Source organism: Hibiscus syriacus, unplaced genomic scaffold (assembly GCF_006381635.1).
Source record: "Hibiscus syriacus cultivar Baekdansim isolate YM2019G1 unplaced genomic scaffold, ASM638163v2 tig00111708_pilon, whole genome shotgun sequence".
NCBI lineage: Eukaryota > Viridiplantae > Streptophyta > Magnoliopsida > Malvales > Malvaceae > Hibiscus > Hibiscus syriacus.
The window spans coordinates 63,168-131,765 of NW_024063159.1; the positions used below are offsets into that span (position 1 = coordinate 63,168).

The 68,598-nt window shown below is 34.0% G+C and overlaps 3 pseudogenes; 1 reads left to right on the forward strand and 2 right to left on the reverse strand.

Moving 5' to 3' along the window:
* Positions 1-21,977: 21,977 nt before the first annotated feature.
* On the reverse strand, positions 21,978-40,261 carry LOC120167972 (annotated as a pseudogene).
* Positions 40,262-40,530: 269 nt separating this feature from the next.
* LOC120168116 lies at positions 40,531-41,636 on the reverse strand (annotated as a pseudogene).
* A 57-nt stretch (positions 41,637-41,693) lies between these two features.
* LOC120168020 lies at positions 41,694-54,170 on the forward strand (annotated as a pseudogene).
* Positions 54,171-68,598: the final 14,428 nt, after the last annotated feature.

The following is a 68,598-nucleotide window of genomic DNA, read 5'->3' on the forward strand; positions in this document are numbered from 1 at the left end:
TAATTCGCATTGCGATCTCCATTATCACAAATTCGCGTTGCATTTCGCGTTGCGATAGTCTACAGTTGTCGTTGCGATTTTTCAAATTCGTTGCGATTTTCCAAATTCGTTGTGATAGTTAAAAAAAAGATTTTGTTTCTTAAGAATTTTCTCTAAAAAGATAGTATCCGCGTGGACGTGTCGAAGACACGTATTACCACGACCACGAGACGAGACGAGACGGCGGCAGCGGCACGCGAGAGTCCCCCTTGTTCTCTATCACTCAACAAGAAAGTGGGAAAGCCAAGCCTTAAATACAATTCCCAATAGTGTTTCCAATACTATGTGGGATTTGAGCATTACCAACACTTGTTCCCAATACTATGTAGGATTGAGCCTTAAATAGTGATATTAATTTTGAATGTTTTGCTTAAAATTGCAATAAGCGCGATTGATTGTAGATTGGCTTTTAATTATGACATATTTAATTGTATAATACTAATGCAATTAGTTGTTGATTCAGTTGTTTTAAGGTGCATGATTGTTAATTGTTTCCTGAATAATCACATTGTATTGGAAACAAGTGTTGGTAATGCTTAATCCCACATAGTATTGGAAACACTATTGAGAATTGTATTTAAGGCTTGGCTTTCCCACTTCCTTGTTGAGTGATAGAGAACAAGGGGGACTCTCGCGCGCCGCCACCGACGCCGCCGTCAGGTCGGGTCGGGTCGGGTCGTGGTCGTGGTAATACGTGTCTTCGACACGTCCGCACGGATACTATCTTTTTAGAGAAACAAAATCTTTTTTTTTAACTATCACAACGAATTTGGAAAATCGCAACGACAACTGTAGACTATCGCAACGAATTTGGAAAATCTCAACGACAACTGTAGACTATCGCAACGCGAAATGGAAAATCACAACGCGATTTTCAACTATCACAACGCGATTTTCAACTATCGTAACGCGAAATGCAACGCGAATTTACGATAGTGGAGATCGCAATGCGAATTAGAGATCGCATTACGATTTTGTTAGTCATTTTCGTAAATCCAAAAAAAAATTGGTTTTGACTTATAATGGGAAAATATCAATTTGAAAATTAATTTAACTATTATTTTTATATATTTATTTGACTCAAAATAGTTTTGAGTAAATTTTGAATTATAAAAGAAATTAATATAAAATATGACAAGTTTATTTGACTAGCTCAAAATTCTAAATTTCATTCAATTCAATCAAATATTAATTCTTCATCTATCAATCTAATTTAAATCTCATTTTCAATAATAATTTCGTCTTTCATTCTTATTTTTAATAATAAATTCACTCTTTCTACCATTTAATCCCTTAAGTATATATATTTTTGTTTAATTTACTTTTTTATAATATTTTTTCGAATTCATTTTTCTTATTAACTTTTAATTTTTTTCATACTCATCCATGTTTTATCTACAAAATATTTTATAAGATAAAATTACAAATATATTATAATTTTAAATAATATTTAATTTATTAAATATTATTATAATATAAAAGTATGAAAATATATTTATTATATAATTAAAAAACCATTTTACAATTTAATTTGAATAATATCATAAAGTTATAAATATTTATAATTAAATTTAAATAGAATTTCAAAAATTCAACTTAATTTGACTCAAATTTTCTAAATTAGACTCGAGTAAAATAAGGTTCAATCTTAAAACATATAGTCAACTTAACAAATTCCAATTTTTTTTACTCGAATCAATTCGATCAAATATCCATCCCTTAGAATAAAGATGGGATCCAAAAGTAAAAAGGGCTCCAAATCTATCCAAAAGGAACTGATGACCTTATACAAAGCATATTAGATGAGATGGAATTTCTTCGACTGAAGATACGAGGTTGAGAATGATGAACCTATACCCTCCCTCATTTTATTACATGAAGCTGTAGACAGATAGCAGACCAATCCCACCAAGGGGATATTATTTACACTCCACTTGGGGTTGAGGGGGCATTATTTGTATGTAGCTGCAAACATAACATTATTCACACACTTTAATGCAGATACAGATTCATATGACTTAGGTAGGTGGTCAAGTTTAAACCATGTCTGAATCATCTACTCGCTCTCCCGGTTTTCCTGCCACCTCGAACCCATTTTGAACTTACATACAGGGCACGTCCTTGTTGCCGCATCCATGGATCGATACAACTCGCATGAGACCGCAGAGATGATACTCTTATCAATATATATAATATGATGACAAAGGAAAACATGAGATTGTAAAATATACCCTGATGCAAACATGGCAAGCTCCGAACAAACTCCCCTCTGTTAACTTGATCCAACCAACTAGTACAAGTTAGTTCTTCATAAGCCTTCACACTTCCATACACGGTCCTAGAATCTTGCTTTGGCCGCAACATATACTTATAACGTCACACCCCAATTCCGGGGTTAAATTTATCATAATTTAATTTTGAGGATTAAATTAATATTTTGGTAAATTTTGGGGACTAAAATGAAATTTTTAATTAATTTTGAGTCCAATATCAGAAAGTTTTAAAACTAGAAGAACCTACAACATAGTTTTACCTTTTTCTTTTAAGTTGAGTCCCCAAAACCCTAAAGCTCCATTTCTAAAAAGTAAACTCGCTCTTCCAAGTTTTCATTTTTAGCAAATTTAAGCAAGAATTTTCAAATGTCATTTTGTCATCGATCTTTGCTCCGTTATCGGTACTGCACGTACCATTGAAGTTCTTGTGTTGTCCCGAGTCCAACGATGGTCATTTCATCATCTCTGTCGTCGGCGTGTGGAGGGGTGAGCGAAAGCAAATTCTCGACATTATCGAATCGAGCTATCTACCATTCACCGTTGTGAACCGAGGTTAGTAAGTGCCTTAAAACGATTGAAAATAATTTTTATAATTTTTATGTAATTTTCGAACACCTAAACATGCCACACGCGCCGCTGCTGCTGTGGGGATGGTCCACCGCTTGGTGGGCTTCTAAAAGAAGCTCGCTTTCGACTCGTTGACCCGCCCGCCTGCCTGATCTGACCCATCTATCGGACCCGTCTGACTCACTAACCCATCTGGCCCAAATACCAAATCGACCCAGTCAGACTGTTCTAACCGAACCGGTCCAGCAGAGCTGAACCGTGCTAACCCGAACCGATCTAGTCACACCACACTGCACTGTATAGCACTGTTGACTGCGTCGTTTGACCGCTGCCATTGACCGTTGACCAACGTTGACCATTAACCAGCGTTAACTTTTTCGAAAACCTCCCTCTTAATATTTTTTGACATCATGAGTCCCATTTTGCGGCCCGTTTTGCCAAATTATGGCCCGAAAACCCCGAATCAAGCTCGTTAATATGAAGATGCTTAGTATTTTTAGCATTTCTGTTTATTTATTTATTATTTGAATATGAAATTAATCTGGGATTATATTTTCGTGAACGTACCCATGATTCGCCTGATTGGGGGTCGACCAGATCCGGTACTTCTCGTCCGACAGATCAGTACATTGTATGTTCTTCGAGAGCTACTCGTAGGTTTCCGTAAATTGGTTAATTAAAGCTTATTATTTATTTTTCGTTAGGATTTTGAGATATTTTTTTCTGATTCGTAGGGTCTAGTGCTGCCACCGATTGTGATAGGAAGACTCGAGAGTAGGCTACCATCCCAGACTTCTAATATCTGTACAGGTGTGTTTCTATTTGGTGTTACATTACTGTTTTAAACTATCTTTCTGAGCTATTTTGGAAATTAAATACTCTGACAGCATGACATCTGTTTTACCACATACTGTAACATCCCAAAAATTTGGTTAGTGAGCAAAGTGTAAGATTTTAAAACTTTGTGGTCAATTTAGAAAAATTAAAAAGTTTAGGGATTTATTTTAGAATATTTTTAAATGATGGTTTAGCAAAGATTAGAAGAGGAAGGGACATTTTGGTCTTTTGACAATTAATGAATTTAATATTGGTTAGTGGTGTATTATATATAAGTGGAAGGAAAGGAAAATATCAGAAAACTCTGGAATCCTTTCTTCATCCTTACTTTCTCCTCTCTACGTGAGTGCTTGGCTAAGGTAAGAGGATTCTAAGTTTGTATTTCTTGAAGTTTTAAGTTGGTTTTGATTATTGGGGGTTAGGAAAGCTTAAAGAGAAGTATAAACTAAAAGATTTACAAGTTATGAGAGATTAAGTAAAAAGGGTTTTTGAGGAAATTGTTGAGAAAGAGTTTGTAAATGATGTTTGAGGTTAAATTTGACTTGTCATAAGCTGAAATGAGAAATTTAAAGTGTTAGAAATGGATTTAGAACACGTTGAAAAATTGCTAAGATTTTTAGTTTCAAAGGATATTATAGGATTTTGGATGGTTAAGTGTATTAAAGTGATCTAAGTTGAATTGGATAAGTGTAGTTAAGCTTAAAGGGTTGAAGGGAGGTTATAGTGGAAGATTTAATTGAGTTTGGTTAAATTTTCGAGTTATGATGAGTGAGTTCTGGGCTAGGGGTATCGGTATTGGATAAACAATACCTATACTTCAGAACAAAAGTAGGTGATATTTGGTTTTAGGTATTGATACTGTAAGAACAATATCGATACCATGGGAAATTGTATGAATCAGTCGTGTAGTATCGATACTAAAGGAGTAGAATCAATATTAGGGGTATCGATATTAGAGTAAATGTATCGGTACCATTTTCAAAGATGAATTCCAGTATGTAAAAAAGGTATCGACACTGAAGTATAGTAATGTTACTACAGTAAGGAAGTATCAGTACTGTACCATGAGTACTGATACTACTCATATGGAATTTGTGAATCAAGTGTTTCTTATAGCTTAAGTTTGGATGATTGATTATTAGTGATTCAATTTTGATATTTATTTAGATCGTATATTTGTGTAGATATTGATCGGAACCAAGATCCGGACGATTCAAATTTGTAAGATCGATCTAAGGTGATAAGTGTTTATCTTGGACTAAGTGAGGCTAAGGTGAGTGCTTACTATTAAGTATATGATGTTTTATGGAAATAAGACTTGCGATGAGTCTATTTTCCATATTGGAGTACATGAATCTATGAATATAAGTATGTGCCTAATATGATTCTTATGTATGCATGAGTACATGAATATGGGTATAGGTGTCATATGTTATTGTATGTGCTACATGATCTATATGAATACATGTATGTGTGGTAAATATGTGAAATGATATAAATGACCTATGGGATTAAATGGAAAATTGAAATAAGTTCAATGACATTGACCTATGTGGATACATGAGAACAAATTATAAGCTATATGAAAATGATATATGTGAACACATGCCTATGTGATAAGCTATGTGATTATTATCTATGTGATTACATATATATCTGATTATCTATGTGACTATGTGAACACGTGAATAATTGAAAACATGAAATGTGTAAACAGTAAAGCCCATAAGTATGTGTTATGAGAGCTAAAGGTATAATTGGCATGCCAAGAGTCGAGGGTTCTACGCGGTCCTTCGGGACAATTCTACGTGGTCCTACGGGATATTTATATGCGGTCCTTCGGGACATTTCTACGCGGTCCTTCGGGACATCTATGTGGTCCTTCGGGATATTCTATGTGACACTTCGGTGCAATTTATACGAGTTGTGGTGACAGCATTTGTGCACAACCTCAATGTACTCACATACCTTAAGTTCTCAGAAGTGTCCATGGGCTACTAAAAGAAATAATGTAATTAACTGTATGTGATGTTATGTGTGTTGCTTTGTTAAAAGTATTATATGATGTGTACCAATGTTATGAATAAGTTATATGATTAAAGGGATTAATGATAATAATATTGAGAACGATAAGAATGTTGATGATGATAAAGATGGAATATGTGCATGTATGCATTTGTTATATGAAATGTTATATGGTTTTGTATGATATTATTGTATAAAATGTTCATGTATATTATTAAGCATTTAAAGGTTCCATTATACGTTTTATATGCCTCACTAAGTCTGTGACTTAGCGTGTGAGTGCTTCACACATAGGATCAAAGAAGTCTGAGGAGCCAGGATAAAAAGTTGGGACTGCATATCTTTACCAGAATCAGATCAGAAGCAATATAAATAGTAGGTTCTTTTGTTATATGAAATATTGTTGACATGTAATTATAAGTTGAAATGATATATGCTCTGAACAATTTTGTAAACCTTTTTATTGTAATTATGTAAATTATTCAGTTTTATTTAATATAAAATTTTATTTTCAATTATCTTATGAAAGCAAATGATTTTGAATAGTGAATGTGACACTTCGGATTCGTATCCCGGTCAGATACGGGTTGGGGGTGTTACACATACTCTGACTTCTGATATATGATTTATCGTATATTCTGACATGATATATGGTTATCGTATTTTTGTATCTGATTATGAAAAATGACATGTTTTAAGGTTTTATTAAATTAAATTATTGTTTCCACTCAAACTCATGTATATTTACTACAATTGGGCGGTATGATTGGAGGAAGTATCTCAGGTCTAGTATATGACTTGTAAGACATTACTGCAAACTCCTCTTGCTTTATGTGTTGAAAACATTTTGATATTTCGATATAACAAATTAAGTTAAATGAATTTTAAGATTTTCCAAATGATTTTCTAAGTATATTCGATAGAATTATTCGAATATCAAAATATTACTCCAAATCTTTCAAAGATCATTTTTAATCCTTACTCAAAGTGTAAAATTAAGTTTTAATCTTAAAACAATTTCAAAATAATTTTACAAAGTATTTCGAACCATTTCAAAGCTAAAAATTCCAGATTGCTCAGAGGGAACCGATTTCCCCCTAAGGGGGTACCGATTCCCCCTGAATGGTTTGGCTCCGAGAATTCCAGTATGCTCGGAGGGAACCGATTCCCCCCAGGGGGTACCGATTCCCCCCTTGTATAACAGTCGAAATATTTGAATTTTACACTTAGGGAACCGATTCCCCATAGGGGGTACCGATTCCCCCCACGCTCCAAGCTGTTTTATTAATTGTTTTCACACTAAAACGGCTATATGATCTTCACTAATCATCCCTAACGTTCAGAAGTGATTCAAGGTGTATTTAAACAAGCTCTGAAGCCCTTGATCAACAAGAAATTATAGAGAAACAAGAGAGAAAGCATCAAACACCAAGTTTGCGCAAATCAAGCCAATTTTCCTTTCAATATTCATTTTGCTTTCAAAGAACACCATTTGTGCTCATTTGTAATTATTTGTGAGTGTTCCTTTCTTGTTCTAGAATTGTGCAAACATCTTACCTTGTGAGGTGTTCCTTGTAAGTTTGTAAATTTGTATTTCTCTTTGAGAAAAGAGTGTTCTCAAGAATTGGCGTATATTCTTGATGGAGTTGTAAGGTTATCTCTTTGGCCTCAAAAGAAAGAACAAATTAGTGAATTTGTTGGAAAATACTTAGTGTGGATAGCTAAGGTAGTGGACGTAGACTTTGGTTGATAAAGTCGAACCACTCTAAATTGCTGTGCAATTTCTTTCAATTTTCTGCAAAAGCTTCCACCAAAATTTTTATTATCAATTCACCCCCTCTTGGCCGATTAAGTCAATCGATTAACTCAACAATTGGTACCGGAGCCTAACTCATTTGAAGGTTTAATCGCCTCTTGAGTCGATCCGGGAAGAGTTAAATCGATAAAGATGGCGTCCACTTCCGGTTCATTCTCCATGGAAGAATCCAGACCAATTGACGTGCCTCCACACTTCAATGGAACAAATTATCGTCATTGGAAGAGGTGTATGATGATATTCATCAAAGCATTTGATATGGAAGCTTGGATGATAATCAAGAAAGGATATTCCTCTCCTACTAAGAAGGCAAAGAAGTGGAGTATTCAAGAACGGAATGAAGCTCAACAAAACTCAAAGGCTATGCACATATTGTGTTGTGCAATTGATCCTAATGTATATAAAGGAGTTTCTTCTTGTTCAAGTGCCAAGAAAATGTGGGATAAGCTTGAGGAGATCTATAGAGACAAGGAAGAAGAAGAACCAATAAAAGTGATGTCTCTATTAGCTCTCACAGAGCCAAAGGTATCTTCTAACTCAAATATATCAAATTCAAAATCTTTTAATGAGTTACAAGATGCTTATGATAAATTATTTTCGGAGTTTGAGACCATGAACTCCAAATACAATAAATTGATTTCTAAATTTATTGCTAAAAATGATCTTCTTTTGAAAGCTAAAACTGACTTGGAAAATCAAAATGAAATGTTGAGAAAGGAGTTAGAGCTTTCGAAAATAAAATCTGAAAACTTTGAAAAAGAAATTTTCAAATTAAACAAACTTCTTCTAGAAATGAAAATGGATTTTGAAAATCAAAATGAAATCTTGAAGAAGGATTTAGAACTCTCAAAAATGAAATTTGAAAGTATTGAAAAAGAAAATTTCAATTTAAAAGATAATCTTGAATGTTTAACTAAAGAAAAAGAGATCATTCTAAATAATTCATCTAGTTCAATAATGACAATATGTTCACATTGTCATTATCATGGTCATAAGGAACATACTTGTCCTTTAAAGAAATGAAAACAATTTAAAATTAGACAAGTATGGATTCCAAAAGGAACAAGAGGCATTGAAACTAATGTTCAAGGATCCAAAGCAATTTGGATACCAAAATCTACTTAAATGTCTCTTGTAGGTGTGTGGGAGCAATGGTGATGAAGTTGATGATATTCAAGATGCTCTAGCCACACATGAAAAAGTAATGGATAACCTCTAAACTTAATTTTTTTATATTTGGTTGCTCATTTATTCTATGCATGCATGAGGTTTTAAATGTTAAATAATTCTAAATGATTATGTTTTGTCTCATGTATGTTGAAAAATATTGTATGATGAACATGGTAATTTTTGGTAATTTTTTTTAAACTCTAGTTCATCATATTAATTTTTTGTCAAAATTATTTTTAAAATGTAATTGATATCTCTTTAATAATTGATATTGATTTTTCAAGAACTTTGGTTTTGCAAAATTTTGATCTGAAATTTTTAATGTTTATGCATAGATTTTTGTTTAAATATTATAAAGTTTTAATGCATAACATTTTCAAAAACTTTATGCATGTGCTCTTACTCTCTATAATCAACATTGCATAATGTTTTATATGTGAATGGGTTAAAAGCATAATTTTTTGAAAAAAAATAAATTTGATAAAAGATACAATGTTTTATTTTAAATGATTACAAAATTGATTGACATTGCATCTACTTTCTATTATGCTTATTGGTCATAAAATAGGGATATCTACATGGTGCATTTAGATTCTATTGATATGACTAATTTGTGCCTAGTTGCTAAGGATGAACATGATAGTTAGTTATGGCATAGGAGACTAGGACATGCTAGTATGAGTGTTTTGCAACGGCTAATTCAAGGTAATTTAGTTCGAGGTTTGCCTAATCTTAAATTTGATAATGATAAAATATGTGATGCTTGTGCTAAAGGAAAACAAAAGCGAATTTCTTTTAAATCCATTAATGATGTATCAACTAGTAGAGTTTTACAATTGATCCATTTAGATCTTTTTGGGCCAACTAGAACTACTAGCTTGGGTGGAAAACAATATGCATTTGTCTTGGTAGATGACTATTCTAGATATACTTGGGTTCTATTTTTAAATACTAAAGATGAAGCATTAGAACAATTCATCACGTTTACAAAAGTAATCCAAAATGAAAAAGGTTACTCTATAACTAGTGTTAGGAGTGATCATGGAACTGAATTTGAAAATCTTGGATTTACTGAATTTTGTAACTCTAACGGTATTAGCTATAATTTTTCAGCACCTAGAACCCCTCAACAAAATGGAGTTGTTGAGAGGAAAAATCGAACTTTAGAAGAAATGGCTAGAACCATGCTTTGTGAAAATAATTTGCCAAAATATTTTTGGGTGGAAGCCACAAATACCGCATGTTATGCTGTAAATCGAGTAATGATTAGGCCAATTTTAAAGAAAACTCCATATGAAATTTTCAAAAATAAAAAGCCTAACATTAGTTATTTTCATCCTTTTGGATGTAAATGTTTTGTTTTAAACAACGGTAAAGAAAACCTTGGCAAATTTGATGCTAAAAGTGATGAAGGAATTTTTCTGGGTTATTCCTTAAATTCTAAAGCCTATCGTGTATTTAATAAAAGAACTTTAGTTGTAGAAGAGTCTATACATGTTGTTTTCGATGATAATCCCCTTCCGAGGAAGGATTCTTGTGTGAATGATGATGTAGGTGTTATAAATACAAATGACGTTAGACATGACGTTGGAGAACCATCATCAAAGGAAGAAACGAAAAATGAGGAAACTCATGATCCTCTTGAGAATCCAACCATTGAAGAAAGGGAAGTATCTTATCCAAGAGAGTACAACTATGTCAAGGATGGTGAAATTATAGGTGATCCATCAAAAGGGGTAACAACTCGATCTTCTCTTAGAAATATTTGTAATTATGTTGCATTTATCTCATGCATAGAGCATAAGAATATCAAAGAAGCATTAAATGATGAACATTGGATTATGGTTATGCAAGAAGAGTTAAATCAATTTGAGAGAAGTAAAGTATGGACATTAGTTGAAAGGCCTAGTAATAAATCTACTGTAGGTACTAGATGGGTATTTAGGAATAAACTTGATGAGAGTGGTAATATAGTGAGAAACAAGGCTAGACTTGTTGCTCAAGGGTATACTCAAGAAGAGGGCATAGACTATGATGAAACATACGCTCCCGTAGCTAGGATGGAAACAATTAGAATGTTATTAGCATTTGCATGTTTCAATGAATTTAAATTATATCAAATGGATGTTAAAAGTGCATTTTTAAATGGTTTTATAAAAGAAGAAGTGTATGTGGAACAACCTCCAGGTTTTGAAGATTCAAATTTTTCGGATCATGTTTTAAAATTGACAAAAGCTCTTTATGGTTTAAAGCAAGCTCCTAGAGCTTGGTATGAAAGATTGTCAAATTTGTTAATTGAAAAAAGGTTTTTCAAAAGGGAAGGTTGACACTACATTGTTTTTAAAGCATAAAGGTAAAGATTTATTAGTAGTTCAAATTTATGTTGATGATATAATATTTGGTTCTACTAATGATGTTCTTTGCCAAGAATTTTCTAAGCTAATGCAAAGTGAGTTTGAGATGAGCATGATGGGGGAGCTCTCATTTTTCTTGGGACTCCAAATCAAGCAAAGAAAATATGGCATCTTCATCAATCAAGCTAAGTACGTCAAAGATATGCTCAAGAAGTTTGGACTGGAAAATGGGAAACCTCATGACACTCCAATGAGCTCTTCAACAAAGCTTGACTTAGATGAAGGAGGTAAATGTGTAGATGTTAAATTATATAGGTCAATGATTGGATCTCTACTTTATCTAACTGCAAGTAGACCGAACATTATGTTTAGTGTTTGCTTATGTGCTAGATTTCAATCATGCCCTAAGGAATCACATTTACTAGCTGTTAAGATAATCTTTAGATACCTTAAGGACACTCCTAGTTTAGGACTTTGGTATCCTAGAGACTCTAGCTTTAGCTTGCATGCTTTTTCTGATGCGGATTATGGAGGATATAAATTAGATAGGAAAAGCACCTCCGGTACTTGCCAATTCCTTGGAAATATGCTAATTTCTTGGTTTTCAAAGAAACAAAATTGTGTTGCATTATCTACCACTGAAGCCGAATACATTTCAGCTGGTAGTTGTTGTGCACAAGTTTTATGGATGAAACAACAACATTTTGATTATAGAATTGAAGTAGGTACCATTCCTATCAAGTGTGACAATACTAGTGCTATTTGTCTCACTAAAAATATCATCCAACACTCTAGAACTAAGCACATTGAAATAAGACATCACTTCATTAGAGACCATGTCACTAAGGAAGATGTAGTTCTAGAATTTTTTGATACTTTGCACCAATTAGCGGATATCTTTACAAAACCTTTAGACAAGGAACGATTTTTGGACACTTAGGAGAGAATTAGGTTTGACCAATCTATCTTCACTGAGTGTTTAAAATAATTTTAGCACTTTTAATAATAAATGAAAAATGCTTATAATAGTAATTTTTTTATTGCATTCATTGCTATTAGTTAGGGGGAGTTTATGATTCGTGATAAAAAAAATTAATTTTATGTTCAAATATCGTTTAAAGATTAATTGAATTGTTTGAACATGATTAATTTTCAATATATGAGTTGTCAATACCACTAGAGGAAATTAATTTAGCATTTTGGGTGTTTAAAATCAGATTTTAGCATTTTGGTGCAGAGGGAATCGATCCCCCCTTGAGGGAACCGATTCCCCCTGGGGTTCTGGTTAAACACGGGCATAACCCTTATTTTTGTTCAAAACCCTTTTCTTCCTTGCCGCCATTTCCTCTAAACTCTCTCCCTATCTCCATTCTTGCCTCAAATCAACAATATTAATCGGAATTCAATTCAAATATCATCTTCTAAACCTGTTGGAATCATTAAAATCGTGCAAACAACATCAAAATCCCCTCAATCTTCATCTTTCAAGGTAAATTTTTCTAAACTCTCTATTTCATTGATTTTTGAACATAGGATTAGTTTTAATTAGTTCTAGGTTGAAATAGTGATCAGGCATTGATTGTTTAATGATTAGAAACTAGATGTTACAACTAATTTCATCAAAAACACAAGAATTTTACAAAATTTTAAAATTTTCGAAATTAAAAAAATATTAATTTTCAAATTATTGTGTTTTGATTAAATTATGTTGTTATGAAAACTATATATATATATATATTGTTTCTCAAAACCATATTTGTCAAAAGTTTTTTCAAAAACTTTGCCCAATAGGATTGATTTAGCGAACCTTGAAATATTGAGGACTCAATTGAGTTTTGGGATTAATTGAATTGCATACATTTGTTTTTAAAATTGCAGGTTATCCAATCTATTCCGATTTCCTTTACCATGTCCAATCCTAAACGTGCTAGGTCTTCATCTAGTCGTTCTAGTCGTCAACCAAATCCACCTCCAAATCCTCCTCCTATTCCTCAAAATCATATTCCAAATCTTGATCCTAACTTGACTATCCAAAATTCTTGTTTCAATCAACCGGGTCCTAAAGATTATCGTTTTTAGTTTTACCAATATTTTGACTCGTATAAGATTAGGGAAGAACTTATCCCATCTCTTCAAGCTATGGTTGCTATTAACTTTAAATATCTCCCTATCTTGCACGAATGGAAATTTGATAAACTTTTCAAACTTGAACCCGTTGTCTATCATCAACTTGTTCGTATCTTCTATTGTAATGCCGTTTGTATCAAAAATCGTGACAAAACCAAAACCATAGGAGTACGTTCCTACCTCCTAGGTTAATATTTCCATCTTGATCCGGCTTACATAGCCAATGCCTTAGGCTTGTATAATGAAGGTTTATTAAATGAAAAATAAGTTTTAGGCTCTCGATATAAACGAAATGATAGTGCAAGTGTTCTAGATCTTCATGAGCGTTTTCTTCATCTCATGATCACTTGGTGGTTTCGACCATCCGGGGGTCGTTATTCTACTCTCAGAGCTTTAGATCTTTGGTGGTTGCATTGTTTTGAACACAATATAAAAATAAACCTTTCCGAGATTATTTTTGCTGAAATTGTTGAAACCATAAATCTTGTTCCTAACAAAAAAACTATGTTCATCTCTTGTTTACGGTTGCATTTTGAGTAATTTGTTTTCCAAAGTTGGGCTTAGAGTCGGTCTAGATGCCGTTTTTCCCCTTAAGAAACAAATTAGCCTTCTTTCCTTAACAAGAGCGGGATGGATTAAGGATAAGGAAACCGATGAATGGGTTCGATCTTCTGCAAATACTCTGGGAGCTAGTTCTTCACAAGCTCCACCCGAAGCTGACGAAGATCTCGAGCTTGAGCAATTAATGCGAGACATCGATGAAGCTGAAGATGAGCCTGAGCAGCCCAAAGAGCAAGCACAACAAATGCATCCAATGCCTCCATATTTCCAATCCTTTATGGAGACATTCGATTTTCGATACGCTACTATGGATTCGCGCTTTACTTCTATAGAGTCCCATTTATCCACAATGGGAGCTCAACAATTAGAAATTCTTCGGGAAATGCATGCAAATAATGAAGCAACCAACACACGTATTAATGACCTCACTAACGAAATGGCCGCTATGCGAGCTCGTTTTCCTCCTCCTGATCCGGATATGTGATTCAATGTTTTGCTTTGAACTCCAAACTTATTATTTTAACATTTTGAATATTTTGGAATGTTTGAATTTGTGGATTGATTGATTTTGAATTTGTTTGGATTTATGAATGGTTAGAAATTATATATTTGGTGTGATTAAATTTATTCATTATTGCATCATTTACTTCATGATTAGATATATGACCAATTTTGCCATTTCACATTAATTATGAATATTGATTATGAAACTAATGGCTAACGTTTCTCTTGCTTGTGATCTTAGTAGCTTATATTATATATAATCAATTGGATAACTGATTTCAAAACCTTGTTTAAATTCTTTAAAATGTCTTTTTGATTTAACAAAAAGGGGGAGAAGTGTTAAAGTGTTTTTAAATGATAAATGGAAGAAGTGTTAAAGTAAGGGGGAGTAATTTCAAAACTTGATTTCAAAATCTTAAAATTACTAAAATGTTTTGTTATATCAAAAAGGGGGAGATTGTTGAAAACATTTTGATATTTCGATATAACAAATTAAGTTAAATGAATTTTAAGATTTTCCAAATGATTTTCTAAGTATATTCGATAGAATTATTCGAATATCAAAACATTACTCCAAATCTTTCAAAGATCATTTTTAATCCTTACTCAAAGTGTAAAATTAAGTTTTAATCTTAAAACAATTTCAAAATAATTTTACAAAGTATTTCGAACCATTTCAAAGCTAAAAATTCCAGATTGCTCAGAGGGAATCGATTCTCCCCTAAGGGGGTACCGATTCCCCCCTGAATGGTTTGGCTCCGAAAATTCCAATATGCTCGGAGGGAACCGATTCCCCCCATGGGGTACCGATTCCCCCCTTGTATAACGGTCGAAATATTTGAATTTTACACTTAGGGAACCGATTCCCCATAGGGGATGCCGATTCCCCCCACGCTCCAAGCTGTTTTATTAATTGTTTTCACACTAAAACGGCTATATGATCTTCACTAATCATCCCCAACGTTCAGAAGTGATTCAAGGTGTATTTAAACAAGTTCTGAAGCCCTTGATCAACAAGAAATTATAGAGAAACAAGACAGAAAGCATCAAACACCAAGTTTGTGCAAATCAAGCCAATTTTCCTTTCAATATTCATTTTGCTTTCAAAGAACGCCATTTGGGCTCATTTGTAATTATTTGTGAGTGTTCCTTTCTTGTTCTAGAATTGTGCAAACATCTTACCTTGTGAGGTTTTCCTTGTAAGTTTGCAAATTTGTATTTCTCTTTGAGAAAAGAGTGTTCTCAAGAATTGGGGTATATTCTTGAGGGAGTTGTAAGGTTATCTCTTTGGCCTCAAAAGAAAGAACAAATTAGTGAATTTGTTGGAAAATCCTTAGTGTGGATAGCTAAGGTAGTGGACGTAGACTTTGGTTGATAAAGTCGAACCACTCTAAATCGCTGTGCAATTTCTTTCAATTTTCTGCAAAAGCTTCCACCAAAATTTTTATTGCCAATTCACCCCCTCTTGGCCGATTCAGTCAATCGATTAACTCAACCTTATGCATAAGGTAAATCCTTACCGCAGGCCCTTATGCTATCAACATAAGGTCCTTACCGGATGTACAATCGAGTGTATGGTTCAGGGGAACCTACACATTCTGGTGTTCGGATAGGGGTAGTGTTCTTGTTTTAAAGAGCGTGTTTTTATAAAATAAACTTTTACTGAAATGTTTTATGTGTTTTTATACACCGCAAGGAGCATAGTGAGCTTTTTAGCTCATTCTTTAATTTTTAATTTTTCAGATATTATCCAACAATAGGCTAGCTGACTTGGCATCAGGAGGATCGATCTCTCCTCATTTTTTTATCACTGTATCTTTCTGTATGGCCTTTTTGTTATACTCTGGTAACACATATTTGTACTACTGTCTTCACGCTTCTGTATTACCGATATTTTGTTTCTGACACCAATACCATATGTATATTTATAACACCCCCAATCCGTACCCAACCCGGATCCGAGTCTGAGGTGTCACATTGACTTTTCCAACTTTGACTCTTGATAAAATTCAAAGAAAATTTAAAACTTTCATTAAAATAAAAGTGGTTTATTTACATAAATCGACCAAAATAACCAAAATCAATCAAAGCATATTCAACTCAATCAATTAGTACATGCCAACTATATTCAACATAACCAAACACATTTAAATTATCTATTTTCTGATCTGAAATCTTTGTAAGGGAGATGTTGACCTGTTTTACTCTTTTTCGCTTTTCTTCTCGCTTCTGTAACCTATGTGTGAAACAATCACACACTAAGTCTATGACTTAGTGAGACAATAAACATATATGCAAACTTTAACTAATAATCATACATGAACAATTACTATTATCATTAATACAAATCATACACTCTTACAGGTAACAAATACATATATACGTATATGTCATAATTATTCATACCTCTTGTCTCAAGTTTCTATGATCTCTTATATTCATATCATTTATCTTGTAAACTTGTTCTATATCATCATGTAAATCCATTATAATCATTCACATATACTGTAACATGTACTCATATATGTCATATCATAAAACACATACCCCAAAGCAACTATATCAGCATCTTCATGCTTATCACTATCATTGATTCCTTTTATCATATGATTCGATAATTACCATTTGTAAAATCATATATCACACATAACATTTCACAAGGAAACAAACATATCATCATATCAAGTTTATTAATATTATCTCTTATTTAGCCCATGATACTCATGTGAAAACTAAAGATATGTGAGTACATAGAGGTTGTGCACTATGCTGTCACTACAACTCGTACAATTCCCTCAAGGGGCATTGAATATTTGTCTCGAAGGACCACTATGTCCCGAAGGACCAGTATGTCCCAAAGGACCACTTATTGTTCCGAAGAACCACTATGTTCCGAATGACCATTGTTTGTCCCGAAGGACCACTGATAATCCCTCGACTCTTGGCATGCCAACTATACCCCTAGCTCTCATATTACATAACATGGGCATTATCTTTTATACCATTACACATCTTCACATAGCCATATAGCTTTTCACATAACATTTCCATTTGCACATGTAATTACTTAACTTATTTTCACATAGCTCATGTTCCATATTCATTTCTCATAAGCACGTAGCACATATTACTTATATTCACATTACCAATTCACATAAGCTCATGTATTCACATGGATTATTTCTCATAGCATATCACATAGCTTCTATTAAAAGATAAAATAATGATCCAAAATTACTTACCTTTGACGGATTTACAAATATACCCTTTAAAAGTCAAAATATGGGTTAGAAGAGATGAATAAATAATAAATAAAGTAAAACAAATAAAATAAGGAGATTAAGAAAGAAATAAAGTAAATATAAAATGAATAGAATATATAAAATAAAAAATATGATAACACTAATATATACATAGCAAACAACTAAATAAAAATAAAATGATAATGCAAATAAATAAATAAAACAAGTAAAAGAATATAAAAACATAAAATATAGGATAAAGATAAAAAGAAAATAGATAAATAAATGAGTAAAATATATAAAAAAAAGTAAAAGCATATATATAAGTAAAATAATAATAAAAAAAATCAAAAGTAATATACGCATTTATACATGTAAAATAAGAAATATATAAATATATATATATATATATATATATATATATATAATAACACTAAAAAAACATATATACATATATAATAAAATTAGTAGAAAGTAACATGCATATATAACAAGAATAATAAAGTAGGAAAAAATGATTTAGGGGGTGAATTAAATATTTAAAAAAAATGAACACGCCTCGGGGGTAGATATAGGTTCGAAACTTCGAAACCACACCCCTTTTTGGTTATATGCGCAACCCACGTTTTGGGTTATTCGAACCAAATCTCAAGAAAAATAACGTGCACATGCGAGAAATGAACGAACCAATGTAAAAAAGATGTTACCTTTTATTTCCTTTTCGAATCGTTTACAATAGCTTTGCCTTTGTATTTTCCGTGCTTTCCTCTGTGTTTTGTGTGTAAATCGTGTGTTACAATAGTGAGTTACAATGTCTATTTATAGTGCTTGGATCTTATCTTTAGGAGTTTAAGTCATAGTAAAACTCTATCCTATTTTTAGGAGTTTGAATCCTAGCAAATTTTATCATATTTTTAGGAATTTGAATCTTAGTAGGACGAAAATGTGTGTTGACAATCATAATAATTATTGACTGAAACGTTAAGGAACAATTTATTTTTTTGATATCATGTCTTGATAGCAAGAATAGTAAGTGGCACTAGACATTCATATAGCTCAAATTCTAACCGAGTCGCTAGAATATTGCGTTACACATTATGAAAAGAAAACAAAGTTATCTTCCCCGGCTTGCCAATGAACCAATTGAATTGAGATATACACTGAAGGTGATGATTATTGGCATGAAAGGCTCCTCACAGGGACATGCACATTTGGGTTGGTGAGAACAGCTCTGTCCAACCAAATAGAAGCCATGGAAGAGTAGCAAAGCCAAGGGAAGACGACTTTTGACCTACCTCCTTTAAGCAACTAAACAAATGATTACGCTGTTTTCCAGCTACTTCTTAGTTCTTACTTACTGCTGTTAATCATCAAGGATAAACCAGACTCGGTTACACTCTAATATCAAATTGGCTTTTCAGCTGCACCTACTAGAAGCATAGATGGATCAAAGGCGAGGGGGACAATTCCTGACTAAAAGTGTTCTAATATACAATTATTGTATGCATATTGCATATTTTGTTCTCTTTTTTTCCCGAAACATAGCATAAATTATCAAATGTGTCGGAATCCTAAACATGAATATCATATTTATTTGATAGATTGTGTGTTTTAAACCTTTTTTTTTTTGTTGTTGAAGGATGTGTGGTTTAAACTTGGCTATTTCATATTATGTCCTAAAAATGACCAGATCTAACTTGCCCAGGACCATCTGCATACGCATGAGCTGATGAACATGGTAGACTGAAACGTATTACTTGTTTCTTTTATGAATGAATCATTACACTAGATGATGTAGTGTCGGCTAAAGATATCTAGACGTTATTTTCTGTGGGATGCTAATGAATTTAGCTTTTGTGGGTTGAAGCCTTTAGAATACCGTACGAAAAGTTTTACGGTGCGATAATCTTAATATACGGCTAAGCAAATGTGTTACCGGGTTTGTTATTATTTTTTAATAAAATCGGTAAAAAAATTACCTAAAACATTATTATTTCTACCTAAAACATTAATTTTTTTAACATTTCCAGTAAAGTACTTAATAATAACAAAACCGGTAGAAAAAAAATAATGTTTTAGGTAGCATTTAACCGGATATGTTAACAAACCGGTAATGCGCCCAATAATAACAAACCCGGAGAAATAATAATGTTTCCGGTAATTTTTACCGGTTTTGTTAAAAAATAATAAAAATCGATAGCGCCTTTGCTTAACCGTATATTAAGGATGTCACACTGTAGAACTTATCATATCGGATATATGGTTGATGGCAACATTAATAAAAGAGAAAATAACCTCAGTGACCAAAAATCCCAGATAATATACGATTTTGACCAACTTTTTTTGAATTTGCGAAAATGACCAACAAAATCGCAATGCGATCTCTAATTCGCATTGCGATCTCCATTATCACAAATTCGCGTTGCATTTCGCGTTGCGATAGTCTACAGTTGTCGTTGCGATTTTTCAAATTCGTTGCGATTTTCCAAATTCGTTGTGATAGTTAAAAAAAAGATTTTGTTTCTTAAGAATTTTCTCTAAAAAGATAGTATCCGCGTGGACGTGTCGAAGACACGTATTACCACGACCACGAGACGAGACGAGACGGCGGCAGCGGCACGCGAGAGTCCCCCTTGTTCTCTATCACTCAACAAGAAAGTGGGAAAGCCAAGCCTTAAATACAATTCCCAATAGTGTTTCCAATACTATGTGGGATTTGAGCATTACCAACACTTGTTCCCAATACTATGTAGGATTGAGCCTTAAATAGTGATATTAATTTTGAATGTTTTGCTTAAAATTGCAATAAGCGCGATTGATTGTAGATTGGCTTTTAATTATGACATATTTAATTGTATAATACTAATGCAATTAGTTGTTGATTCAGTTGTTTTAAGGTGCATGATTGTTAATTGTTTCCTGAATAATCACATTGTATTGGAAACAAGTGTTGGTAATGCTTAATCCCACATAGTATTGGAAACACTATTGAGAATTGTATTTAAGGCTTGGCTTTCCCACTTCCTTGTTGAGTGATAGAGAACAAGGGGGACTCTCGCGCGCCGCCACCGACGCCGCCGTCAGGTCGGGTCGGGTCGGGTCGTGGTCGTGGTAATACGTGTCTTCGACACGTCCGCACGGATACTATCTTTTTAGAGAAACAAAATCTTTTTTTTTTAACTATCACAACGAATTTGGAAAATCGCAACGACAACTGTAGACTATCGCAACGAATTTGGAAAATCTCAACGACAACTGTAGACTATCGCAACGCGAAATGGAAAATCACAACGCGATTTTCAACTATCACAACGCGATTTTCAACTATCGTAACGCGAAATGCAACGCGAATTTACGATAGTGGAGATCGCAATGCGAATTAGAGATCGCATTACGATTTTGTTAGTCATTTTCGTAAATCCAAAAAAAAATTGGTTTTGACTTATAATGGGAAAATATCAATTTGAAAATTAATTTAACTATTATTTTTTATATATTTTATTTGACTCAAAATAGTTTTGAGTAAATTTTGAATTATAAAAGAAATTAATATAAAATATGACAAGTTTATTTGACTAGCTCAAAATTCTAAATTTCATTCAATTCAATCAAATATTAATTCTTCATCTATCAATCTAATTTAAATCTCATTTTCAATAATAATTTCGTCTTTCATTCTTATTTTTAATAATAAATTCACTCTTTCTACCATTTAATCCCTTAAGTATATATATTTTTGTTTAATTTACTTTTTTATAATATTTTTTCGAATTCATTTTTCTTATTAACTTTTAATTTTTTTCATACTCATCCATGTTTTATCTACAAAATATTTTATAAGATAAAATTACAAATATATTATAATTTTAAATAATATTTAATTTATTAAATATTATTATTATAATATAAAAGTATGAAAATATATTTATTATATAATTAAAAAACCATTTTACAATTTAATTTGAATAATATCATAAAGTTATAAATATTTATAATTAAATTTAAATAGAATTTCAAAAATTCAACTTAATTTGACTCAAATTTTCTAAATTAGACTCGAGTAAAATAAGGTTCAATCTTAAAACATATAGTCAACTTAACAATTCCAATTTTTTTACTCGAATCAATTCGATCAAATATCCATCCCTTAGAATAAAGATGGGATCCAAAAGTAAAAAGGGCTCCAAATCTATCCAAAAGGAACTGATGACCTTATACAAAGCATATTAGATGAGATGGAATTTCTTCGACTGAAGATACGAGGTTGAGAATGATGAACCTATACCCTCCCTCATTTTATTACATGAAGCTGTAGACAGATAGCAGACCAATCCCACCAAGGGGATATTATTTACACTCCACTTGGGGTTGAGGGGGCATTATTTGTATGTAGCTGCAAACATAACATTATTCACACTTTAATGCAGATACAGATTCATATGACTTAGGTAGGTGGTCAAGTTTAAACCATGTCTGAATCATCTACTCGCTCTCCCGGTTTTCCTGCCACCTCGAACCCATTTTGAACTTACATACAGGGCACGTCCTTGTTGCCGCATCCATGGATCGATACAACTCGCATGAGACCGCAGAGATGATACTCTTATCAATATATAATATGATGACAAAGGAAAACATGAGATTGTAAAATATACCCTGATGCAAACATGGCAAGCTCCGAACAAACTCCCCTCTGTTAACTTGATCCAACCAACTAGTACAAGTTAGTTCTTCATAAGCCTTCACACTTCCATACACGGTCCTAGAATCTTGCTTTGGCCGCAACATATACTTATAACGTCACACCCCAATTCCGGGGTTAAATTTATCATAATTTAATTTTGAGGATTAAATTAATATTTTGGTAAATTTTGGGGACTAAAATGAAATTTTTAATTAATTTTGAGTCCAATATCAGAAAGTTTTAAAACTAGAAGAACCTACAACATAGTTTTACCTTTTTCTTTTAAGTTGAGTCCCCAAAACCCTAAAGCTCCATTTCTAAAAAGTAAACTCGCTCTTCCAAGTTTTCATTTTTAGCAAATTTAAGCAAGAATTTTCAAATGTCATTTTGTCATCGATCTTTGCTCCGTTATCGGTACTGCACGTACCATTGAAGTTCTTGTGTTGTCCCGAGTCCAACGATGGTCATTTCATCATCTCTGTCGTCGGCGTGTGGAGGGGTGAGCGAAAGCAAATTCTCGACATTATCGAATCGAGCTATCTACCATTCACCGTTGTGAACCGAGGTTAGTAAGTGCCTTAAAACGATTGAAAATAATTTTTATAATTTTTATGTAATTTTCGAACACCTAAACATGCCACACGCGCCGCTGCTGCTGTGGGGATGGTCCACCGCTTGGTGGGCTTCTAAAAGAAGCTCGCTTTCGACTCGTTGACCCGCCCGCCTGCCTGATCTGACCCATCTATCGGACCCGTCTGACTCACTAACCCATCTGGCCCAAATACCAAATCGACCCAGTCAGACTGTTCTAACCGAACCGGTCCAGCAGAGCTGAACCGTGCTAACCCGAACCGATCTAGTCACACCACACTGCACTGTATAGCACTGTTGACTGCGTCGTTTGACCGCTGCCATTGACCGTTGACCAACGTTGACCATTAACCAGCGTTAACTTTTTCGAAAACCTCCCTCTTAATATTTTTTGACATCATGAGTCCCATTTTGCGGCCCGTTTTGCCAAATTATGGCCCGAAAACCCCGAATCAAGCTCGTTAATATGAAGATGCTTAGTATTTTTAGCATTTCTGTTTATTTATTTATTATTTGAATATGAAATTAATCTGGGATTATATTTTCGTGAACGTACCCATGATTCGCCTGATTGGGGGTCGACCAGATCCGGTACTTCTCGTCCGACAGATCAGTACATTGTATGTTCTTCGAGAGCTACTCGTAGGTTTCCGTAAATTGGTTAATTAAAGCTTATTATTTATTTTTCGTTAGGATTTTGAGATATTTTTTTCTGATTCGTAGGGTCTAGCGCTGCCACCGATTGTGATAGGAAGACTCGAGAGTAGGCTACCATCCCAGACTTCTAATATCTGTACAGGTGTGTTTCTATTTGGTGTTACATTACTGTTTTAAACTATCTTTCTGAGCTATTTTGGAAATTAAATACTCTGACAGCATGACATCTGTTTTACCACATACTGTAACATCCCAAAAATTTGGTTAGTGAGCAAAGTGTAAGATTTTAAAACTTTGTGGTCAATTTAGAAAAATTAAAAAGTTTAGGGATTTATTTTAGAATATTTTTAAATGATGGTTTAGCAAAGATTAGAAGAGGAAGGGACATTTTGGTCTTTTGACAATTAATGAATTTAATATTGGTTAGTGGTGTATTATATATAAGTGGAAGGAAAGGAAAATATCAGAAAACTCTGGAATCCTTTCTTCATCCTTACTTTCTCCTCTCTACGTGAGTGCTTGGCTAAGGTAAGAGGATTCTAAGTTTGTATTTCTTGAAGTTTTAAGTTGGTTTTGATTATTGGGGGTTAGGAAAGCTTAAAGAGAAGTATAAACTAAAAGATTTACAAGTTATGAGAGATTAAGTAAAAAGGGTTTTTGAGGAAATTGTTGAGAAAGAGTTTGTAAATGATGTTTGAGGTTAAATTTGACTTGTCATAAGCTGAAATGAGAAATTTAAAGTGTTAGAAATGGATTTAGAACACGTTGAAAAATTGCTAAGATTTTTAGTTTCAAAGGATATTATAGGATTTTGGATGGTTAAGTGTATTAAAGTGATCTAAGTTGAATTGGATAAGTGTAGTTAAGCTTAAAGGGTTGAAGGGAGGTTATAGTGGAAGATTTAATTGAGTTTGGTTAAATTTTCGAGTTATGATGAGTGAGTTCTGGGCTAGGGGTATCGGTATTGGATAAACAATACCTATACTTCAGAACAAAAGTAGGTGATATTTGGTTTTAGGTATTGATACTGTAAGAACAATATCGATACCATGGGAAATTGTATGAATCAGTCGTGTAGTATCGATACTAAAGGAGTAGAATCAATATTAGGGGTATCGATATTAGAGTAAATGTATCGGTACCATTTTCAAAGATGAATTCCAGTATGTAAAAAGGTATCGACACTGAAGTATAGTAATGTTACTACAGTAAGGAAGTATCAGTACTGTACCATGAGTACTGATACTACTCATATGGAATTTGTGAATCAAGTGTTTCTTATAGCTTAAGTTTGGATGATTGATTATTAGTGATTCAATTTTGATATTTATTTAGATCGTATATTTGTGTAGATATTGATCGGAACCAAGATCCGGACGATTCAAATTTGTAAGATCGATCTAAGGTGATAAGTGTTTATCTTGGACTAAGTGAGGCTAAGGTGAGTGCTTACTATTAAGTATATGATGTTTTATGGAAATAAGACTTGCGATGAGTCTATTTTCCATATTGGAGTACATGAATCTATGAATATAAGTATGTGCCTAATATGATTCTTATGTATGCATGAGTACATGAATATGGGTATAGGTGTCATATGTTATTGTATGTGCTACATGATCTATATGAATACATGTATGTGTGGTAAATATGTGAAATGATATAAATGACCTATGGGATTAAATGGAAAATTGAAATAAGTTCAATGACATTGACCTATGTGGATACATGAGAACAAATTATAAGCTATATGAAAATGATATATGTGAACACATGCCTATGTGATAAGCTATGTGATTATTATCTATGTGATTACATGTATATCTGATTATCTATGTGACTATGTGAACACGTGAATAATTGAAAACATGAAATGTGCAAACAGTAAAGCCCATAAGTATGTGTTATGAGAGCTAAAGGTATAATTGGCATGCCAAGAGTCGAGGGTTCTACGCGGTCCTTCGGACAATTCTACGTGGTCCTACGGGATATTTATATGCGGTCCTTCGGGACATTTCTACGCGGTCCTTCGGGACATCTATGTGGTCCTTCGGGATATTCTATGTGACACTTCGGTGCAATTTATACGAGTTGTGGTGACAGCATTTGTGCACAACCTCAATGTACTCACATACCTTAAGTTCTCAGAAGTGTCCATGGGCTACTAAAAGAAATAATGTAATTAACTGTATGTGATGTTATGTGTGTTGCTTTGTTAAAAGTATTATATGATGTGTACCAATGTTATGAATAAGTTATATGATTAAAGGGATTAATGATAATAATATTGAGAACGATAAGAATGTTGATGATGATAAAGATGGAATATGTGCATGTATGCATTTGTTATATGAAATGTTATATGGTTTTGTATGATATTATTGTATAAAATGTTCATGTATATTAAAGCATTTAAAGGTTCCATTATACGTTTTATATGCCTCACTAAGTCTGTGACTTAGCGTGTGAGTGCTTCACACATAGGATCAAAGAAGTCTGAGGAGCCAGGATAAAAAGTTGGGACTGCATATCTTTACCAGAATCAGATCAGAAGCAATATAAATAGTAGGTTCTTTTGTTATATGAAATATTGTTGACATGTAATTATAAGTTGAAATGATATATGCTCTGAACAATTTTGTAAACCTTTTTATTGTAATTATGTAAATTATTCAGTTTTATTTAATATAAAATTTTATTTTCAATTATCTTATGAAAGCAAATGATTTTGAATAGTGAATGTGACACTTCGGATTCGTATCCCGGTCAGATACGGGTTGGGGGTGTTACACATACTCTGACTTCTGATATATGATTTATCGTATATTCTGACATGATATATGGTTATCGTATTTTTGTATCTGATTATGAAAAATGACATGTTTTAAGGTTTTATTAAATTAAATTATTGTTTCCACTCAAACTCATGTATATTTACTACAATTGGGCGGTATGATTGGAGGAAGTATCTCAGGTCTAGTATATGACTTGTAAGACATTACTGCAAACTCCTCTTGCTTTATGTGTGAAAACATTTTGATATTCGATATAACAAATTAAGTTAAATGAATTTTAAGATTTTCCAAATGATTTTCTAAGTATATTCGATAGAATTATTCGAATATCAAAATTACTCCAATCTTTCAAAGATCATTTTTAATCCTTACTCAAAGTGTAAAATTAAGTTTTAATCTTAAAACAATTTCAAAATAATTTTACAAAGTATTTCGAACCATTTCAAAGCTAAAAATTCCAGATTGCTCAGAGGGAACCGATTTCCCCCTAAGGGGGTACCGATTCCCCCTGAATGGTTTGGCTCCGAGAATTCCAGTATGCTCGGAGGGAACCGATTCCCCCCAGGGGGTACCGATTCCCCCCTTGTATAACAGTCGAAATATTTGAATTTTACACTTAGGGAACCGATTCCCCATAGGGGGTACCGATTCCCCCCACGCTCCAAGCTGTTTTATTAATTGTTTTCACACTAAAACGGCTATATGATCTTCACTAATCATCCCTAACGTTCAGAAGTGATTCAAGGTGTATTTAAACAAGCTCTGAAGCCCTTGATCAACAAGAAATTATAGAGAAACAAGAGAGAAAGCATCAAACACCAAGTTTGCGCAAATCAAGCCAATTTTCCTTTCAATATTCATTTTGCTTTCAAAGAACACCATTTGTGCTCATTTGTAATTATTTGTGAGTGTTCCTTTCTTGTTCTAGAATTGTGCAAACATCTTACCTTGTGAGGTGTTCCTTGTAAGTTTGTAAATTTGTATTTCTCTTTGAGAAAAGAGTGTTCTCAAGAATTGGCGTATATTCTTGATGGAGTTGTAAGGTTATATCTTTGGCCTCAAAGAAAGAACAAATTAGTGAATTGTTGGAAAATACTTAGTGTGGATAGCTAAGGTAGTGGACGTAGACTTTGGTTGATAAAGTCGAACCACTCTAATTGCTGTGCAATTTCTTTCAATTTTCTGCAAAAGCTTCCACCAAAATTTTTATTGTCAATTCACCCCTCTTGGCCGATTAAGTCAATCGATTAACTCAACAATTGGTACCGGAGCCTAACTCATTTGAAGGTTTAATCGCCTCTTGAGTCGATCCGGGAAGAGTTAAATCGATAAAGATGGCGTCCACTTCCGGTTCATTCTCCATGGAAGAATCCAGACCAATTGACGTGCCTCCACACTTCAATGGAACAAATTATCGTCATTGGAAGAGGTGTATGATGATATTCATCAAAGCATTTGATATGGAAGCTTGGATGATAATCAAGAAAGGATATTCCTCCTACTAAGAAGGCAAAGAAGTGGAGTATTCAAGAACGAATGAAGCTCAACAAAACTCAAGGCTATGCACATATTGTGTTGTGCAATTGATCCTAATGTATATAAAGGAGTTTCTTCTTGTTCAAGTGCCAAGAAAATGTGGGATAAGCTTGAGGAGATCTATAGAGACAAGGAAGAAGAGAACCAATAAAAGTGATGTCTCTATTAGCTCTCACAGAGCCAAAGGTATCTTCTAACTCAAATATATCAAATTCAAAATCTTTTAATGATGTTACAAGATGCTTATGATAAATTATTTTCGGAGTTTGAGACCATGAACTCCAAATACAATAAATTGATTTCTAAATTTATTGCTAAAAATGATCTTCTTTTGAAAGCTAAAACAGACTTGGAAAATCAAAATGAAATGTTGAGAAAGGAGTTAGAGCTTTCGAAAATAAAATCTGAAAACTTTGAAAAAGAAATTTTCAAATTAAACAAACTTCTTCTAGAAATGAAAATGGATTTTGAAAATCAAAATGAAATCTTGAAGAAGGATTTAGAACTCTCAAAATGAAATTTGAAAGTATTGAAAAAGAAAATTTCAATTTAAAAGATAATCTTGAATGTTTACTAAAGAAAAAGAGATCATTCTAAATAATTCATCTAGTTCAATAATGACAATATGTTCACATTGTCATTATCATGGTCATAAAGGAACATACTTGTCCTTTAAAGAATGAAAACAATTTAAAATTAGACAAGTATGGATTCCAAAAGGAACAAGAGGCATTGAAACTAATGTTCAAGGATCCAAAGCAATTTGGATACCAAAATCTACTTAAATGTCTCTTGTAGGTGTGTGGGAGCAATGGTGATGAAGTTGATGATATTCAAGATGCTCTAGCCACACATGAAAAAGTAATGGATAACCTCTAAACTTAATTTTTTTATATTTGGTTGCTCATTTATTCTATGCATGCATGAGGTTTTAAATGTTAAATAATTCTAAATGATTATGTTTTGTCTCATGTATGTTGAAAAATATTGTATGATGAACATGGTAATTTTTGGTAATTTTTTTTAAACTCTAGTTCATCATATTAATTTTTTGTCAAAATTTTTTAAAATGTAATTGATATCTCTTAATAATTGATATTGATTTTTCAAGAACTTTGGTTTTGCAAAATTTTGATCTGAAATTTTTAATGTTTATGCATAGATTTTTGTTTAAATATTATAAAGTTTTAATGCATAACATTTTCAAAAACTTTATGCATGTGCTCTTACTCTCTATAATCAACATTGCATAATGTTTTATATGTGAATGGGTTAAAAGCATAATTTTTTGAAAAAATAAATTTGATAAAAGATACAATGTTTTATTTTAAATATTACAAAATTGATTGACATTGCATCTACTTTCTATTATGCTTATTGGTCATAAAATAGGGATATCTACATGGTGCATTTAGATTCTATTGATATGACTAATTTGTGCCTAGTTGCTAAGGATGAACATGATAGTTAGTTATGGCATAGACTAGGACATGCTAGTATGAGTGTTTTGCAACGGCTAATTCAAGGTAATTTAGTTCGAGGTTTGCCTAATCTTAAATTTGATAATGATAAAATATGTGATGCTTGTGCTAAAGGAAAACAAAAGCGAATTTCTTTTAAATCCATTAATGATGTATCACTAGTAGAGTTTTACAATTGATCCATTTAGATCTTTTTGGGCCAACTAGAACTACTAGCTTGGGTGGAAAACAATATGCATTTGTCTTGGTAGATGACTATTCTAGATATACTTGGGTTCTATTTTTAAATACTAAAGATGAAGCATTAGAACAATTCATCACGTTTACAAAAGTAATCCAAAATGAAAAAGGTTACTCTATAACTAGTGTTAGGAGTGATCATGGAACTGAATTTGAAAATCTTGGATTTACTGAATTTTGTAACTCTAACGGTATTAGCTATAATTTTTCAGCACCTAGAACCCCTCAACAAAATGGAGTTGTTGAGAGGAAAAATCGAACTTTAGAAGAAATGGCTAGAACCATGCTTTGTGAAAATAATTTGCCAAAATATTTTTGGGTGGAAGCCACAAATACCGCATGTTATGCTGTAAATCGAGTAATGATTAGGCCAATTTTAAAGAAAACTCCATATGAAATTTTCAAAAATAAAAGCCTAACATTAGTTATTTTCATCCTTTTGGATGTAAATGTTTTGTTTTAAACAACGGTAAAGAAAACCTTGGCAAATTTGATGCTAAAAGTGATGAAGGAATTTTTCTGGGTTATTCCTTAAATTCTAAAGCCTATCGTGTATTTAATAAAAGAACTTAGTTGTAGAAGAGTCTATACATGTTGTTTTCGATGATAATCCCCTTCCGAGGAAGGATTCTTGTGTGAATGATGATGTAGGTGTTTATAAATACAAATGACGTTAGACATGACGTTGGAGAACCATCATCAAAGGAAGAAACGAAAAATAAGGAAACTCATGATCCTCTTGAGAATCCAACCATTGAAGAAAGGGAAGTATCTTATCCAAGAGAGTACAACTATGTCAAGGATGGTGAAATTAGGTGATCATCAAAAGGGGTAACAACTCGATCTTCTCTTAGAAATATTTGTAATTATGTTGCATTTATCTCATGCATAGAGCATAAGAATATCAAAGAAGCATTAAATGATGACATTGGATTATGGTTATGCAAGAAGAGTTAAATCAATTTGAGAGAAGTAAAGTGGACATTAGTTGAAAGGCCTAGTAATAAATCTACTGTAGGTACTAGATGGGTATTTAGGAATAAACTTGATGAGAGTGTAATATAGTGAGAAACAGGCTAGACTTGTTGCTCAGGGTATACTCAAGAAGAGGGCATAGACTATGATGAAACATACGCTCCCGTAGCTAGGATGGAAACATTAGAATGTTATTAGCATTGCATGTTTCAATGAATTTAAATTATATCAAATGGATGTTAAAGTGCATTTTTAAATGGTTTATAAAAGAAGAAGTGTATGTGGAACAACCTCCAGGTTTGAAGATTCAAATTTTTCGGATCATGTTTTAAAATTGACAAAAGCTCTTTATGGTTTAAAGCAAGCTCCTAGAGCTTGGTATGAAAGATTGTCAAATTTGTTAATTGAAAAAAGGTTTTTCAAAAGGGAAGGTTGACACTACTTGTTTTTAAAGCATAAAGGTAAAGATTTATTAGTAGTTCAAATTTATGTTGATGATAATATTTGGTTCTACTAATGATGTTCTTTGCCAAGAATTTTCTAAGCTAATGCAAAGTGAGTTTGAGATGACATGATGGGGAGCTCTCATTTTTCTTGGGACTCCAAATCAAGCAGAAAATATGGCTCTTCATCAATCAAGCTAAGTACGTCAAAGATATGCTCAAGAAGTTTGGACTGGAAAATGGGAAACCTCTGACACTCCAAGGCTCTTCAACAAAGCTTGACTTAGATGAAGGAGGTAAATTGTAGATGTTAATTATAGGTCAATGATGGTTCATTATCTAACTGAAGCCGAACATTATGTTTGTTGTGCACAAGTTTTATGGATGAAACAACAACATTTTGATTATAGAATTGAAGTAGGTACCATTCCTATCAAGTGTGACAATACTAGTGCTATTTGTCTCACTAAAAATATCATCCAACACTCTAGAACTAACATTGAAATAAGACATCACTTCATTAGAGACCATGTCACTAAGGAAGATGTAGTTCTAGAATTTTTTGATACTTTGCACCAATTAGCGTATCTTTACAAAACCTTTAGACAAGGAACGATTTTTGGACACTTAGGAGAGAATTAGGTTTGACCAATCTATCTTCACTGAGTGTTTAAAATATTTTAGCACTTTTAATAATAAATGAAAATGCTTATAATAGTAATTTTTTTATTGCATTCATTGCTATTAGTTAGGGGAGTTTATGATTCGTGATAAAAAAATTAATTTTATGTTCAAATATCGTTTAAAGATTAATTGAATTGTTTGAACATGATTAATTTTCAATATATGAGTTGTCAATACCACTAGAGGAATTAATTTAGCATTTTGGGTGTTTAAAATCATTTTAGCATTTTGGTGCAGAGGGAATCGATCCCCCCTTGAGGGAACCGATTCCCCCTGGGGTTCTGGTTAAACACGGGCATAACCCTTATTTTTGTTCAAACCCTTTTCTTCCTTGCCGCCATTTCCTCTAAACTCTCTCCCTATCTCCATTCTTGCCTCAAATCAACAATATTAATCGGAATTCAATTCAAATATCATCTTCTAAACCTGTTGGAATCATTAAAATCGTGCAAACAACATCAAAATCCCCTCAATCTTCATCTTTCAAGGTAAATTTTTCTAAACTCTCTATTCATTGATTTTTGAACATAGGATTAGTTTTAATTAGTTCTAGGTTGAAATAGTGATCAGGCATTGATTGTTTAATGATTAGAAACTAGATGTTACAACTAATTTCATCAAAACACAAGAATTTTACAAAATTTTAAAATTTTCGAAATTAAAAAATATTAATTTCCAAATTATTGTGTTTGATTAAATTATGTTGTTATGAAAACTATATATATATATTGTTTCTCAAACCATATTTGTCAAAGTTTTTCAAAAACTTTGCCCAATAGGATTGATTTAGCGAACCTTGAAATATTGAGGACTCAATTGAGTTTTGGGAATTGAATTGCATACATTGTTTTTAAAATTGCAGGTTATCCAATCTATTCCGATTTCCTTTACCATGTCCAATCCTAAACGTGCTAGGTCTTCATCTAGTCGTTCTAGTCGTCAACCAAATCCACCTCCAAATCCTCCTCCTATTCCTCAAAATCATATTCCAAATCTTGATCCTAACTGACTATCCAAAATTCTGTTTCAATCAACCGGGTCCTAAAGATTATCGTTTTAGTTTTACCAATATTTTGACTCGTATAAGATTAGGGAAGAACTTATCCCATCTCTTCAAGCTATGGTTGCTATTAACTTTAAATCTCCCTATCTTGCACGAATGGAAATTTGATAAACTTTTCAAACTTGAACCCGTTGTCTATCATCAACTTGTTCGTATCTTCTATTGTAATGCGTTTGTATCAAAATCGTGACAAAACCAAAACCATAGGAGTACGTTCCTACCTCCTAGGTTAATATTTCCATCTTGATCCGGCTTACATAGCCAATGCCTTAGGCTTGTATAATGAAGGTTTATTAAATGAAAATAAGTTTTAGGCTCTCGATATAACGAAATGATAGTGCAAGTGCTAGATCTTCATGAGCGTTTCTTCATCTCATGATCACTTGGTGGTTTCGACCATCCGGGGGTCGTTATTCTACTCTCAGCTTTAGATCTTGGTGGTTGCATTGTTTTGAACACAATAAAAATAAACCTTTCCGAGATTATTTTTGCTGAAATTGTTGAAACCATAAATCTTGTTCCTAACAAAAAAACTATGTTCATCTTGTTTACGGTTGCATTTTGAGTAATTTGTTTTCCAAAGTTGGGCTTAGAGTCGTCTAGATGCCGTTTTTCCCCTTAAGAAACAATTAGCCTTCTTTCCTTAACAAGAGCGGGGGATTAAGGATAAGGAAACCGATGAATGGGTTCGATCTTCTGCAAATACTCTGGGAGCTAGTTCTTCACAAGCTCCACCCGAAGCTGACGAAGATCTCGAGCTTGAGCAATTAATGCGAGACATCGATGAAGCTGAAGATGAGCCTGAGCAGCCCAAGAGCAAGCACAACAAATGCATCCAATGCCTCCATATTTCCAATCCTTTATGGAGACATTCGATTTTCGATACGCTACTAGGATTCGCGCTTTACTTCTATAGAGTCCCATTTATCCACAATGGGAGCTCAACAATTAGAAATTCTTCGGGAAATGCATGCAAATAATGAAGCAACCAACACACGTATTAATGACCTCACTAACGAAATGGCCGCTATGCGAGCTCGTTTTCCTCCTCCTGATCCGGATATGTGATTCATGTTTTGCTTTGAACTCCAAACTTATTATTTTAACATTTTGAATATTTTGGAATGTTTGAATTTGTGGATTGATTGATTTGAATTTGTTTGGATTTATGAATGGTTAGAAATTATATTTGGTGTGATTAAATTTATTCATTTGCATCATTTACTTCATGATTAGATATATGACCAATTTGCCATTTCACATTAATTATGAATATTGATTATGAAACTAATGGCTAACGTTTCTCTTGCTTGTGATCTTAGTAGCTTATATTATATAATCATTGGATAACTGATTTCAAAACCTTGTTTAAATTCTTTAAAATGTCTTTTGATTTAACAAAAAGGGGGAGAAGTGTTAAAGTGTTTTTAAATGATAAATGGAAGAAGTGTTAAAGTAAGGGGGAGTAATTTCAAAACTTGATTTCAAAATCTTAAAATTACTAAAATGTTTGTTATATCAAAAAGGGGGAGATTGTTGAAAACATTTGATATTTCGATATAACAAATTAAGTTAAATGAATTTTAAGATTTTCCAAATGATTTTCTAGTATATTCGATAGAATTATTCGAATATCAAAACATTACTCCAAATCTTTCAAAGATCATTTTTAATCCTTACTCAAAGTGTAAAATTAAGTTTTAATCTTAAAACAATTTCAAAATAATTTTACAAAGTATTTCGAACCATTTCAAAGCTAAAATTCCAGATTGCTCAGAGGGAATCGATTCTCCCTAAGGGGGTACGATTCCCCCTGAATGGTTTGGCTCCGAAAATTCCAATATGCTCGGAGGGAACCGATTCCCCCATGGGTACCGATTCCCCCCTTGTATAACGGTCGAAATATTTGAATTTTACACTTAGGGAACCGATTCCCCATAGGGGATGCCGATTCCCCCCACGCTCCAAGCTGTTTTATTAATTGTTTTCACTAAAACGGCTATATGATCTTCACTAATCATCCCCAACGTTCAGAAGTGATTCAAGGTGTATTTAAACAAGTTCTGAAGCCCTTGATCAACAAGAAATTATAGAGAAACAAGACAGAAAGCATCAAACACCAAGTTTGTGCAAATCAAGCCAATTTTCCTTTCAATATTCATTTTGCTTTCAAAGAACGCCATTTGGGCTCATTTGTAATTATTTGTGAGTGTTCCTTCTTGTTCTAGAATTGTGCAAACATCTTACCTTGTGAGGTTTTCCTTGTAAGTTTGCAAATTTGTATTTCTCTTTGAGAAAAGAGTGTTCTCAAGAATTGGGGTATATTCTTGAGGGAGTTGTAAGGTTATCTCTTTGGCCTCAAAAAAAGAACAAATTAGTGAATTGTTGGAAATCCTTAGTGTGGATAGCTAAGGTAGTGGACGTAGACTTTGGTTGATAAAGTCGAACCACTCTAAATCGCTGTGCAATTTCTTTCAATTTTCTGCAAAAGCTTCCACCAAAATTTTATTGCCAATTCACCCCCTTGGCCGATTCAGTCAATCGATTAACTCAACCTTATGCATAGGTAAATCCTTACCGCAGGCCCTTATGCTATCAACATAAGGTCCTTACCGGATGTACAATCGAGTGTATGGTTCAGGGGAACCTACACATTCTGGTGTTCGGATAGGGGTAGTGTCTTGTTTTAAAGAGCGTGTTTTTATAAAATAAACTTTTACTGAAATGTTTTATGTGTTTTATACACCGCAAGGAGCATAGTGAGCTTTTAGCTCATTCTTTAATTTTTAATTTTCAGATATTATCCAACAATAGGCTAGCTGACTTGGCATCAGGAGGATCGATCTCTCCTCATTTTTATCACTGTATCTTTCTGTATGGCCTTTTGTTATACTCTGGTAACACATATTTGTACTACTGTCTCACGCTTCTGTATTACCGATATTTTGTTTCTGACACCAATACCATATGTATTTATAACACCCCCAATCCGTACCCAACCCGGATCCGAGTCTGAGGTGTCACATTGACTTTTCCAACTTTGACTCTTGATAAAATTCAAAGAAAATTTAAAACTTTCATTAAAATAAAAGTGGTTTATTTACATAAATCGACCAAATAACCAAAATCAATCAAAGCATATTCAACTCAATCATTAGTACATGCCAACTATATTCAACATAACCAAACACATTTAAATTATCTATTTTCTGATCTGAAATCTTGTAAGGGAGATGTTGACCTGTTTTACTCTTTTTCGCTTTTCTTCTCGCTTCTGTAACCTATGTGTGAAACAATCACACACTAAGTCTATACTTAGTGAGACAATAAACATATGCAAACTTTAACTAATAATCATACATGAACAATTACTATTTCATAATACAAATCATACACTCTTACAGGTAACAAATACATATATAGTATATGTCATAATTATTCATACCTCTTGTCTCAAGTTTCTATGATCTCTTATATTCATATCATTTATCTTGTAAACTTGTTCTATATCATCATGTAATCCATTATAATCATTCACATACTGTAACATGTACTCATATATTCATAAAACACATACCCAAAGCAACTATATCAGCATCTTCATGCTTATCCTATCATTGATTCCTTTTATCATATGATTCGATAATTACCATTTGTAAAATCATATATCCACATAACATTTCACAAGGAAACAACATATCATATCAAGTTTATTAATATTATCTCTTATTTAGCCCTGATACTCATGTGAAAACTAAAGATATGTGAGTACATAGAGGTTGCACTATGCGTCACTACAACTCGTACAATTCCCTCAAGGGGCATTGAATATTGTCTCGAAGGACCTATGTCCCGAAGGACCAGTATGTCCCAAAGGACCACTTATTGTTCCGAAGAACCACTATGTTCCGAATGACCATTGTTTGTCCGAAGGACCACTGATAATCCCCGACTCTTGGCATGCCAACTATACCCTAGCTCTCATATTACATAACATGGGCATTATCTTTTATACCATTACACATCTTCACATAGCCATATAGCTTTTCACATAACATTTCCATTTGCACATGTAATACTTAACTTATTTTCACATAGCTCATGTTCCATATCATTTCTCATAAGCACGTAGCACATACTTATATTCACATTACCAATTCACATAAGCTCATGTATTCACATGGATTATTTCTCATAATATCACATAGCTTCTATTCTTTCTCAAGTAGTCACATAGATCATGGCATTAACAATCCAAATTGCATATAATCACGTAGATCATTTCTTAGATGTTCATTTAAACCTAATATCAATCTTGTTCACATATACATATATACTTCATATGTACATAGAAACACCTAGAACTTTCACATAGCTTATATCAATTTTCGGAGTCCTTTCATATTACTTGATAACATATATCATATATGTATATAATAACTTCTCATATCACTACCTTATGCACAATTTCTTTATTTCCTTAGATTCATAAATTATATCGTATTCTAAACATATGTCATTTAATAGTATTTTATTTATGTATTAATTTAATCTATTTACTTAATTCAATTTCTATATTATTATAACCTTTTCATATAACTCATAGATTTTAGTATAATTATCTTACATATTCATATCATCCTTTATATTTAGTTTCCTACTTATATCTATTCCCCTTTATTCTATAATTCAATCTTATTTAGTTCCCTTCACTCTCAATAATCAAAAGCTCTATTACTAATTCTCATAGTGGATCATATCACTATGTACTTGTCAATTCATGTTTCTATTATGCATATCACTGTTACACATGTTTACCTAGTCTTATCACTTCTCACGAACTCACTTCATCATATTTCCTATTATACATATTTTATCTCATAACCAGTATTCACATGGTCTTATATTTCATTATCATATGACTTATATTTGTTCTCCTATGACTCTTCGTAGACATCTATTTCCATTTCCATATATCACTTGACTTATCTTCTTTATTCCTATAATTTCATAACTTATTTTATATTCTTTCATCAACACTTAATAGTGTTTTTACATAAATCATATAGCACGTACAAAAACATATCAAATCATATAATCAAAACATACATACATTTCATATTAATTACATAATCATGTACTATACTATCGGAAATAAACTTATCGCAAGTCACTTTCCATATAATCCTATGTAATAAGATGCACTCACCTTGGCCTCACTAAGTTCCCATCCACTTTATGATTTACTCTCTTTCGATCGAATCTTAAATTGATAATCGTTCCGGAAGTGGTTCGTGTTCGATATCTACATAATCATACATTGATATATATCAGTATCCTATTGATATACTCTAATCTATCATTTTTTAGACCAAAAGAAATGTCTATTTCAATTTCCCTTGAAGTGCATCGATGCATTCTACAGTGTACCGATGCATCCCTTAACATGTGCATCAATGCACTCCTTATGCATCTATGCACTAATTGCATTCAATGTTTCCATTTTTAAGGGGTGCATTGATGCACTTCCTGTGTATCGATACATACTGAACAATTTCTGGATATTTACCCTTGATGCATCGGTACATGATGAATGTGTACCGATGCACACTAACCCAGAATTCCAATTTATGCCCGAAAATCCACTCTTTTCAGCTTAATTACTTCATATATCATCCCCTTTCTTATTCTTAACTTACATACTCATATTCAAACTCATTTCTATTCATTAATCACCTGTTTAACATAAAACCATATTCTCCATATGTAATTCAAGAATTACACTAAATTTTCAACATGTTCCAAATTCATTTTTATTACTTCATATCTCTTAATTAGATTGATGACAAGTCAAATTTATCTTCCAACTCTAGTTATGAACTCTATTTCAAGATTTCATCCAAGAACCTCAAATCTTTAATCCCTCCTAACTTCATTATACCTTGATTTTAAGATAACTTAAGCTTTCTTTAAGCTTAGTTATCATCTAATAATCAAAACTCAATCTTAAATTTAACCAAAAACTCAATAATCAGAAAACTCACCTTTGGCTCTTGATTTTTCACGCGTGAAGGAAGAAGAAAGATGAAGAGAATTCTGGAAACCACTTTGTTTCCTCTTCCATTCCACGTGTTTAATATATAACCATATTTAAATATTTTCCTTACAAATGACCCTTTTGCCCTTCAATTCACCTTATAATTACTAACATCTTTCAAGTAATATTTCAAAATAAATCATTGAACTATTTCATTCTTTTACTTTAATCACCAAATTCTGAAACTTTACAATTTGATCACTAACCCGGTATTGAGGATGTTACAATATTTACCGCATGGACTTTTCTGATGGTTATTTCAATATTTTACCGTTACATTGATTATATTTATTGAAACGGATTTTAATTATGTTTTGAATCTGAAAATGAATTTTGTATATTGCATGTGACTGTCTAGATTCGGGTTTGTCTAGGCCGGATCTAGGGATTACATGTAATTCAGAATGTGGCACAGATGAAGACAAATTATCCTGAACACATGAATGTCCTCTACGATTATGGATACCTCAACGGGGGCAGGCAAAGATGATTCCCGCTTCAGTGATGGTCCAGAACTGTAAAAATAACAAAAATCAATGTGATTACGAATACGGTTAAAAGAAACCTGAATGCTAGTCCATGACTGAAGCAAGCTACCTCTCTGGATCAGGAACCTTGGTACTTGTACACGAGAAAGGCATTTATCTCTTCCTCGCTCATTGAAGGAGTTGTGAAATATTATCGGAATTCAATGCTCTCAGGGTGTCATAATCTGGAACAGAAGGAAAGAAAATGATAATCTTCGTAAAACCAAACAAAATACAGCCAAAACTCTTTCAATATTTGTTGATGCATGCTAAAATCAACTCATGGAATCTTACAAGTGAAATTTGAAAAAAGCACCATACCTAGATCGTCAAATTCCAGTCAAGAAGTGCAAGTTGTAGTCTTAGTCCTTGTAAGCGTCCTCTTGTAGCGAAAGCAATTGATGGTGGCATGTGCAAACGCAACTCAGTGTGACCCAGCAAACCAGTAGCTGCTGCAGCATGAGTTCGGGCCTGAGCTTGAAATTGCATACACCCTTAGACTCGTAGCCATTAGAAAGAAGCCCACTACTAGCCAAAGCTGCAGAAAGAGACAGAGAAGATAACCACACGAATTGCGATGCATTAACAGACACGGAAGCATGCTCCCAGTGAATGTAGTGTGTACAAACCAGAAAGTTTGGTGACATTTGATGAGAGTTTAAAATCATGAACAACAAAAGAACTGTTGAAGACAAGAAAAATAGACGAGAGTTTATAAATGCAAGTTAATGATCAAGACCTCGAAATTCAAAGATGAGAATTTTAAAAATGAGAGAACCTTTTATGTTGGGGTTTTCCAGATCAAAGGCTACACGTTTTAAAATCTGAAGATTACCGAAAAGATCATCTCAAATCTCTCATCGTCTTTTTTGGTTTTGTTTCAGTTTTCATGCTCCAATGTTATTTTACATTTGATGTTTCTGCTATCCCTGAATATTTCCTCGGACGAAGTGCTTTCTGCCTCTTGTTGCATCTGTTCTGGGATTTGGTTTCAATCGTGTTTCCTTCAAAGTTCGTTAATGATTCAATTTTCTTTGATTAAAAAAAGACTAGGCGGATTAAGGGAAAATGTAGCTAAAGCTAATTTCACCGTAAAAGAAAGATTTCCAGAATACCCGAAGTTCCTTTGATTCTTTTGGCTTTATCATAAACAATCCAGAAGAAGTGCTATTTACAATAATAAAATATCACATTTTTCCCTCATAAATTTCAAAACCCATAAAAATTTTGAAGAAAAATAATTTTGTAGAAAACAATTTTATTCCAAAACAGAATTGGAGCCTGCGCTTATGTTTCTTGCAACCCTACGGAACATAGATGTTGAACCATTCCTGGTCAAACCACCGGCTTCTTCCCTTTCCCGATGAGACCTCAAACCCCTCAAAAACGACGCCACGTTTCTAACAGCTCTCCTAAACCCATTCTCTCGTCTTCTGACTCCGACCCACGTAACCCTCCTCCGCGATCCATGCTCCGAACCCGATTCACCAAACCCTCCGTCCATCTCTGTGTACACAACGGGCACTTCTCTTTCTCCCCTGAACCTTCCCACCGCGAAAACCCCACCAGGTAACCTCCATATACTGAGCCCCACCGTCTCCGATACGTCGTCGTTTGACTCGCTCCGATCCAACGGCAATTCGCGGCGGCAAAGTGGGCATGAGTTTCGCTGCGAGAGCCATGGGATGATGCAATCCTCGTGGTAAATATGCTTACACGGCATCTCCCTAGCTTCCGTACCGAGATCGAAAGCTTCTTTACAAACGGCACACTGAGTTTCTGAACAAACATGACTATTTTCTATTTGAACCGTCGGCATTGATTCGATTGCTGATTTCGAAGCAGGCGGATTCTCGGGTTGACCCAGTCCGGTTATTTCGATCTGGGAAAGTTGTTCCAATAAACGATCAAAATCCATACCCATTAATGATTCGGACATCGAACTCGGTATGGGTCTTAAACCGGACCCAGATCCGTCGTCATAGAAGAATCCAAAGCCACTGCCGTTATTTCCATCCGCGGTGCTGCTCTCTTCATCGGCTGAACCACGTAGGACGATGATCGGATTGATGTTAGACCGGTCAACGGAACCTCGACGATTCCTACGAAAAACGAGATTCCGAGTCCGATTCGCATTTTGACCGCTGTTATCATTGCTGGCTATCATATACATGGCTGGAAATCGACGGTGGTGATTATCTGATGAGTCGATCTCCTCGATGAAACCACCGTCACAGTAGGGGCATACAACGGCGTCGTTTTGTCACGTCTATAGGCAACACGCGAACCAGACGGGTGCAACTGTAACACCAATACGACGACGCTGATGACATGCTTGAATCCCCCGACAAGAATTCCAGATCCAGAAAGAAAAGTGAACGCTAAAAGATAAAGTAAAATCAGAAATGGAGCTTGACTCGCTTTTAGAGCAAAACGAGGCCGCCTTGAAGTTTAAACGCCGTAAGGTTTATGATGAGTCCACGTGGCGAATCAGTAGTGGAGAAGAAGAGAATAATCAACGGCGTTAAGGGATTAACCAGTCAAATTGAGACCGATGGTAAAGTGAAAAACTGGGGTACAGGGAGGGGCGTGAAAAGAGTCAAAAACTTAAGCTGTAAATATGCGGGACGCCGAGTTTGAATTCAAACATTTAGACGAGTAATGAGAAGCGCGTGTGGCGTGCTGGAGTTTGAGTGGACAGCTGGCAGGAACTACTAGGAAGATACTTTAAACCGAGGCAATAGGGGTGTCTTGCTCTGTCTTTGGTTGGAGTGTGGGTCTTAAAAAATAATTTAATTGATTAAATAAGTGATCTGTTAAAATTTAGATCGATTATATTATATAATTTAATCAAAAATATTATTAAGTAAAATAACAAATTAGGTAGCGCTTATATAATGTAATAGGTAGCGCTTATATAATGTAATAGATTAATTACTATAAACATTATCAAGCACAATAACATATTAGGTAGCGTTTATATAATGTAATAGGTAGCGCTTATATAATAAAATAAGTTAATTACTAAAAATATTATTAAGCGCAATAATATATTAGGTAGCGTTTATATAATATAATAGATAGCGCTTATATTAACATATTCTATCATAAAATCAGTATATTTATATCGGTAACATTGTAAATTTACCTATTACATTATAATTATCAGTTTCGATGTTTTTGGGATCGATACAATTTTAAATGTATCGACACTTTATGCGTGCACCTCGTTGGACATTCATTATGGAAAAAAAGTATCGACACAAACTTAAAACGTGTCGATACATTATGTAGACCTATTTTTTCATAAAACCAGTATATTTCTATAGGGTACATTGTAAATTTACATATTACATTGTAATTATCGGTTTGGATTTTTTGGGATCGATACTTTTAATAAATGTATTGACACTTTATGTTTGCACCTCGTTGGACATTCATTCTAGAAAAAAGTATCGACACAAACTTAAAATGTGTCGATACATTATATAGACCTATTTTCTCATAAAATCGATATTTTTCTACCGATTACATTGTAAATTTACCTATTACATTGTAATTATTGGTTTCGATGTTTTTGGGATCGATACTTTTAATAAATGTATCGACACTTTATGCGTGCACCTCGTTTAGCATTCATTCTGGACAAAATGTATCGACACTTTTTAAATTTGTGTCGATACATTATGTAGACTTATTCTCTCATAAAATCGGTATATTTATATTGGTTACATTGTAAATTTACCTATTACATTATAATTATCAGTTTTGATGTAACTTATGTGTCGATATTTTTAGAAAATGTATCGATACATATGTTTAATTATTCTCTTATTATAATATAATTAATGATATATTATTCTTATTATAATAAATAATAAATAATAAATATAATTTATAATAATTTTATTTTAATAAAATATAATAATCATAATTTTTTATTTATGAAATTATAGATATAATATTTTAATAATAATATTGACATAAATAATATTAAATAAATTATTCTAATATTTTAAAAATAATATTATTATTTTGTTAATAAATAATATTATTTTATTGTATTTGATGTTTATAATTATATTGTAATTATGATTATTTTTCATCATTTTATTATGATTATTTTTTAAAATTATATTGTAATTATATATATATATATATATATATATATATATATTATTTTATTATTTGAAAGTTAATATCGAAATAGAAATACCGTGTCCTTTTTTTCATTAATTATATTGTGGCAACTTACAAACTAAAAAATTAAAATTAATTTGTGTTTACTAATTTTATCATTAAAAAGTCTATTTTTACCGGTTTTGTTATTGTTGGGCATAACAAAACCGGTAAAAATTACCTAAAATATTATTATTTCTACCTAAAACATCAATGTTTTTTAACATTTCCGGTAAAATGCCCATCAATAACAAAACCGATAAAAAAAATAACAAAACCGGTAGCGCTTTACATGTTTTGTTAAAATAATAATGTTTTCGGTAATTTTTACCTATTTTATTATTGTTGTATATCAGTTACATTGTAAATTTACCTATTACATTATAATTATAACATATGTGTCGATACTTTTAGAAAATGTATCGACACATATGTTTAACTATTCTCTCATTATAATATAATTAATGATATATTATTCTTATTATAAAAAATAATAAGTATAATTTATAATAATTTTATTTTAATAAAATATAATAATCATAATTTTTTATTTATAAAATTATAGATATAATATTTTAATAATAATAATTACATAAATAATATTAAATAAATTATTCTAATATTTTAAAAATAATATTATTATTTTGTTAATAAATAATATTGTTTTATTGTATTTGATGTTTATAGACGTTATTACTGCTTTTCTTTTAATTCTAAAAGTGTCGATACTTAATGAAATCGATACTTTCAACATATCTGGTAGGTAGTTTAATGTAATAGGTAGCGTCTATTTTTTTTACCGTTTACATTATTATACTTGATAATGTTTACAGTAAATACTCGGTTATGTTATCATTAGTAATATTTTAGGCGTTTACCTAATATATTGTAATAACTAATTAAATAATTAACCTATTTTATTATATAAGCGCTACCTATTACGTTATATAAAAGATACCTAATATGTTATTGTGCTTAATAATGTTTCCAGTAATTAACCTATTTTATTATATAAATGCTACCTATTACATTATATAAGCGGTACCTAATATGTTATTGTGCTTGATAATGTTTTCAGTAATTAACCTATTTTATTATATAAGTGCTACCTATTACATTATATAAGCGTTACCTAATTTGTTATTGTGTTTGATAATGTTTCCAGTAATTAACCTATTTTATTATATAAGCGCTACATATTACATTATATAAGCGCTACCTATTACATCATATTTTTACATGTTATATTGTAAAATATTAAACCTTTTTATAAAGAGGATCGATACTTTCAACATATCAGGTAACATTATGATAAAACCGGTAAAATTTACATAATATGTTAAAAGTATAGATACTTTTTATAAAAATGTATCGATACTTTGTTGAAAGTTATGTAATTTATGTTTCAAAATTTTTTAATAGTGCTTCATGTTTTCCACCTACAATATTAATTTAATAATTTCATTTACACAAAAAATTATTTGATTGTTTTGATATTTTATAAAATATTATCTAGAATTTAAATTTAACAATTTTAACCAAAGATAATAATAAATATGTAATATCTATGTTTATTATTTTTAATTTAATAATAATATATACCGTAACATAAAAATAAACCATTAGATGTGTATAATTACTAAATTAATATCTTAAAACTCACTAAAAAAATAACCTTAAATTAATGTTTTTCATAGTGAAATAAGTATGGACACTTATATATATATATGTATTAATACTTACCGATAACCAAAGTTTACCTGTTACCAAATTTTTTAATAGTTTTTCATGTTTTCTACCTAAAACATTATTAGTCTGTCAACATAATAGATAGCGCTAAACCGAATTTATTAAATATCTTTTAATATATCTGGTAATGCCGTATATTAATCGTATATTAGTCGCCTTTCCTTAGATAATCCCCAACAATTATCCAAACTATTAATATATTTTGAGTTTATTTATTTAAAATTTTGAATATATATAATAAAGTACTCCATTGTTTATAAAAAAAAAATACCAGTAAAATAACTGTACCCAGGTTTCTTTTATTAATTTTTTTTTTAAAAAAAATTGATAATGAATAGAGTTGATAAGTTGTGTCCAAGAGCTGAGCTATAGCAAACTTAGTATTTAGTAATTAGGTGAGTTGTTGTTGGCCAAAAGGGGCATCAAGGAATGTGCTTTTATTTGCAGATGTATATATCTATATCTGTATTTTTTAAAAATATTTTAATTCAGTTTATTTATAATTTAACTTTGTTTATTACTGCTTTATTATTTGAATTTGATTTTTATTAAAAAAACTGTTCGTATTTACCCACTTCAGTTAAATCTAACACTTGATATCCCCCCCCCTAAAAAGAGTACTATTAGATATCCAATTTTATATATTATATTTTTAAAAAATGTGCATATTGTGATTAAAAGAACTGTTACATGCAGTGGAAACTATGACTGACTCCAAAATCAAATATTAAAGTATCGTATTGTTAAATTAATTTAAATTAAAAATAAAAACAATTTAAAAAAACGCAGATGTTTATACAAATCAAGCTTCAATTTGGGATATCAACTTTGTGAACAACTCTACCAGAGACTTTAATGACAAAAATGAGTTAGATATAGATGCAATCTACGCAGGTGGGAAATTGGGTTTGGGGTGAGCAATCATTGATGTTTGTTTCTCCTCCCAAAACCCACTTTCAGCCCCTAAAAGAACAATGTTGATTGTGGAAGCGCACGCCTTTAAAGTAGGATTCTAACCAACATTTTGTTTGCATCTCCCTGTGTTGATGATTACAGACTCTCACTTTGGGGCTCCTTTTTGGAATAATCTTAATTTTGCTCAATAAAGTACCCAACTTTCTTTTACATGCTGCCATTAGTCCTGATTTAGACTATCTTTTTGAAACAACAATGCACTTATGTATACTCGGAACTAGCTACATGTTTTGATTCTCCAACTACGTTTCCAATTAAATACTGTTTTGAAGGTCAAGACTATTTTCACGGTTATCCTTTCTTAATAATATTAAAAAAAAGCTTATGAGAAAAATATTATTATTATATATAGGGTAAAGTACATAAATGGTCCCCCAATTATAGGATGATATTTTGTCAAGTCTCTCGACTATTAAAAGTTACAAAATGATTCACTTGATATAGGAAGTTCTTTTGTTGAGTCCATCGACTATTAAATATTACAAAATTATCACCTGACTATTCATATGTTCTAAACTCAATTTTTTTTGTTAAAAATTTGGCGATAGTCTAAGTTGGACGTTAATATGTTGGTTGAGGTATGATGAAATCTGATCATAAACCCGTTTGAATTATATGGATTCATCATTCATTTGTACTATATCATCGAGTCGGCGCTTGAAACATCATGTTGTCGAGCCAGTGTTGTAAAGCAACGACAGTGTCAGTGGACATCATTAAAATATAATTTATCATATCTTAGTTAATATATTAACTTTTAGCTTAGACGACAGTCAATTTTTTTTAATAGACAAGGACGAGTATGAAACATATGAATAGTCGAGTGATTATTTTGCAACTTTTAATAGTCAGAGGACTTGACAAAACAATGACATATAGTCGATGAACTATTTTATAACTTTTAAAAGTATAAGTACTCAATAAAATAATATCATATAATCGAGGATCATTTGTGTTCTTTACTCATATATAATTATAAGTGAATTAATTGACTTGAAATTGGTAGGTAATAAATGAAGGAATTCTTAGATTGGGCCTAACCAATATACAATGACCGTAATATGGGCCTTGATTGATTATAATATAAAATTAAGGGTAAATTATATCAGTGACCACCTAACTATAGATCATTTTCATTTTGACCATCATTTTTGAATTCTTGTCAATCAGACCACCTAATTTTTTAAATGCATTCAATCATGTCACTAGCTGTTAACATTTAACAGAAGTGTTGTCGTAGAAGTTAATAAAATTAGTATAATTTAAATTTAGTCCTTATTACTTACACAATATATCAAATTGGTCATAACTTTAAATTAATTCAATATATTTAATCCTCCAATTATATGATGACATGTGTCATGATGCTTACATAAACTAATATTTATCTTATAATATAATGAAGGTCAGAACAATGAAAATAGAAGAAACACTAAAACGACTTGATTCAAATAAATTAATATTTCAAAATATATTGGTCATATTCAATTTGTCCCACCCAGAAAATATATTGTTTATATTCGACCCACCCCAAATTAATTTGAATAAATTAATATTTTAAAATATTTAAAATAATATACTTATAATTATTTATTATATTTTAAATGGTTAAAATAATATATTTTTACATTAAACTCGATCCAGTTTGAATATATATAAAAAGGTAAACTAGTAATTTATACTGGTTTGGGTCGGGCTAGCAATTTCTTACCTTAAGCCCGACCCTACCCCGATTCGAATATATTAATACTTTAATATAATACATTTATATTAATACGCTAGAAATGGGGTGGGTATCTTGGTATCCTCTAGGCTCAAGGAAAATGTAGTTGAAGTTTGTAGATACCGGGATAGGATCATGATTATTAAAGTTATTATAGAAGCGGATGTGGTGAATGTCCTTTCAGTGTACGCCCCACACGTTGGCCTAAGGGAGGGGGAGAAACGTTGCTTCTGGGATCAGTTAGATGAAGTACTTAGGAGCATTCCGAAGGACCAAAGAGTTTTCATAGGGGGAGACTTCAATGGCCATATAGGTAGTGCAACCGACGGGTATGACGGTGTTCATGGGGGTTTCGGTTTTGGTAGTAGGAACGAGGAGGGGCGTACGTTGCTTGAATTTGCTATTGCACACGATTTGGTGGTCACTAACTCATTCTTTAACAAGAGAGATGTGAACCTGATTACGTTCCATAGTGGGGGACATTGTACCCAAATTAACTATATTCTGGTTCAAAATAGGGATCAATGAACTTACATTGACTGTAAGGTGTTCCCTGAAGAGGCATGTGCTTCACAACACAAATTGTTGGTTTTGATGTTCCGCGTACGACACGAGCGGAGCACTCATAGGAGGGCTAAACTTGGTAAACCTAGGATCCTCTGGAAGAACTTATATGGAGCAACAACTGATGACTTTAGGAGTAAGGTTTTGTCTAATACAGGTTTTGGAACTACAAACTCAAATAATGCAGATATGTTATGGAAAAATATGGCAAATTCCATTATAGAGGTGGGCAAAAACACCCTTGGGTTGTCGACAGGGAAGGTCAATGAGCATAAAGAATCATGGTGGTGGAACGACGAAGTCCAAACTAAGGTGAAGACAAAGCAAACTTGCTTTAAGGAGTATTTACCCTGTAATGACGACGAAGAAAGATCGAGAGCTAAACAACGATACAAGGAGGCAAAGAGGGAAGTAAAAAAAAATGGTTGCTAAAGCAAAGGATAAGGCATACGAGGAAATGTACAAGAGATTAGACACCAAGGAAGGACAAAATGACATCTTCAGGCTAGCAAAATCCAGGGAGAATAGGAAGAAGAATCTAGGTAGCATTAGGTTTATTAAGGACAATAATGGTGTTCTTTTAGTGAAAGATCATGATATTAAGAGGGTTTGGGGCAATTACTTCTTTGGCTTATTTAATGACGGTGCCTCTCCTTGTAAAGATAGTACCATTGATGGGTCAGCCGACCACCATACTACGGCCAATAACTGCCCTACAAGTAGGATTGGGTTTGAGGAAGTCAAAATGGCTCTTAGAAAGATGGGGAGGGACAAAGTTGTCGGTCCATATCAAATTCCTATCACTATGTGGTTGGCCCTAGGAGAAGAGGGAGTTAAGTGGTTGACTAACATCTTTAATATTATTTTAGAGACTGCCAAGATGCCAGAGGAGTGGAGAAAGTCTACGGTAATAGCAATCTATAAGAATAAAGGAGATCCCCAACGTTCTGGCAACTACAGAGGTATTAAACTACTCAGCCATACCATGAAGCTATGGGAAAGGGTGATAGAGGCTAGGTTGAGACAGGTTACTAGGGTTTCGGAAAACCAATTTGGCTTTATGCCAGGCAGGTCTACTACGGAGGCGATTCATCTACTTCGACGGCTTATGGAGAAATATAGGGAAAAAATAGAGATCTTCACATGGCATTCATTGACCTTGAGAAGGCGTATGATAGCGTTCCACGCTATACGATCTAGAAGACCTTGGAAACGAGATGGATCCCAACTGCTTATATCCGGGTGATTCGTGATATGTATTGTAGATCTACTACATACGTCAGGACTACAGTTGGTGACACCGAGGCATTCCCGGTGGAAATCGGACTCCACCAGGGGTCGACTCTTAGCCCTTATCTATTGTGCGACACCAGACGGTGTTCCATGGTGTATGCTTTTCGCTGACGACATTGTCCTAGTTGCTGAAACAAAAACTGAGTTGAATAGTAGACTGGCTACCTGGAAGACTGCTTTGGAAGAAAAAGGTCTAAGGATCAATATTGAAAAGACAGAGTATTTATGTTCAAACCTCAGTGGGAACCAAAACGATGAAGATGTAAAAGTATGCATAGAAGGACGTGTTCTCCCCTCAAAGGATTGTTTCAAGTACCTATGGTCTATGATACATAAAGATGGGGGTGTGGATGATGATGTTACATACCGTATAAAGGCGGGATAGCTAAAGTGGATGGCTGCTACTGGAGTTTTGTGTGACAAGAAGGTGCCTCTAAAACTTAAGGAAGAATGTTATAGAATGACAATAAGACCAGCGCTGCTGTATGGATAAGAATATTGGGCAATCAAGAAGGATCACGTAAGGAGGATGGAGGCCGCAGAAATGAGAATGCTTCGATGGGCATGTGGTAGGACTCTGTGGGACATGACACCAAACTCTGCTATTATGACGTCCTTGGGGGTGGTGTATGTATCCGAAAAATTGAGAGAGAGAAGACTACGGTGGTTTGGGCATATCCGTAGACGACAACCGTCGGATGCAGTCAGGAGGGTAGAGTCGATTACAGTCGACGGTGCCAGAAGGAGAGGACGACCAACGCGGAAGTGGGAAGATTGCTTGAGATTTGATTTGAAGGATTTAGCCCTTACCGAGGACATGACCTCTGATAGGAAAGTATGGAGACTTAAGACCAGGGTAGCCGAGTAGTGCGGGTCACATCCATAGGGTGTATCATCTCTGTCTTCTTTTAATGCCTTTGTAGTAATTTCTATGACTTTTTTTTACGTCTCTGTCATTGGAATTTATGAAGGCTTAGGACTTGGGTAGCGGAGTAGTGTTACCTTAGTTTAGGTTTTAACCCATTTAACTTTATTCATTCTCGTTGCTTGCTATTGTTGACTTTCTGTGTATCCTTCTCGTCATGTTTCCTCTTTTTATATTTTGTCGGGTCTTACGTTTCTGTCTATATGCAGAGATTTTTACACATGGATTCATTTACAGGGATTACTTCCCATTACAGACGCGCATATGAAGACTGCATATAAAGACTGTTTCAACTATGTATTTATATATACATGAATTGCATTTTATCTTTATTTTTAATTTTCTGACTGCCGGAGGTCTTCCACGAAAGCTGCTCTCAACCTGGCGTTGGGGGCAGCCTACTACCCTACCTCCCCCTTACCCCATTGCATATGGGAATAGGGTTTTGTTGTTGTTGTTGTTGTTGTAAATAGTAAAAATAATAAAATTTTCCTTAAAACCGACCCTTGAATATAAATATAAAAGAATAAACTAATAATTTATATCGAGTTAGATCAAGTAGTTTTAGTGTTACTTTTATATTCATTGTTCTGACATTCATTATATTATAAGATAAATATTAGTGGTTGAGATTATTTTTTATGATCTAAGGAGGCCCAGGTTTGAATCCACCCCCCCCACTCCCTATGAAAATATGTTGTTTCAATTTATTTTCCTTCCATCGGATGGTGCCACATGTCACCAATGATATCGTGACACGTGTCATCATATAATTGGAGGATTAAATATATTGAATTAATTTAAAATATGCCCAATTTGATAGATTTTATAAGTAACAAGGACTAAATGTAAATTATTCTAATTTTATTAACTTTCACATTAGCACTTCCGTTAAGTTTTAACGGCTAGTGGCCTGATTGGATTTCATTTAAATAGTTGGGGTGATTTGATTGATAAGAATTCAAAATTGGTGGTCAAAATGAAAGGGGTTATAGTTGAGTGGTCTCTGGTATAATTTATCCTAAAACTAACCTTCACGTTTTTTAAGTATTTTATTTTATTATTACAAATAAAATTAAAATAACGAATGGATAATAGATTCCTTCTTTTATTCCGTGTCACATCTTTCAATATACGTAAAGCTGAGTGTTGTCGAATATCAAGTTATACGTGTAAGAAACATGGTATTGAGCATATTACATGAAAAGTAGCACTAGGAAAGGCGTTACTATAAATAAATAAAAAAACATAAATTATCTTTTAAGATTATCTTACAATAGATTTGTTAGAAAAATAACTCTCAAACTACACACGTATAGGATTAACTCGTATCCTATGAAATGCAAAAAAATGTCTCGTTTTATACAAAGCGTGAGGTACGTCCTGCGTGGATGCACTTCAGAAAGAGTTATTTAATTTTGATATTAAGTAGCGTTATGTAACACATGAGGTTCTCGAGATATTAAACAGTCTCGAGAAATTTATCGCAAATAGAATTCAATGTAATTCACGTGTTTTATTGTATTTTTACCTATAAAATTTGTATCTACATACAGTTTTTTGAGGACGGACTTCCAGCTCAGAGAAGGGAACTTGCCGACAAGCTTTTTGGCCATGTTTTAACACTTAGTCTTGAAATGTATGGTTGTCGGATGATCTAGAGGGTATTAGTATATGGTTTTTATTCTTTAAGACTTTATTTTTCAGCTTTCTTTATGTTATTTTGTGTTTTCAATTTCATATAAAGTTTGTTCAAGTCTTTGTTTATGTTATCTTGTAAACACATAATATACATTTCATGGTAATAGACTAAAAGTGCTTGCCTTCGTCATCTCGGTATCATGCTTTCTACATATAGATTTCTTGAAGCACTCACGCATATGCTTTGTTTAACATTCAAGGCCATAGTTGTTGATCTGGATCAGAAGATCAAAATGGTTTAAGAGCTTGATAGTAGCGTTATGCGATGTGTACGTGATCAGAACGACAATCATGTTATCCAGAAGTGCATTGAACGTGTCCTTGAGGAAAACATTCAATTTATTGTTGCAACATTTTTTATCAAGTTGTGACGATTTCTACTCATCCATTTGGGTGCCGAGTGATACAGGTTCAGACCTCGTCGTTTTTGGTTATTTTTTACCTTTTGAACCGTTCTATATAAAAACGAGTAGTGTGTAATCCTATATTATGATTATTATTATTTCTTAACATTGCAGAAAATATTGGAGCACTGCAAGGACCCAAAAACACAACGTAAGATTATGGATGAGATTTTAGGAGCTGTTAGCATGTTGGCCCAAGACCAGTATGGAAATTAGTGGTCTAAGTTTGTATTCTTTTCGGGAACTTATATACGTATGATATTTCTCATGCCGCTTGACACGTGAACTAACCTCATTCATGCACTTAACAACATGTGGTGGAGCACGGAAAGCCTGATGATCGTTCGGTTATAATTAAGGAATTAGCTGGAAAAATCGTCCAGATGAGTCGGTAGAAGTTAGCCTCTACTGTTGTTGAGAAGTACCGAACTTTTTGGGTCCCGATGAACGCCAATTGTTGGTGAATGAAATGCTTGGTTCTACGGATGAGAATGAGCCTCTTCAGGTTTGTCCATTCCTTGTGCTATTTATTTATTTCTTTTAAGCTTTGATTAGAAATGTTTTTCCGATTTTCTGTCCTCGTGTTTGAGGAAAAAATGCCAATGGCAACTTCACTCGGTCTGAAAACAATTTGAGAAAAGCCATGTTTAATTACCAACTCAATTTGTACCAGTTTCGGCTGAATATGTAGGTCTTCCTTGTTTATCAGAACTATGCGTACATTCATATTTGTAACTCGAGTGCTTATATTGATCCAAGGGACGAACCTGCACACAAAGTATTGAAACTCTAGACAAATGCATATTACACTGATGTCTTGGGATGCCATATCCTGAGATGTAACCAGAAACTTTCTGAATGGTGTCAAGGATTTACCTTCGACTTTTCTCTAGAAATAGTTTCTCTGAATATCTCGTTATCCATTTAATTTTTACTGGCAAATGTTTGTCCATCCCAGGCAATGATGAACGATTAGTTTGTGAACTACGTTGTACAAAAAGTGCTGGAGACTTGTGATGACAAGCAACATGAGCTGATCCTTTCTCGAACCAAGGTCCATTTAAATGCATTGAAGAAGTACAGTTACGAAAAACATTTTGTTGCGCGTGTAGATAAGCTTGTTGTTTCTCTCTCTTTCGTTTTTTGCTCGAGGAACCTTCGAATAAATAACATAACCATGACTATGACACTCGAATTCATAGCATCGAAGTTCACCTATCTTCAAATGATAGATTTGGATTCCACCCCTTTAATCATCATGTGCATTTCACAACTCATAATTTTACATCGTTTTCATAGAGAAGAATTGTTGCTCGGTCTCCCAACCTGTCTTGGTTGGTGTATGGAAGAATATGTTTTGTACAACTAACAGAGGCTATGCGATGTTCTCGTCTTCCTTTCATCGGTGTATCTTTCAACCTCATCTTTTTACAGATAGGTACCCTACGGAAATAAAAAAGGTTGTTTGTGCTGGAAAAATGTAAATTGTGTAGCTTAAGGCTTGGTTTAGAGCAAAGCTGAGGTTTTGTAGTTTGAATACATATAACCGGTTGCGCATGCAGATGAGTTTAAATGATTATACATGTGTTCCTGAGGGTGTAAAATTCTGGATGGTGAAGTAATTTTATATCATCACGAGACTGTACAAAATGTCGGCATGGAGGGCAGTTGAGGCCCGAGTTTTTTACGCCATCAATGTATACTTTTTGACATTTTCTTCCCTAAACGCCCAATTTTCTTTGCGCTACCACCCTGTTTATATTTATGGGTTACATCAATGAGCTCATGCTTTTTAAGCTATTAGAATGTTAACATCTGCATTTGCCCTGAATTCTAATTAAAATATCTGAATATGTACTTGTATATTAGCCCAACTAAATGTACTCAATACGACCAACAGAATAAAAAAACGAACCAGCAAAAATTAAGTCAACCTATACAACCAAGCAGGAACACCTAAGAAGGATCAACAAAAACAATCCCTCTTAAGTAATCAACCCGCCAAACCCCAACTCACGCAGAGAGCACTATTAGCAAGTCCTCCAGATTTAATCCTTTTTATGCATCGTTAGACTAATCAACTATTTAATCTGCCCCACAAGACCATTCGCAGTTGCTGCATGCCCCCGGAAGTGTCTCCGATTACGTTCCCTCCATATATAGGTAATGTAACAACAATTCTATGACATTTTCAATAAAGTTGAGAGTAGAGATTTACCTTTCAAAGATTAACAAGCCCAACTTAGCTCTTGACTCCAATTCAACATCCGTCGCTGTTGGTGACAGATATTCAAAATGCTTTCTTGCACTGCCTTGGAAAAGCAACTTTAAGAAAACAAGTGATCCCTTGTTTCTTGCTTAACAGAGCAAAGCTTGTAAATCCCTTCACATCCACCCGAAACGAGATAAGCCTGTTCTTAATAGTTAGTCTGTCCAGAGTAGCTATCTAAACAAGGAAAGAATACTTTGGAATATGACCCGAGTGCCACACATGCCTCTCCCAATTCATTCCAAATTCCACGAGTAGAAGGAAAAGCAAGCTCATGCATCCCCTGAATGCTTGCTGCCTTCACCTGAAGCTGCATCAAACACCTCCAAGTCCATCTGCAGCTTTGAGGACAATAAAAATTCTAAAATGAGTTATTCTTAATAATATAAACACGAACTCAGGCCACCCAAATATCTGAGTATTATTCAAATAAAATATTCAAATCGAAATCTTTGAATTTCAATATAATTCCATCTGTTTATCTTGTAAGAGTAGAGTAATGCAAAGAAACTATTGATTAATTCTATGTAATTTGATATTAACAAGTTTTTTTTCTCAAATTCAGCCAAACACACACATATATTATTCATGGTTTAAATTGAGTAAATTTAAATTATCATTTCTTTTTGTTATAAAAAAATTATCATTTCTTTTATAAAACACCGTAGGAATGCTTGCACCTCGCAGTCAAACAAATGCTATTATTCGATCCGATTATCAATATAAATATATACATATATTATTTAATTCGTTAATAGTATATGTATAGTGAATGTCTCAGTTCTCAAATATACTTTTTTTAAACAATAAATAGATAAATTGCACTGTATTATTTGAAGAAAGAAAGAGCATTAACCATCCGAGATATTCTAGATTGTGGGTTAGAGTCATCAAACATAAGTACCGTTGGCATGGCCAAATTCCGGAGAGCATTAACCATCCGAGAAGTTCTAGATTGTGGAAGGGTTTGGTTTGCATTTGGGAAGAACTATAGTGTTACTTGGAGCATTCGAGATGGCCTGCAAACTGATTTCTGGTGTGATAGTTGGGTTAATGATTCGGAATTGCTCGTTAATTACTCCATTCCCAATCAAATACCCCAACCAACGCCGATGTGTTCGATGGTTACGGCTACAGGCCAGTGGGTCTGGGAGCGACTGCGTGACCTTGTTCCAAGCCATATCTGTAGTTAGTGGTGTGTTGCATTAGTAGTGTGTTTCTATGTATGGTATGTATTGTATACTCATTCGTCATATGATATATTTAATAGATAATTTGAAGGAAAATGAGTTAATGAGATTAATTTAGATTAAAATTATTAAGGATTTAATCACTTGTTATGTAATGAGATGATTGATTGATTAAGATTTAGTGTGACAATTGACGTTGAATTTATCTAGCAATTTCAATGCTTAAATAGAGTGTTGTTCTCCTTATAGGTCTTAGGTTCGAACAGTTACATCTATAATATATATATTATTAATGACTAAGAAAAATATAAACAGATATAATTTTATAATATTTTAAATTATTTAAAAAAATTAAAGGCTATTGGTTGAGATCTAATCACTTGTTATGAAACTAACCTAAATACACGAAAAACTAGTACTCCCTCTGTCCCATAAAAGATGTCAATTATTCATTTTTTGGACAAGTTTTTTAAACGTCGACTAATTATTATTTAAAATTTAATATTGATAAAAATATGTAAAAATATATTTTTAAAAACCTTCAATCAAATAGTTTTCAAAAATATATTTTATAAAATTTAATTATTTAAAATAATCAAGGTCAAAGTTTAATTTTTTTTTACTTTTTAATAGCCAATAAGTGACATCTTTTATTGGATAGATAGAGTATAAATAAATGAATGGATGGAAATACTTTCAACGGTTATGGTAAGATAATATAAACACAAAAAAGAATATGTATATACTTTAGTATATTTACATTTACGAACTAAGCTATTCCAATAAATAAATAAATAATTATTATTTCTAGAGGTTTCAGATTCAAGCACGTCATATGTCAAGGGTGTTTAAGAATTTATTGTCAAATAGATTAAAAACTTTTCAAACATATATTAATAATACATTGTAATCACTCTGAAATTAATGAAAAAAATTTCGTAGATCTATATTTATTATATTAAAAAATTGTCGTGGGCTTGGGAACCTGCGAATAGTTTGAGCTTGTTGGGAAATCAGGCTAAGTAACACATGAAATAAATGAACAGTAAAGAAAATAAAGAACACAAGATTTATCGAGGTTCAGCAAGGTGCCTACGTCTTCGGGAGCGATAACCGACTGTTTTCTTATTGTTAGCAATAATAAATAACAATTAGGTTACAATTACATAATATAAAAAACAATCTCGGTACAATTACCAAAACTTCAACATCTGTCCTCTAACTGGTATATGAGCCATACCTAACAAATCTCCACCTTGACGAATATCCTGCCTCTTGGAGATAAAATAAAAAATCGGGAGTTTACCGAACATCAAAGTGGATTGGGCTACCATGCTTCTCTAGCAACTGTAAACATTCAACAAGTCCAAGCAATTCATGAACATGTCAGTAGTAACTAGCTTGATCAACATATCAATTGCATTCTCACTAGTATGAACCTTCTGTAACAATATCCTCACATCAATATGCTTAGTTCTAGCGTGATACACCTGATTCTTAGCAAAATGAATAGCACTTTAGTTGTCACAATGCAACTGAACTCCACCTTGTTGAACACCCAATTCCTTCACTAGCCCAGTAAACCATAAAGCTTCTTTTGCAGCTTCAGCTGCTGCCATGTATTCAACTTCAATTGTATATAACGCCACAATAGACTGAACAGTTGACTTCCAACATATAGGCCCTCCATCAAGAGTAAAAACATACCAGTTGTAGATCTTTTATCATCCAAATCACCTGCATAGTCTGAATCCACATATCCTATAACCAAAGAATTATCCTATTGATTACCAAAAACAATTCAATTCCCTACAGTGCCCTTTAAATACCTGAAAATCCAGTTGATTGTTTCCTAATGTCGCCTACTTGGTTTAGACATGTATTTACAAACTTGACTAACATCATGAGCTAAATCAGGGCGAGTACATACCATTGCATACATCAAGCAACTAACAGCGCTGACATATGGAACCTTTCCCATGTCTACAACTTCATTATCTGTCTTAGGACATTGTTATGAAGAAAGCTTAAAATGATTTTCCAATGGAGTGCTTACTGGCTTTGAATTGCTCATCCCAAACCTGTCTAACACTTTCTCAACATAGCCCTACTGAGATAACCACAGTTTCCTTGAGCCTCTATCCCTTTGAATCTTCATTCCAAGAATTTTCTTTGCAGCACCTACGTCTTTCATATCAAATTCCTAGCTCAATAAAGTTTTCAAACCAACAACATCATACACATTCTTTGCAGCAATCAACATATTATCAACATACAACAACAACAACAAATAAAAGAACCATCATCAAGGCGATTAACATAAACACAACAATCATACTCACATCACTTGTAGCCCATCTTAATCATATTGGAGTTGAACCATTTATACCATTATCTTGGAGACTGTTTCAACCCATTTAAATATTTCTTTAACCTGCAAACCAAATGCTCGTGTCCAAGTTGAGTGAACCCTTCTAGCTACTGCATATAAATCTGCTCCTCTAAATCACCATGCAAAAATACAGTTTTAACATCCATCTGCTCTAAATGCAAATCCCAACTAGATACTAAAGCAAGTACTGGCCTGATTGAAGTATGCCTAACCACAGGAGAAAAAAAATTCATCATATTCTACTCCCTTATGCTGTGAAAAACTCTTTACTACCAATCGAGCCTTAAACGTTTCCTTTCTTTTTCTGAAACTGCTGGTTTCTTTTTATACACCCATTTGCAACCAATAGCCTTCTTTCCCTCATGAAGTCGAACCAACTCCCATGTAAAATTTTCTGCAAAGACTCCATCTTCTCAACCATTGCAACCATCCATTTCTCTTTCCATTGACTAGTAATAGTCCCTTAAAAAGTAGCTAGATCATCACTACTAATGAGAAGTGCAAATGAGACCATGTCTTCAAAACTCAAATGTTTGTAGCCTTTATATTCATGCACCTGTCTCTGTCTCTGGCTAAATTATAATCTTGCAAATCAATTGTATTAGAACCACCAGAAGTTAGATTAGAACTTTTCTCTCTCACACACTCTCAGCTGTTACTGGATCTAAATCCATCAATGCCTTGTCTTGGTTCTGCTATAACATGAACTTCTCATCAAAGACTACATCTCTACTGATCAACAATTTCTTTGCAATCGGATCCCAAAACTTGTATCCTTTGACGCCTTTATTGTAGCCTAGAAAGATGCATTTCTTCGACTTTGCATCAAGTTTTGATCTCTCATCACCATGTACATACACATAAGCAGGACAACCAAAAATCCGTAAGTGATCAAAATCAACTACATTACATGTCTATACCTCTTCTGCAATCTTGTCACCCAATTATGCCCTTGGTGATCTATTAATGAGGTAGCATGTCATGCTCACAGCCTCTGTCCAGAAGCTTTTAGGAAGCCCTACATTCAGTTTCAAACATCTTGTCTTTTCATTCAATGACATGTTCATCCTTTCTGCAACACCATTTTGATGTGATGTCTTGTGCAATGTAAAATGCCTCTGAATCCCATGTTCCTCAAAGAATTTCAAAAATTGTAAATCATTGTACTTTGTACCATTATCAATCCTCAAATATTTGATCTTTTTACCAGTTTGGTTCTCCTCCTCAGCTTTCCACAGCTTGAACTTGGCAAAAACTTCAGATTTATGTTTCAAGAAATACACCCAAACTTTCCTAGACAAATCATCAATAAAAGTAACATAATACATAGATCCACCCGATGATGATTTTCTGGTAGGCCCCCCCATACATCAGAATGCACATAATCAAGAATCTTTTTAGTTTTGTGCTTTCCAATCATGAAACTAACTCTAATTTGTTTATTAAGAACACAAAACTTGCAAAAATCGAGCTTGCATATTTTAACACCATGCAATAATTTTTTTATGCAATTCAGTCATTCCACATTCACTAAGATGAGCAAGACGTATATGTCATAGTTTTGTATTATCATCATATGACTTAATAGAATGAACTCCACCTACAACTGTACTCCCTAACAGTTTATAGATATTCCCTAAAGTCATCTTTCCTTTCATCACAGTCAATGCACCTTTAACAATTCTAATGGTTTCCATATCCTCATCTTCCTTCGGAATAAAACCATTCTTATGCAAAGTGCTTAAGGAAATTAGATTTTTTTTGAATCTGTTATATTCCTAATATCACATAATGTCCTAACAATACCATCATACATTTTAATTCTAACTTCACCAATACCAACAATATTGCAATATCTATCATCACCTTAATAGACATAACTAAAATTAACTGACATGTTTGTCAAAAACCACTCCATGTTAGGCGTTATATGATAAGAGCATCCTGAATCAAGAATCCATGCAACTGTCAACTGAGTTGTTGAAATAGAAAGCATGTCACCATCACTGTAATTTGTATTATCATCATGCACCACAATCACAGACTTGGATGATTTATCACGTTTCTCATCAGTCTACTTTTTTCGTTTTGGACAATCTCTCTTCATATGTCCCGGGTCCTTGCACTTATAGCAATGAATTATCTTTTTGCCCCTAGACTTTGATCTGGAATTTCCAAACCCCTCATTCTTTGACTTTCTTCCACGGTCTTGATTACCCTTAATATATAAACTATCAGCATGAGTGTTTTCCCCTATATTTTGTGAGCTAACAAGGCTACAATAATCTCTCAACTTTGATTGTTTCTTTCCCATATGTAAGAGTAGTCACCATGTGTTCGTAAGAGGAAGTCAATGAACACAACATAATCATTACCCTTTCTTCATCCTCAGTCTTCACATCAAGTTGAGCCAAATATATAATTATTTGATTGAATACGTTCACGTGCTACGTCAAATCATTGTCTTCCTACATCCTCAGCCCATACAACCTCTGTTTTAGATACAATTTATTTATTAGTGTTTTGGACATAAATTGACTTTCCAATTTCTTTCATATTTCTCCTGGAGACGACAGACTCATTACATTATACATAACCTCATATGCCAAACATATGGTTCCTGTTGCTCGTTGCTGCAATTATTCCCAATCTTCCTTCTTCATCGATTCCATCTTTTGAGATCGTAAAGCTTTTAAAACCCCTTGTTGCACCAACAAATCCTTTACCCTCATTTGCCATAATCCGAAGTTACCATGACCATTAAATTTTAACACTTCGAATTTCGCACCTGACATAGCTATCTCAACATGCTCTTGATACCAATTTTGGAAATCAGGCTAAGTAACACGGGAAATAAATGAATAGTAAAGAAAATAAAGAACACAAGATTTAATGAGGTTCGACAAAGTACCTACATCCTCGGGAGCGATGAGCAACTATTTTCTTATTATTAGCAATAATAAATAAAAATTAGGTTACAATTACATAATATAAACTGCTCAACTCTGCTCCAACATCTTCCTTCAACTGGTATATGAGTCATACCTAACAGAGCTCTTCAGCAATTAATTGCTCACAAAGATCCTGATGTTGTGTTTCTTTGTGAATCTTGTCTTCAGCAAAATAAGTTTGAACAACTCAAAGTGTTTCTTCAAATGGATCGATGTTTGTGTGTTCCTAGTTCTTCAAATTGTTCTGGTTTAATTGTTCTCTGAAAGCATTCTATTTATATGGATTTATTATCTCATCAGATCACCCTATTGACATATCAGTTCATGGCATTGACACCCCGTTCAGGTTCACCAGATTGCATGGTTTTAGTGATCAAAGATATCAAGCCAATTCTTGGGCGTTAATCGACTCCCTTCGTAGTCAATCATACCTCCCGTGGGTGATTGGCGGTGGTCTTAATGAAATTCTGTCCGACTCGGAGAAATCTGGTGGCTGACGTCAATCTCGTTCGAATATGATTACTTTTCGGCATTGTCTTAACCATAACTTTCTTTGGGATATTCTTCTAAGTAGTGGATAGTTTACGTGGTTCTGGGGTAGGTCACCATCAGTGATCATTTGTGAGAGACTTGACCATTTCCTTGGCTCATCATCTTGGATGTCTCTCAGTGCATCTCATTCTGTTACGAGTGAATATATGTCTAAGTCGGATCATTGCCATCGGTTGTTAGACACAGAGCAGTCCCTACCATCGTCGCATAGATGTCGAGATGATTGTTTCCATTTTTGAAGATTGTTGGAAAGATGAACCGGAATGTATTCAATGGGTTCAAACAGCTTGAGGACAAAAGCCTGGACCGACAATGAATAAAATTAATTCAGTAGCTACGGCTCTGAATGGTTGGCAGCCGGCCAGAAGACGATAAGAGAAAGATTCAATTCATGCTCTCCTATACCGAATTAACTCCTTACTGCTACAACATTTGTCTGCCTCCGACTTGCATGTTATTAGCCAACTTCGGGAGGATTTAATGAGGCGGTTGGCTAGAGAGAAAATTTCTAGGAAGCAACGATCCAGAGTATTATGGCTTGCGCATAGGGACTCCAACTCCTATTTTCATGCACGCACTTCTTCAAGAAAACGGAAGAATTACATACGGGGACTTTCCACGACATATGGTACTTAGATTAATGACTTGGATTCAATCTTATCTGAAGTACACGCTTATTTTTTATTGGCTTACCAATCCCCATCCCCAACCCCAACCTCTTCTTTGAAATTATTATCTACCGTAACTCCTGTTTCTAAAAAAGATTTCTTATCATAAATACGTATATAATTTTATTTAAAAAGTTGGGAGTTTGGAATTCAAATTATGCATGTTTAACTAATCTTTAATCACATTTGTTTAATTATGTTGAGTTGGGATATATCCTTTGGCCGACAAGGATTGCATGTCTCTCATATATTTTTTATCGATGATCTCATTCTCTCTGCGAGAGCTGATTCACAACATGCGGGCACTATTAATTCTGTACTCTCAAATATTGATTATTTCTCTAGTCACAAGGTCGGTAAAGCTAAGACTCAAATGTACTTTTCGCCTAATACTGATGTGGTTACTCGTAGTTTCATTGTCTCCAAGCTTGGTTTTCAAGAAGTTAATTCTCTCGACAATTATTTGGGTGTTCCCGTTTTCTAGAAACGTCCCACTACTTCAGATTTCGCTTTCATTGTTGATATGGTTTAGAATTAACTTTCAGGGTGGGCTGCTCAAACCTTGTCCTAGTTGGCCTTCTAACTCTTGCAAGTTCCATACTCCGTGTCATTCATATCTATTTTATACAAACAATGTGTCTCCCCAAACAAGTCTGCGAGGACATTGAGGCTTGCATTCGAAGATTTCTTTGGGGATCTACTCCTACGAATGCGAAAGTCTCGGTTGTCAATTGGGAAACTGTATGTCAACCTAAAACCCGAGGCGAACTTGGCCTACCTTGGATGCATGATAAAAACTCCGTTTTCATGATGAAGTTGGGATACCACCTTCTGACTTGCCCGAATGCTTTTTGGGTCAAAATCCTTCGACAAAAGTACAAGATTATCGAGTCCTACCCTGCAAGTATTCACCGAACAGTTTGTAGCCCACTTTGGCGTGGACTTTTGAAAGTTTGGACTTGTCTCCTTTCTTTCCTTGTGTAATTGATTGGCTCTGAGAATAATTATAAATTTTGGAGTGATAATTAGGTTCCCTCGTTGGGTCCCCTCCTCAACCACCATTATTGATGATCTCCTTGTTCGTGACTTGGTCACTGTTCAGATATGTTCATGCACGTGAGTTAGAGTCTTCATGCATGTCATGCATGTAAGCTGAGAAATGATGATGGATGTGGTTAACCATCATATGAAGTTGTTAGGAAGCAGTTTTAGGGTTGTTAGGCTATTAGAGTTTGTTATAAGTGTGTTATAAATGTAAGTGTAAGTGAGAAGCATGATGAGTTGATTTAATAAAGAATATTTTTTATTCATTTCTGTTAGTTATTTTGCTGCAATTACTGCATTGCTTAACATGGTATCATTCGCCGGACGTTCCTGAGGTTCCCGTACGTTTTGTGTTAAACTCTCGATCATAGAGGTTCCTGCTGGAAAGACTTTCACAAACAAGAAGGTTCACATCATCCTTGATAAAACTAACTTCCTTCTATGAAAGCAACATATTTTGTTGACTGTTCGCAGTCATCGGCTGGAACAGTTATTAACTGGAGTGGTGCGTCCTCCTCCTGCAATAGTTGAGGATGAGAATGGCGATATGGTGGCAAATGAGCTGCATGAGGAGTTTGTTGCATAAGACAATTCACTAGCTTCTTGGCTACTATCCACGATCAGCCCGCATTTGTTGCCCCAGTTTATTGGAGCGGAGACGACGGCGGTGGTCTGGAGTAAGGTGTTGCAGTTCTTTTCAAATCGGTCCACAACAGCGGTTATCAGCCTTCACTATAAACTTTAGTCACTCGAGAAAGGTAGTGATAACATGTGAACATACCTCACTCATATCAAAGAGGTGTGTGATGCGTTAGATTCATATGACAGAGTACCAGCCTTACATTGCGTTTATAACCACCATTAAAGAGGCCTTGTCCCTTGATCAGATATGCTCAATGCTGATTGATGCAGAAACGTAGCTTGCTGGATTTAACTCTCAAGAAGAGTTTTCTTCCGATGAGTGCTCACTTTGCTCAATCTAGTCCTACTTAGAAGAACGTTAATCATACATTTCACGATCGATCTTTGGGAAGATATGAAACTAGTACTGGAGGACGGGGTCGTGGTCGACCACGGGTTCAATGTCAGTTATATGAAAAAAAAATGGCCACCTTGTTGTTGATTGTTGGTACAGGTTCGACCAATCGTTTACCAGCCGATCAACTGAGCGTGCTGTAAGTCGTGGTGGTTCGGGATCTGTAAACTGCTCTAGCCTGGAATCGTCTCATCTTGATGTGGATTGTTGACGAAAACGGGTAAAGAAAACGAAAGAACACGAGAATTTTACGAGGTTCGGCAATGTGCTTACGTCCTCAGTGCCTAGGCGGCGCTAGAATTTTATTCAATAATCTTTTAGGTCTAGGTTACATCTCTATTTATAATAGAAAACCCTGGTACATAATTACAAAATCAACCCTGTACCATACCACGGGGGCTACGCCCCCGCACCCCAACCCACATAATTTGTAACCCCACAACGAGACTTTCTTTGTAAGGACAGTTGATGTTCGCTTCGCTCACTCCGCTCCATCTCCTGTCCTCTTTACTGGTATATTTATGAGCCATACCTAACAAATCTCCACCTTGGCGAATATCCTGCCCCTTGGAAACTTCAATGTGGGTTGGGTTACCTTGTTTCTTTAACAACTCGAAACATTCAACAAGTCCAAGCAATGCTTGAACTTGTCTGTCGTAACTGGCTTGGTGAACATATCAGCGGCATTCTCATCAGTATGTACCTTCTGAAACAAAACCTCTCCAGATGCAACCAACTCTCTGATCTTGTGGAACCTTACATCAATATGTTTAGTTCTAGCACGATACACCTGATTCTTAGCCAAGTGAATAGCACTTTGATTATCACAAAGCAACTGAACTCCACCTTGTTGAACACCCAACTCCTTCACTAAACCAGTAAGCCATAAAGCTTCTTTTGCAGCTTCAGCCGCTGCCATGTATTCAGCTTCAGTTGTAGATAATGCCACGACAGATTGAACAGTAGACTTCCAGCAAATAGGCCCTCCACCAAGAGTAAACACATACCCTGTCGTAGATCTTCTATTATCCAAGTCACCTGCATAATCTGAATCCACATATCCTACAACCAAAGGATTATCCCGCTGACTCCCAAAAACAATTCCATGTCCCACAGTACCCTTTAAGTACCGAAAGATCCACTTGACTGCATCCCAATGTTGCTTACCAGGTTTAGACATGTACTTACAAACTTGACTAACAGTATGAGCTAAATCAGGACGAGTACATACCATCGCATACATCAAGCAGCCAACAGCATTAGAATACGGAACCTTTGTCATATTTTCAGCTTCCTTATCTGTCTTAGGGCACTGTTCTGATGAGAGCTTAAAGTGATTCGCCAATGGAGTGCTAACTGGTTTCGCGCTGCTCATCGCAAACCTTTCTAGCATTTTCTCAACATAACCCCGTTGAGATAGCCGCAGTTTCCTTGAGTCTCTGTCCCTGCAAATTTCCATTCCAAGAATTTTCTTTGCAGCACCTAAATCTTTCATATCAAATTCCTGACTCAATAAAGTTTTCAAACCGATAACATCATCCATGTTCTTCGCAGCAATCAACATATCATCAACATACAATAATAGAAAAATAAAAGAACCATCATCAAGGCTCTTAACATAGACACAACAATCATACTCACATCGGTTGTAGCCAATCTTGATCATATAGGAGTCAAACCGTCTATACCACTGTCTCGGAGACTGTTTTAACCCGTACAAAGATTTCTTCAATCTGCAAACTAAATGCTCGTTTCCAGGTTGAGTGAAACCTTCAGGTTGCCGCATGTAGATCTGCTCCTCTAAATCACCATGCAAAAAAGCAGTTTTAACATCCATCTGCTCTAAATGCAAATCCCAACTAGCCACCAATGCAAGTACTGCTCGGATTGAAGTGTGACTGACCACAGGAGAAAAGATTTCATCATAATCAACTCCTTTCTGCTGTGAAAAACCCTTCGCTACCAAACGAGCCTTGAACTTCTCCCCCTCTTTTTCTGTTACTACTGGTTTCTTCTTATACACCCATTTGCAACCAATCGACTTCTTACCCTAAGGAAGGGGAACTAACTCCCATGTGCGATTGTGATTCAAAGACTCCATCTCCTCAACCATGGCTGCCATCCACTTGTCGTTTTCTTGACTAGTAACGGCATCATGAAAAGTAACCGGATCATCACTGCTAACAATAAGTGCAAAAGATACCAAGTCTTCAAAACCCAATCTGTTCGGAGGCTTTATATTCGTCCGTCTCACCCTGTCTCTGGCGAGACTATAATCCTGCAAATCATCCGTAGTGGAACCACCAGAAGTCGGTTGAGAAGTTTCTGGTTTCTCAACTGGAAACTGCTCGAAATCCACCACTGTCGTGTCTTGCTTCTGCTGCAACATGGATTGTTCATCAAAAACGACATCTCTACTAATCACAACTTTCTTCGCAACTGGATCCCAGAACTTGAATCCTTTGACACCTTTCTTGTAACCCAGAAAAATGCACTCCTTTGATTTTGCATCAAGTTTGGATCTCTCATCAGCAGGTACATGCACATAAGCAGGACAACCAAAAATCCGTAAGTTATCAAAACTAACATCATGACCAGTCCATACCTCTTCTGCAACTTTCCCAGCCAGCGATGCCCTTGGCGATCTGTTGATAAGGTAACACGCCATGTTAACAGCCTCAGCCCAGAAGTGTTTGGGAAGCCCTGCATTCAACCGCAAACATCTGGCTCTTTCATTCAACGACCTGTTCATTCGTTCCGCAACACCATTCTGTTGTGGTGTCTTGCGCACTGTAAAATGCCTCTGAATCCCATGCTCCTTACAGAATTGTAGGAACTGTGAATCTGTGTACTCCGTACCATTGTCAGACCGCAAACACTTGATTTTTCGTCCTGTTTGGTTTTCTACCTCAGCTTTCCACAGCTTGAACTTCTCAAAAACTTCAGATTTCTGTTTCAAAAAATATACCCAAACTTTCCGTGAAAAATCATCAATAAAAGTAACATAGTACCTAGATCCACCCAAAGACGATGTCGTGGAAGGCCCCCATACATCAGAATGCACATAATCAAGAATCCCTTGAGTTGTGTGCTTCGCAGTCTTGAAACGGACTTTAGTTTGTTTACCAAGAACACAATACTTGCAAAAGTCGAGCTTACAGCTTTTGACACCATGCAACAAGTTTCTCTTGTGTAATTCTGCCATACCAATTTCACTAAGATGAGCAAGGCGCATATGCCACAATTTTGTCGTATCATCACAGGACTCAACAGAGTGAACTCCACCTGCAACGGTACTCCCTAACAATCTGTAGATATTCCCTGCAGTCATCTTGCATTTCATCACAGTCAATGCTCCTTTAACAATCCGAATGGTTTCCCTATCCTCGTCAGCCTTAGGGATAAAACCATTCTTGTGCAAAGTGCCCAAGGAAATCAAATTCTTTTTCAAGTCTGGGATATGTCGAACACCACTCAACGTCCGAACGGAGCCATCGTGCATCTTAATTCTGACATCACCAATACCAACAATATTGCAACATCGATCATCACCCAAATAAACCGAACCAGAATTAACCGGCCTGTATGTCGAAAACCATTCCCTATTTGGCGTGATGTGATAAGAACATCCAGAATCAAGAATCCAAGCATCCGTCAATTGTGTCGTTGAAATAGAAAGCATATCACCCTCACTG